The sequence below is a fragment of the Pseudonaja textilis genome, chromosome 10, assembly GCF_049901715.1.
Source record: "Pseudonaja textilis isolate UNSWEBS1 chromosome 10, rPseTex1.2, whole genome shotgun sequence".
Taxonomy (NCBI): domain Eukaryota; kingdom Metazoa; phylum Chordata; class Lepidosauria; order Squamata; family Elapidae; genus Pseudonaja; species Pseudonaja textilis.
This window is the reverse complement of record NC_141999.1, coordinates 19900340-19970771: the sequence shown is the minus strand read 5'-3', so window position 1 is coordinate 19970771 and position 70432 is coordinate 19900340. Positions and strand designations below refer to the sequence as shown.

The 70432-nt window shown below is 43.1% G+C and overlaps 4 protein-coding genes and 1 long non-coding RNA gene across 11 annotated transcripts in view; 3 read left to right on the top strand and 2 right to left on the bottom strand.

The window, feature by feature from the left end:
• LOC148124958 (uncharacterized) overlaps positions 1-3675 on the bottom strand; it is a 9245-nt gene extending 5570 nt beyond the window's left edge. The window contains exons 1-2 of the mRNA XM_087940079.1: positions 3549-3675; positions 198-344 (exon numbers count right to left, since the gene is read on the bottom strand). Of these exons, the coding sequence (XP_087796205.1) occupies positions 198-344; positions 3549-3609 (208 nt within the window). The 5' untranslated portion in view covers positions 3610-3675. The remainder of the gene's footprint in view (positions 1-197; positions 345-3548) is intronic.
• An 11003-nt stretch (positions 3676-14678) lies between these two features.
• LOC113454552 (uncharacterized) lies at positions 14679-19820 on the top strand. The gene is made up of 3 exons (XM_087939439.1): positions 14679-14727; positions 18787-18903; positions 19318-19820. Exons 1-3 carry the CDS (start codon positions 14679-14681, stop codon positions 19818-19820), a joined length of 669 nt encoding a protein of 222 aa, XP_087795565.1.
• A 13153-nt stretch (positions 19821-32973) lies between these two features.
• LOC148124956 (uncharacterized) lies at positions 32974-51549 on the bottom strand. Its single transcript, XR_015744858.1, has 3 exons — positions 51462-51549; positions 34332-34495; positions 32974-33045 (listed from the first exon to the last, which is right to left on the bottom strand). It is a non-coding gene; the product is annotated as an uncharacterized LOC148124956 (long non-coding RNA).
• On the top strand, positions 39821-42555 carry LOC148124957 (uncharacterized). The gene is made up of 3 exons (XM_087939415.1): positions 39821-39869; positions 41417-41533; positions 41948-42555. The coding sequence occupies exons 1-3, from the start codon at positions 39821-39823 to the stop codon at positions 42553-42555; spliced, it is 774 nt and encodes a 257-aa protein (XP_087795541.1).
• On the top strand, positions 47702-59377 carry LOC113453135 (phospholipase A2 inhibitor and Ly6/PLAUR domain-containing protein-like). Of its 7 annotated transcripts, none has more exons than XM_087940063.1 (6): positions 47702-47925; positions 53155-53267; positions 54682-54798; positions 56621-56773; positions 57613-57750; positions 58808-59377. In XM_087940063.1, the coding sequence occupies exons 2-6, from the start codon at positions 53195-53197 to the stop codon at positions 58993-58995; spliced, it is 669 nt and encodes a 222-aa protein (XP_087796189.1). In that variant the 5' UTR covers positions 47702-47925; positions 53155-53194; the 3' UTR covers positions 58996-59377. The 7 variants fall into 7 exon arrangements, with proteins under 7 accessions (XP_087796189.1, XP_087796188.1, XP_087796190.1 ...); XM_087940062.1 differs by lacking the exon at positions 47702-47925 and adding an exon at positions 50906-51324; XM_087940064.1 differs by lacking the exon at positions 47702-47925 and adding an exon at positions 50992-51324 and having other exon boundaries at positions 58814-59377.
• Positions 59378-70432: the final 11055 nt, after the last annotated feature.

The window sequence follows — 70432 nt, the reverse complement described above, 5'->3', positions numbered from 1 at the left end:
CTTAACAGCCGGGTGACTAACTTTAAAACAGCAGCAATTCACTTAACAGCTGTCTAGCAACAAAAATGTTGGGCTCAATGGTGGTCATAAGTCGAGGACTACCTGCACTGTCCGTGATGGGGACTCTTGAAGGAATCACCCATCTCTTGTTTATAACACAGAGCTTTCAGCAGTTCAGTAGAGAACGGCATACATACGAGGGTCCAAAGTTTTCAAGCATGCAACGCCCCGACAACAGGTGAGTTTGGATGAGATAATCCCACTGTCCCCCAGGTCCACACTGGTGATCTTTTCAAAGCAGCTGTTAGCTTGGACACAGGCTTTTCTTGTCATAGCTCTTCCACCTGGGATGTTGAAGGAGAAAGAAATGTTTCAATCCTAAATGGTGGTCGTGGGTTGACCATCTCCAACTAGGGACACCTTACCCCAGGGGTGGGCAATTAATTTCCCCAAGGGACCCCGTGAGAAACTGGGACTGCTGTGTAGGGCCAAACCAAAAGGGCTGTGAAGGGGTCATGCACACAGGCACATATGTACATTGGGGAAAAAATAATCAAACAGAACAACAGAATAGAGCAGAATAACAGAGTGGCACCTCAGAGATATTTTGGACCAACTTACCATCTCTGGCAGGAGACCCTAAGCCAGGGGTCTTCACACCTGACAGCTTTAAGACCTGTGGACTTCAACTCCCAGAATTCCTCCTCCAGTCATGTTAGCTCGGGAATTCTGGGAGTTGAAATCCACAAGCCTTAAATTTGCCAAGGTTGAAGAGCCTTGCCCTAAACCATTTCAGACAAATGAATGTCCAATCTCTTCTTTAAAACCCCAAGTGTTGGAGCACTGATTAATTGTTTTAACTGCCAGGAAATTTCTAGGTTGCTTCTCTCCTTGATTAGTGTCTATCCATTGCTTCTCATCCTGTATTCAGGGGCTTTGGAGAATAGCTTGACTCCCTCTTCTTTGGGGCAGCCCCTGAGATATTGGAACACTGCTATCATGTCACCCTTAGCCCTTTTTTTCATCAGACTAGTTATACCCAATTCTAGTATATAGTTTCCTGCTTGAGGAGGGCTAGACCTAGAAGATTTAAGGTCCCTTCCAACGCTGTTATTCTTTTCTGTATTTTTGTTCCTTTCCTATAAATAAGTATCTTGCTAAACTAAAGCAAAGTATTTGCATTATTAAAGATAAACTCTGAGAACCTCTAGAGAGGAGCTATTGATTCTCTTTCTCCCAACTCAACCCACTGATCTAAACTTCACTGAGGCAGCCCCTCCCACCTGGGAATCCAGACTAAATTCCACCACACTATCCAAAGTATGCGCCAGCAAAATAAAACACCAGATCAGACAGCTTGGTGTCAGTGGAACAAAGAGCCAGTGTAACTGGAGAATTGGATTAACCTAGGATGACAAAACCAACAAACCAACAAACGGGAGATTGGATAGGCAGTCCTTGATTTAGAACAGTTTGTTTAGTGACCGTTCGAAGTTACAACGACACTGAAAAATCTGACTTATGACTGTTTTCCCAGTTATGACCTTTGCAGCATCCCCATGGTCATGTGATCAAAATTAGAGATGCCTGGCAACTGGTTCACACTTATGACCATTGCTGTGTCACAGGGTCACGGGATAGCCTTTTGCGACTCCCAGGGTTCTGACAGATGCCCTAATTAATTCATGAGCCTTGAGCCAAGTTAAAAGAAATCCAATTATTTATTAGGAGCAACATGTCAGCACTTTCCCAAGTGAAGTCGGCTGTGCCCTATGTAATTTACTGTCCACCTATCACCCTGTTTCCCTCCTCCTCCCAGGGTGTGTCATAAATCACATTCTCCAATGGAGCACTTTTGTGGACTGTAGAAAACCCAGCCTCTCCAGCTGGCTCTAGTAACCTGGGTTACAATCTGGAGAAAGGTATGTGTGGAAAGTGCTTCTGGTCATAGCAACCAAGCTTCTCCATCAGTTCTCCCCCCTCCTGCCTATGGCAACTCGGAGAGCAGGCCAGGAATGCTTTACAAGTGGACAGAGACCTCCTGACAAGCAAAGTCAGTGGGGAAGCCAGGTTCACTTCACAACCAGGTTACTAAATTCACAACTGCAGTGGTTCAACTTAACAAATGTGGCGAGAAAGGTTGCAAAATGGAGCCAAGTTCACTTTACAAAGGTCTCATTCAGCCACGGAAATTTTGGGCTCTCTTGTGATCGTAAGCCAAGGACTACCTATATCTAAAAATCAAACCATATGTGTATATTTGTACTAAAAAATAAATCCACTCAATGTTCATATTTTTGTTCTGCAGCGGTGTTGGTAGGAGAGACTCTTGTAGCCATGGGCACAATTGGGAAATGTTGGGATGAGACATCTTGAGTGGTCTTTTCTGCTTACTTTTGTGGTTTTTCGATTGGAAAGTACCACACTGGTCTAAGAAAGAATAGCACACTTGTGTTTCTCCAACACAATCTTCCTTATTTTTTCTACAAATGTCACATGTCAAAGACCAACCTGAAAGCAAAGGAGAGAGCAAGAGTTGCATGATTCATTTGACATATTTCTTGTGTGTGTGTGTGTGTGTGTGTGTGTGTGTGTGTGTGTGTGTGTGTTTTTCTTGGACAGCATTAAAATTAGGGTTGCTGGCTTTTTTTCATCCAAACGCTCATGAATTGCAAGATAGATAATGCAAGGACCTTTGACTGTTTTCCTAGGAAGAACACTTGAAATGGGAGTGTTTGATGCTAGCAATAGCAATAGCACTTAAGACTTATATACCGCTTTACAGGCTTCTTTACAGAGTCAGCCTATTGTCCTCCAAAATCTGTATACCCTCACCTTAGAAGGATGGAAGGCTGAGTTAACCTTGAACTGGTCAGGATTAAACTCTTGGCTGTGGGCAGAATTTGCCTGCAATACTACATTCTAACCACTGTTGCACCACAATAAATATTCCCACAATCAACTTATCCTGATTACAAGATTTGCATGGGCCACTAAGCAATACAGGCAATATAAACACGCAAAACCACATCCACATATCTATGCAAATCACCCCCAGCAAAGGTTAAGATTAAATTACTTTAGCAGGCTGTGCCAATGCCTTGTTGGGTCTTTATGGGAGCTGGTTTGGGCTTTGGAACTAAATTAATTCATTTTCTAGGTTTTCATACTCCACTGAGCAAAAAAGGAGTTGGGTCTAGTGGTTACGGCACCCGGCTAGAAAGTAGAAGACTGTCAATGCTAGTCTCACCTTAGGCATAAAAATTGGCTCAGTGACTGGGCCAATCACTAGGAGACGGTGAGTTCTAGTCCTGCCTTAGACAGAAAAGCTGGCTGGGTGGTTTTGGGAGCATCACCAGGAGATGGAGAGTTCTAGTTCTCTCTTAGGCATGAAAATCAGCTGGGTGACTTTGAACCAATCAATAGATTTCATGAAAGAATGCCAAAATCTTAGGTGATGCTAGCTGAGGAATTCTGGGAGTTGAAGTACACCCATCTTAAAGTTGTCAAAGTTGAGAAACATTAACTTAGAAAGGACTTTTCCTTACTTTTATCTGTGAGGTAGAGCAATGCTCCAACAATGCAGCAGCCAAAGGTAAGAGAAGGCATTGGAGATGGGCAATTTCACTGGATTTGATCTTTGCGCAGAGAAGACTTTTTTGAGATGGTCAATCCCTAGACTGCCAGACACGGTAAAATCCACTATTTCTGTCCTCAGAAGAAAAGAAAAGTAAAGACAATGGGAATGGGAATGAGATTCTGTTTTGGAATTGAGTAAGAAGCACCAGACTTAAGCAATGCAACTCTACAAGGCAAGGTTGAGAGGAAGGAAGAGAAGGGGGCACCCCAACCCTTGCAAGAAGTACAGATGGGTTGTTATTGGAGGCAGGTTGAACTGGAGAGAATTTGGCCATGCGTCATCAAGAGTTAATTAGTTAATTGGAGGACACCATGGTACCTAATCAAGGGCAGTGCCCTTAGTGTGCGTTGCAGTCCAGATGAAGGGACACTGAGCACAACTCCAATAAATCAAGTTCTAGCAAGGTGGAAAAGGAACATGGGTAGTTCTCACCTGAAGATTTTGAGAAGGTTGCTTTAGTTGTGCCCAGCCAATTTTTCAGCACAGAGTACAATCGCTTTGAGGGTACTGGTCCGAGTCTTTACAATCACAATTCGCACCAAATTTTTGCTGCTTTAGCAAGGTGGTTGCTGTGTAAGTATTATGTGGGGGTGGTGCTAATTTTAAGGAACGTGTGTGATATTATGGGATGCAAATATGTAACATGTTTGACTACGTGTAACCTATGCAACCTACGTGTAACCTACGTGTAATGGCCTGTGCAAAGTGGAGGTTACATTTACCCTGCCCAAGCAACTTTCCTCCTGCGTTTTCTTTATTGTGTTAACTTTAGAAAGGAATGTAAGATGGAGCCCAAGGTTTTCTCTCTCTCCTTTTTCATAGAGAGACCCCACTTTATCAGGGTACCCTAATAAACTGCTTTTAAATGATCTTCCGACTCAGGTGCTTATTTGGGAAGGTAAACTGAGGCAGAACCAAGGGCCAGGTTTGGCTTTCAGAATCCCAGACAATTTTATGATCTTCTCTGCCACAGTTAAGGAATTCCCTGCAGTTGCTAAGTGAATCAGGAGGTCATTAAGTGAATCCATGGATGTGTTTGTCGGAAGCGAGCTAGGAAGGTGGCAACCGGTAATCAGCTGACCCCAGGATAAGCCAAGGTGGGTTAATTGATTAAACTATGATCAAATTGATTTTGGATAAGCATATCATTCCACAAAGGGAGAAGCCCATTTTGATTTTTCTGTAGGGATTAAGAGGGAAATGATGTAAGAATCATAAAGTTAGGGAATACTGGTATTATTGGTTGTTATTATTAGTTGTTCACTTATATCTTTTCCCTAAGTAGCAATGCTGTGAGGATAAGAGATTAACACACCCCTGTACAGGTAGTCCTTGACTTACAACAGTTCATTTAGTGATGGTTCAAAGCACCGAAGGCACTGAAAAAAATGACCTGACCACTTTTCACACTTATGACCGTTGTACCCCATGATCACATGATCAAAATTTGGGCTCTTGGCAACTGACTCCTATTTATGATGGGTGCAGCGTCTCCTGGGGTCATGTGTGATCCCCTTTTGCGACCTTCTGACAAGCAAAATCAATGGGACAGCCAGGTTCACTTAACAACGGCGTTACTAATTTAACAACCACAGCGACTGACTTAACAAGAAGGGTCATAAAACGAAGCAAATTTCACTTAACCCCTTTCTCGCTTAGCAACGGAGATTATGGGCTCAGTTTTGGTCCCAATTTGAAGACTGCCTGTATTCATAAAGGCATGGGGGGAAAATAACCAAGCTGGGTGACTTCCTCCTCCTCCTCCTCCTCCTCCTCCTCCTCCTCCTCCTCCTCCTCTCTCCCTTTCTGTCTCTCTCTCTCTTATTTTTTAAAGTATTTTTAATTTTATATTTACAACAATCCATCTTGTTGTAGATATAACACAACAATACAAGAGCACACAACAGATACAAACTCAATGTAAACTGCTCCAAACTTGATTACAGAAAGTACAAACTTCAGCAATAGAGTGGTCAATGCCTGGAATGCACTACCTGACTCTGTTGTTACATCCTCTGATCCCCAGAACTTTCACCTTTAAACTAACCAATATTGACCTCACCCCATTCCTAAGAGGTCTATAAGGGGCCTGCATAGGCACACAATTGTGCCTACCATCCCTCTCCTATTGTCCCCATTTATTTGTACTTATTTCCTGTATTCTTACTCACGTTTATACTTATACCTATTATCTTGTAAGTGATTGACAAATCAAAATAAATAAAATCTTTCATTCAAAGAGTGTGTCGACTTGTTACATATATTTTGTGCTAACAATTATAATTAACATACTTTTCTTGCCAAAATAACAGTCATCACATTTTCTGTATAAGCCGTTATCGCTTCCATAATTTATCTTTATGTCAATCTTAACTTATTTCTCTATATATTCATCTATTCAATTTTAACTTATTACTTTATTTTCCAACCATTGATAAAACAGACCCCATACCATATAGTATTCAGTTTCTTTTTTTCTTTAATTGCTACTGTTAATCTATTCATCTCTGCACATCCTAGTATTTTCTCAATCACCTTTTCCTCTACCGAAATTTTTCCACTTTTCCAATTCTTAGCAAATACGATTCTAACTGTACTCAATACATGAAGAATTAAATATACTTGGCAGGGGAGATACCTTGATCAGTCCTTTTTTTTCTCTCTCTCTCTCTCTCTGCCCAACCCACCTCACAGGGTTGTTGTTATTGTGGGGAAAATAGGAGGAGGAGGAAGGGTCGTTATGTTTGTTTACTACCTTGAGATATTTATAAGCAAATTTCACCGCAAATCGAACCGGAAACTAACCAAATAATATGGCTTCACAATCTCTGAGACAGTAACAAGTTATGAGGATTTAAATAATTACCTGGGGGGTTGAAGGTAACAAAACTAACAGAGTTTAAATGTGGCCTGCAAAGGCAGCCTCCTGATTTTTAACTGTCTACAGGAGAGGCAGTTTAGAACAGAATGGAACAGAACAAAATAAGGTGGCCTGTTCGGCCTGTTGTGTAAAGACAGTTATATAGAGACACCCCTCTCCCCCTAATCTCATAAGGATGACAGGGGTGTGTGTCTACCTTAGTTCAGGCTTTTCCCTTACTCCTTTGGGATTGTAATCGGTCCCTAAGGTGTAACTAAAAGTGGATCCACAAATAAAGATTTAAACGAGGGAGTAGAGAGCCCGTATCTACAAGGGAGGCACTGTAAGCAGGAAGTTGTGTGTTGTTTCTCCGTGTCATAGAATATCTGGTGGTATATGTATAATTTTGTATTTACACTATCTCACAGAAGTGAGTACACCCTCCCTCACATTTTGCAAATATTTAAGTATATCTTTTCATGTGACAACACATTTACACTGTTATACAAGCTGCACATGCACTACTTTACATGGTAGCCAAGTGTCGTTTCTTCAGTGTTGTCACATGAAAAGATATACTTAAATATTTACAAAATGTGAGGGGTGTGTGAGATACTCTATTCATTTTGTCACGGTTTATATGTAGCGTAGATTGGAGGTGTCTCCAGGAGAGACATAATAGCAGTCTTCCAATATTTGAGGGGCTGCCACAGGGAGGAAGAAATCAAGCTATTCTTTAAAGCGCCTATAGGCCAGAGAAGGAATAATGGATGGAAACTGAACAAGGAGAGATTCAACCTGGAAACAAGGAGAAACTTTCTGTCAGTGAGAACAATCAACCAATGGAACAGAAGTTGCTCTTGGAAGTTGTGGGAGCTTCATCACTAGAGGCTTTCAAGAACAGATTGGACTACCATTTGTCGGGAATGGTGTAGGGTCTCCCGCTTGGGTGAAGGGTTGGACTAGATGACCTTCCAACTCTGATTATCTGTTAGCCTGTTAGGGAATGACACTTTGAGAGGTTGTAGGCAACAAAATTTCATTTGAATGTACAGCGATTAGCATACATTCAAAGTGACAGTAAAAGTACTCTAAAGCAAGAAATGGAAGAAATTGAGCCCCAAAATTTCACTTGGTAAGCAGTACAGTTGTTCAGTAAGTTTCGCCTCATTTTACGACCTTTCTTGCCAACATTGTTAAATGAATCATGGCAGCCATTAAACTAGTAACAGGGCTGTGAAGTCAATCCAGCTTCCCCATTGACTTTGTTTGTCAGAAGGCTGCAAAAGGGGATCACGTCATCTCCTCAGGACCGTCATTAATATGAACCAGTTGCCGAGCGTCCAAATTTTAGTCACATCGTGATCATGGGGGATGCTGCCATGGTTGCATGAAAAACAGTCATAAGTCCCTTTCTTTTTCAGTGCCATTATCTAACTTGGAGCTGTCACTATAGGAATGTTGAGGCCTACCTGTTTGAGTTTCATAAAATGTGGGCCATCAAGTGGAAACTCATGTTTGTTTGTTTTTGCTTTTGGGATGCAAATGGAGAATGAACCAAGAAGAAAAGTGAAGTCCTTGGATAAGGTTGATGAATGAAATCAAGAGGTCAACTCCAGTATATGTCCTTGAAAGGTCTATAAATTGTTTATTGGAGGCAGTTGAAGGAAGTTCAAATCTGCCCAGGTGCTATTTATATATTGTATGCACTAGAAGGATTCTGTTTATTATTAGACTCCAATGCTCACCAGCCACACCCAACAGACGTGATACCTTGGGAATAGGAAACCAGGGTTGATGAATCAAGTGCTGAGGTGGGGGGGAATCACATTATTATAAAATTATTTTATTTTTATGTATGATAACAGTGGCCTGACTTTGGGAGGCTCAATCTTGGAAAGACTCTGAGATACCCAAATAGAGGAATGGTTAATGAAGGTGACTGAACTGACAATGATGGCTAAATGAATGGCTCTTTGAGAGAAAAATCACTGAAGAAGTTCATCTAAACTGGAAGACTTTCTAGGACTTTTTTTGCAGGAAATAGAAACAGAAAAGTCAAATTATGACATATGGAACTGATAATTTTTTTGTATGTGTGTGGAGGGGACTCTACGTTATGGTATTAAATTAAAAGTTGAATATGCTTTTATATTATTCGAAGATGAAGTCAGAAGTCATTCTTGGTATATATTTTTGTTTCCCTTTTTTATATCTTTCTGCACTCTCCTTCCTTCCTTCCTTCCTTCCTTCCTTCCTTCCTTCCTTCCTTCCTTCCTTCCTTCCTTCCTTCCTTCCTTCCTTCCTTCCTTCCTTCCTTCCTCAGGTAGGGATCAGGTAAGGCATACACACATTTCTTTTTCCAGTGGCTGGACTTTTAATCATGTGAGAATACACTGTTCAAACATACATTCTTGGAATTACATTTCAATCATCATAAACATAATTTTATTTGGTTACTGTTTCAAACCATGCTTTGCAATGCGTAGTTGAGTCAAGTTCAATCCAGAACGGGTGGCAGAGAACCCTGTGAGATGCCCTGCCTCTTGTAAAAATTGTGCCCTGCCGGAAATGTGTTCCTAAAGACTTCTTTATGCTAAAGGTGAAGAATTTTTCGGATGGATGGGGGTGTTGAAGGAGTTGAAGTCCACAGATCTTAAAGTGGCCAAAGTTGAACACCCCTGTTGTAAAGTAATGGTTCCTTTCTTCAAATTGGGAAGGTAGCTTGGGAGGGAGAAGATATGTAATAGAAAATCATACTCCTCGCAAGACCTGGTAAAAGAAAGAGGAAATACATTCTCAACCATCCATGAGGGTTGTAGGTATTTAACAGAAGGAGAAAAGCTCAAGAAATTGCAACGTGAAGTTTTTATATATCTTCATCTAATGCCATTTCTTCCTGAGCATTGACCTGGTTTCCTATGCCCCCGCCTCCCCCACATACGATATAATTGCTGTGCAATAATGGCGATTTTACTAGTATGTTATCAAATCTAGAATTCCCTGGGAGAAGGTGCATTGCTCGGGGTACCTTAAGGCCATTGTCCTGGAAGCTGCTTTTTATGGGCCCTTCAGAGAAAGGGAGCCTTCTCCCATCCTCAAAGTCAGTCCTAAAGAGGCAAAGAGTTTTTCTCCTGAATTCAAAAAGAATGAGGGATCAAAATGTTTACTCTTGCATTGGGACCGTTTTTGCAAAATGCGTGAGCATGAAAAGGAATGAAGAAGAACCAACCACCTTGCCTTTTCACTTGTTTCTTGTACCATTCACCATCACCTTCGCTACGTCCTGGTGTGGGAATGTCACATGGGTGTTACCCTTCCATCCCAATTCATTTCTGATCAAATCCAGCTTTATTTTAGCCATTAATCAGCCCACCTGTGTATTTCTACCAGCCTTCCCTGCTTCTCTGCTAATCCAAGCAGTAGAACAACAGAAGGTAGAAGACAGAAGACAACTCTGGAAAGTTTGCCGTTTTCCTCAGATTGCGACAGAAAGCAATCATTTACGACAGAAAGCAATTATCTGCCTATAAAGTTGTTTTATAGATAGGAGGCAGCTTACAGTTTAAGCAGGAAAGCGAAATATATTTCTGTGTTCCTGGCACTGACCAAGGAGGAGTCAAACAAGCTATAAACCTTGGCAATTAAGAGAACATTTCCTTCTGTCCTACATCAGAGTGAGGTTTTTTTTGAACAATAAAGACCATAAATCAGCAAAAAATATCATTTTCTGCAGACACAAGAAATAGGATTTTGAAAGTCAATGTAATTTTTTTTTTAAAAAAATGTTCTGTCTGGAAATGTTTAGCTATGACTTAATCTGGATTTTTATAGGTGGTGCGAGGCATACAGAAATCACAGCTCTGGAGATGTTCCAAAAAGTTCTTCAAAATGAGAAGGAAATTCTGACAGAAAGGGCCCATTTCTTCCCTTTTTGGCAAAGCCCTTTCTGTTGTTTATGTCTATCAGTTAAAATGACAGGTGGAGTTTGGATTATATCTTGATCAGCCCCATCTGGACTTTGTTGGCCATATCCTGCATAACACACCTGATGGATGACGAGAAGACAGCAAGAACAGAAAGGCTGTGACTTCTGACTTGTATCGGGAAGTAGAGAAATATGTGTCCTCCAAGCACATCCTGGGCTGGTTTATTGCCCTTTAGAGAAGTTGAAGTATTTTGCCAAGCAGCAGATGAAAATTCAGTCTGTTTCTGCTGGCAAAACAAAGGTTCACAACCATCATTTTCGCGAAGCTCAAACCTCAAAAGTTGAACTCCCGTTGTGTAAAATCAATATGATATGTTATGCATGTGTATATGCTATGAATGTGTAGAGGGATTGAAAATCCCTTCCTTCTCTCCCTCCCACCTTCCTTCCTTCCTTCCTTCCATCCATCTCCTCCCCCCTCTATCCCTCCCTCCCAACTCCATTTTTCTCTTTTCCCCTTCTTTCCTTCCTTCCTTCCTTCCTTCCTTCCTTCCTTCCTTCCTTCCTTCCTTCCTTCCTTCCTTCCTTCCTTCCCTCCTTCCATCCATCCATCCATTCATTCATCCATCCATCCATCCATCCATCCAGAGGTGGTATTCAGCAGGTTCTGTTCAGTTCTGGAGAACTGGTAGCAGAAATTTTGAGTAGTTCGGAGAACCGGGAAATACCTCCTCTGACTGGCCCCACCCCCATCTATTTTCTGCCTCCTGGGTCCCAGCTAATTGGCTGTATCTTCTTTGGTTGCCCTGCACAGGAGAACGGAGCTGGAAAGCAGGTCAGTGGGGTGGGGAGAAAATGGGAATTTTGCAGTATCCTTCCCCTGCCACACCCACCAAGCCATGCCCACAGAACCGGTAGTAAAAAATTTTGAATCCCACCATTGCATCCATCCACCCATCTCCTCCTCCCTTCTTCTATCCCTCCCTCCCACCTCCATTTTTTTTCTCTTCTCCTTCCTTTCCTCCTTCCTCCCCTTCCTTTCTTCCTTCCTTCGAGAAAAAACAGACAAGGCAAGGTTTGGAGATAGAAACACACATTATCGAATTCCACAATTCCTTCTTTCCTCGTAATGTACAGAGGACATTTTGAGATATTTTGCAGCTGAGGGAAAATGAAGCAAATAAAAATCCCACACTAAGGGGTTTTTTTTTTGAAAAAAATTATTTCTTTTCCTGCTTCCCCTTCCAGCAATAGGACATAGCTTAGAGATTAATGATTAATTCTATATGACAAATGCAAAATTGTTAGCTGGTTTTTTTTTCAGGGCAATGTTTATCATCTATTTATAGAAATTGAAGGACATGTTTGTATGCTAGCGGGGGGCAGGCTGGGAGCACAGTTTCTCTCCCTTGGAGGGGTGCACCATAGAAATGAAATTAAATTTTGGTAAATTACATAAATAACTGTTCACTGAGTTTCAGATTCATAAAGGTTATGTCAAACAAGGCTGCAAGGCCGTTTTGCCATACACACAAGTATAGAGTATGGAGTATATATATCCAATATAGAGTATGAAGTATATATATCCAATATTTTTCTTTTTTTTAATTTGATTTTGAAATCCCTTTGAGTTCCATGGGCCCTGGAACAATGTACCAGCTGCACCCTGCTCTCCTCAGGCCTGATAACAACTTTGACATCAACACACAGTGGAAAGCCAAGTGGGCTGCTGAACGCCCAGATTACAGGCAGTTACGTAGATGACCCTACACAAAAAGTGCCAGGTTTTGATGTTCCTCACCAGCATTGGTCAACTCCGAACAGGATCTGTTCCCAAAATGGTATCTGCTGGGACTCCCTGTTCAAGTGAGGTCTTATCTCTACCCCTCAGTGTGGCTGTGGTGCTCCCTGACAAAATATCCATCGCATTGTGTCCAAATGTCCATCGAAACCTTACACCAGTCCAATGTCTGATTTTTTTTTCAACATAGACCACCCTGTTCTTGAATGGTTGGGTGGACTGGACATTAACATTCAAAGCACTATAAGTCCATGCAATTGCCATACGCTAAATAAATAAAACAAATAAATGTATCCGTCAAGGAATATCTACAGTCTGCATCATTTGCAATTTTCTATATTCTTTGCAAGTTACATTACGTGTGCTTAACCTTTCCTATCTCTCTTTTCCATGGTATATTCCAGGTCGTCTGCTGTCTGGAACGTCACCCTAAAAGGTTGGGTAAAATATCTCTTGGCTGAGTTGAAAGACAATCAAGAATTATATGGATGACCTTGCTATATATTTTCAGTTCCTTGTTATGCTTTATGGATCTCCTACCTCATGAAATCCCCGTATTCGAGAGTTTCTTCCTCAGTGGATACACCCAGCTTGTAATACCTACTGTGGCATAGGTGAGGAAGGCAAAAAGACATAAGTGCTTCCGGTTATGATAAAGCTTTTCGCACGTCTATAAAGCTGATTGAGAGACAGCAACTCCCCAGTAACCTGAAGATCAACTTGCTGACTACGGACTCCGAAGCATCTCAAGGTTACCTTGGAAAATTCAAAGTAAGTGGTCCCATTACAATCAGGAATCCTGAACCTCCTTTTTCTGATCTCGTTCATGCTTTCATGCACTGTTTTAGTTGTTCTAAAAAGCATCTATTTGGAGTTCATTCTCTATTTTTGATTGGGACCGGATCGAACACCCCAATTCTGTCTTCCCTTTTCTTCACTAATCTGCCCTCTCTTATTTTTACATTGACCTGTATTTTAAATACAACAATTTGTTTTCAATATGCATCCTGCGACATACAATCCTGGATATTTTGGCATGAAATATTCACACAGATGTGTTTAAATAGAAAAAACAGAACTGCTAATGGAGTTTTGCATTCTGACATTTCAAGCCTGAGCTCCTGCAATGTGGGGGGTGGGGTGCTTTGGGAGTGACATTTCTCTGTGGACCACCAAAATTTTCTCATGGACCACCAGTGGTCATTGGCAACCACTGGTCATTGGCAACCACTGGACTAGAAGACCTCCAAGTTCATGTCCATCACCATTATTCTGCTATTGGCCCTTTTGCAGATATTGAAATCTAAATATTTTCCAGCTAAAAACGTTGAATGTATTTCTTGGTTTGTCTGTTACATACTTTTTCTTCTGGAGTGACATACCTTCCTTATTTTTCTCCACAATTATAACTGTGTGAAATATGTTAGTTTGGGGGAAAGTGACCAGCTCAAAATATATCTAGTGATCTTTTGAGGCTGGACATAAATCTGATCTCTCTAGTCAATCATCTTAATTGCCACACTGCTGTGGCTCAAAATATAAGGAAAAGAGAGGAAAAAATAACTGGAATATCCCCTCGAAAACCCTAGCTTTATCCATCAGCATAGAATTTTATGATATTTTTAATCATTTGTGATAGCTTGGGGAAAGAGAACTTTGTAACTACCTTATCACTTAACAGCATCAGACAAATAACAGAGAGGAAGATTAGCTGAGCATCTGTTTAGCAGAGAGATGATAAGAGCCCCAGGAAAATAAAACAGGTAGCCAGAACTCTACATGATAACTGAATCCATCTCTCCAACTGTGCGAGAGTAGATCCATCTGGTTTAGAGAAAAGACCAGTTTTCTCCTCCAAAAGACCTGAAAGAGGATATTGAATCAAGATAATCAATCAATCAATGACAAATTTTTGAAAGGCTGAGTTAGGATGGAACCAATCCCAGTTTCTTTGTAATGTTCTCTTCTTTTCTCAAATTAAAATCCAATTTTGATAGCTGCTGTACAGGTCGTCCTTGACTTATAGAGTTAATAGAGCTCACCCATCTTGATCATAAATGAAAACTGGTTGCCAAGACCATGTGTCTCCAGAGGGAGAGGGCAGCCACCAGAACTTGAGAACTAATTCATAAGTATTTCTGGGCAGGTTTGTCATAATTTAAAATTGTCTCTGAGTGACCAGTCGTAAGTTGAGGACTACCTGTTGTCCTTCTCCGAAGGTTATCTCTTGATTCTCAACAAAAGAGTAGAGATGGGAAGAAGAATCTAGCCATTGGGACCTACAGCACCTCCCATCTCCTGCCTCCCGTCCTTTAAAAAAATGCAGCCGTGAAAAAATCACCTAGCTGATGCTTATTCAGTAATGGTTTTATTTTTATTTTTATTTGCAGAAGTTTCTGCTAGAACAATCTTCCAGCTGTGCATCTTGGAACTAGGCAGCCTCATCAGCATGCAGGCTCTCGTGGGACTTTTTTGTTTCTCGCTGATTCTTGTTACAGGTGAGAACAGATATGCCCAGTTGCTCGTGTAGGAAGGTTGGTTCCGTTGAAATCAATGGGATGAGACCACATTGTAACTAGCAGCCTTTTGGTGGGGAAAAACTGTAAGTGCCTCAAGGTGAAAACCAGGCAGGTGGATACAGACGGAAAGCTGGAACTAGAGGCGATTCAAGTTTGGGCATTTATGAATGAAATCATAGATCTCTTCTTCCTAGTATCCCTCAACATTGGGCTTCTATCGATGGTTTCACTCCAGGTAAAATAAAATCGCATGAAGTGTTGAGTGGCACCATCCAACCCATTCAGATGAGGAACTGAGTTCTTTATTTTAGAAATTTATAAGGCTGACCAGGGAGGTTTATGAGGATTCTAAGGAACTTAGAATAAAAACAACAATATCATTTTCAAAACACCAATTAAAAAATCATCAAACTTGTAGACCCACCACCAACATTAACCCAATGCCTGGGGAAAGAACCAGCTTTTCAGAGTTAGGGTCGTGATCAGGAATGGAAGCTTTTCTTTCTTTCTTTCTTTCTTTCTTTCTTTCTTTCTTTCTTTCTTTCTTTCTTTCTTTCTTTCTTTCTTTCTTTTTCTTTCCTTCCTTCTTCCCTTCCTCCCTTCCTTCCTTCCTTCCTTCCTTCCTTCCTTCCTTCCTTCCTTCCTTCTCTCTCTCTCTCTTCCTTCCTTCCTTTTTTCTTTCTTTCTTTCTTTCTTTCTTTCTTTCTTTCTTTCTTTCTTTCTTTCTTTCTTTCTTTCTTTCTTTCTTTCTTTCTTTCTCTCTCTTCCTGCCTCCTTCCCTCTTCTTCTTCCTCCTCCTCCTCTTCTCTCTTCCTCCTCCTCCTCCTCCTCCTCCTCCACCACCACCACACCACCTCCTCCTCGTGTTGTTATATTATGAACACTCCCACAAGTCATCCAGTTGTCTAGACTGTATTTGGCACTTTTGTATTATCTGTATATATCAAAAGAAGGGCTGTTCCAGAAAGCAGGGTCTGCAACAGAGAAGCTCCTAGCTGCTTTCTAGCTCCCATCAGGTGACGCTGCTTAATGGATGGGACCAAGAGCATCATGATTCTGCCTGATGACACAGGTCAGATATGATCCTTTTGTAAAGTCTTCTCACTAGGAAAACCTCCTAGTCAGTTGCTTCTTGAAACCCAGAAGTGAGAGGAAGTTCCATGTGTTTACAAAGGACCATTCTGGTGCTTCCTGTTTTCAAGATTCAAAAGCAATGGTGGGGTTCTAAAACATTTTTACTACTGGTTCCGTGGGCATGGCTTGGTGGGCGTGGAAGGGGAAGGATACTGCAAAATCCCCATTCCCTCCCCACCCCATTAACCTGCTTTCCAGCTCCGTTCTCCTGTGCAAGGCAACCAAAGAAGACCCAGCCGATCAGCTGGGACTCAATGGGAGGCAGAGAATTGATGGGGCCAGGGCCAGTCAGAGGTGGGATTCTGAACTACTCAAAATTCCCAATTCTCCAGAACTGGTCAGAACCAGCTGAATACCACCTCTATGCAAAAGGTTTCTTGGCTAATAATGAGCCACTAGCAAAACATCCCCATGCTATTCATTGATATGTTGTAAAAACAAACTCAAGGCCTTTATTTATTTATTATTCCATTTATCCACTCAACCACCCCAAATTTATAATTTTAACTGGCTTATAAGCATGAAACAGAATTGCCTACAACCAATCATCCCCCCAAACCTTTGCAGAGCTTAGCGAAATGTCAGAATCCTCAAGTCAGTGACATGTTCATATCTTTAAGTCTTATGGAAAGCCAGCAGGGTCAGGCTAATCTAAACTCTGGGAGGGGTGCGTGTTGTGTTGTGTGCGTTTGTGATGTATCAAAAGGTGAAATAAGCACTTTCTATATCTCACTAATGGTCCATAGCTGAGATAGAGCTTTAAAAAAAAAATCCAGTCTTTAAACTCTTTGATTAAATAGATATTAATTGTTTATCGGTCTTTGTCATCTGTTTGCTTAATCAGCTATTAAACTAAGTACAAATGACCATTGAAATTTATTATCTTTTGTGTCCTGATGTCTAGGCAGCAATTCATCTAAAACAAGGAAACTATTTCCCGGAAAAATGGTTCACCTTTGTACACCAGCAGTAAAAATTGGTTTTATTTGGGGGCATGCCTTGATATTTTCAAAACTACCTGATAATGATTTCAAGCGAAACAGAGCATATCAGTTTGATGTGTGATCTGCTTTGATGCAATACTCACCTTCTCGCTCTGACGTGTCTATGAACGTGCCTATACATTTAATTAAGAAATACATCATAAACAGGCATAGAAAAAGCCTGGCTCAAACCCTTGCTTGTCTAGAAAGAAATGTTAGAAAATTTGGAAAGGCGTTTGAGACTAAAAGTTTGGAGAATCAGGAATTCTAGAAGAGAAATTTAAGGGAGATGGGGCAATGTTTTCAGGGCAAAATGCATTGTTCTAATAGAATATACATAACTCAAAATTGAATTGTGGAGTTTCTGCAGACTTGGTTTTTTTTTTGTAGACGTTTGATTACCCGTCTAGGTAACATCATCAGTGCTACTGAGTGTGAGGTTTTTTTCCCTGTAGATAGACAGTAGTTTGCCCTGCCAGGGATGGTGGATGTGTGGTGGGATTAACATCAAACAAACAGCAGAATATAGTAGAAGACAATACTTTAATCAAAGAACTACTAAGGTACTAAAATCACATTGCCACCAAGACTGGCATGCAAACTGCTGCATATTAACAGGGAGCAAACCCCACTCTTAGTAGCACTGATCCTGTTACCTAGTTGGGTAATGAAATGTTTGCAAACAAATAACCAAGCTCCAAGGGACCAAGGATTCCAAAGTGCATTGCGTTAACTTTGCCATTGTTGTTGTGTATGTATTATATAAATCTCTAATTGCTATTATGCTATTGTTGTTCTCTTATCTATTACATTATCCATGCTTGTAGGCTGCAAGTTGTTTTGGCCACATTCCTGACATGAGAGTATCACAAGCAATTCATTCAGTTTTTAAAATTCCTTTGGAGTTTCTTTGGAAGATTGGTGTTGTGGTTAAGGCACTAGGGTAGAAACTGGGTGACTGTGAGTTCTAGTGCTGCTTTAGGCACAAAACCAACTGCACGACCTGGGACAATCATTTTTCTCTCAGTCCTAGGAAGGAGTTAATTAAAAACAAAACCAGTGCCAAAAATCTCGCTAAAAAAAAACCAACGGGGACCATCTCAGGCAGTTGTGCTCAGAGGTGGGCTGCTGAGGGTTCGCAGGGGTTCAGGAGAACCCCCCAAATCCCACTCCTGGCTGGCCCCACCCCGTCCACCCTGCCCCTCCCCTCCCAGGAGTCCCCACATGGACTATTTTGGAGGCAGGTAAGTGCAGGGTGCATGCAGAAGCTCAGGGAGGGTGAAAAATGGTCCTCCAGGAAGTTCGGGAAGGTCAGAAATGGGCCCAGTTCTGCTTCCAGAGAACCTCCAGAGCCCAGGAAGGCCGTCTGCACCCACCCGGAGGCTTAAGGAAAACCTCCAGAGCCTGAAAAGAGCAAAACAACTACTCCCAGCTGTGGTGCAGGCTGACTAGGCCATTCCCACCATGGCTCACCCAGCAGCCGGGCAGAGAAACCATGGCTAACATTTTTGAAGCCCACCCCTGGTTGTGAGGTATCGAAAATGAACCCCAAAACTCCCCCTATACACCCACAAAGAGTTTCTTTGGAAGTGCTTTGTTTGGTGGTGGTGCAGTGGTTAGAATGCAGCCTAATTCTGCTGACCGCTGAGTGCCAGGAATACGGCAATTTGGTCCTGACCAGCTGAAAGTTGACTCGACCTTTCATGCTTCCGAGATTGGTCAAATGAGGACCCAGATTGTTGGGGGCAATAGGCTGATTCTGTAAACTGCTTAGAGAGGGCTGTAAAAGTACGGTGAAGTGGTATATAAGTCTAAGCGCTATTGCTATTTTCAGAAAGCCCACAGATTTAATCTGACCCGTACTTTTGGCTCCTTACCGAGTTTGATCTAATTTGCTGAAGGTCCCTGTTTCTTTGTCTAGGAACCTGTCTAGAGTGTGAACATTGTTCTGGCTTTGATAAGGACTGTACTGGCAAATTAAAGCTGTGCGATGAAGGCCAAGATACCTGTGCTACCATACTAACGGAAACCATAATCGGTGAGTTTTTTTGGCCAGCAAGTACCTGCCCTCCCCTTTTATCTGTTTTTAATCCCTAAACCAATTTTCCTCCCTCCAAATTGCAAAAGATTTCCCCCCAGGCCAAGCATTTGCTTTCTTCCTGAGTTATTATGAATCTTTCCTGAGAAAGGATGGATGAATTTAATGAGGTGAAGCCTTCCTTGATGGCTATGGCAGATAGCAGATAGCTTTAAATCAGGGTTGTCCAACCTTGGGCAGATTTGAGACTTGTGGACTTCAACTCCATGGTTGGCTGGGGAATTCTGGGAGTTGAAGTCCACAAGTCTCAAAGTTGCCCAAGGTCAGACAACCTTGCTCCAAATCATTTGTAGGGGTTCTGATTGAATAAAGATGGGGTAACCATTAATGCTTCTCTGGATTGTTCCTATCTAGGAAAAATGAGCAGGTTTACCATTGTAAAATCCTGCTATCAGGCCTCCAAATGTGTCAGGAGCAGCAAAAGAAATTCCTTTGTGAAAGTTAATGTGAACATTGAATGTAGTTCTTCACCAGTCGGAAAGTTGGAAAGCAAAGGAGGCAAAGCACCGGTCCTTTGGAGCAATGAATTGCCCAACAATCAACTCCTAGCAGAAGTCTTCAATCAACCCAAATCCAGGGATGCTGTAGTCTTCAATCCTAATCCCAGTGACATCAAATTCAAGGCGGCAGAAGTCAGAGTTGCCGATCCTTCTGGCAAACCACCCAATACTTCTGGCAAACCACCCAATACTTCCGGCCAACCGACCGAGACTCCCGCTAAAACCACCAAGTCTACCTCTAAAAAACCCAATCCTACCGTATTGGTTACAGCCACAACAGGTGACAATGCCCATCAAACCGTTGCATCCTTTCTCCTGGCTCTCTCTTCCCTTCTGCTAATGAACATCTTCCTCTAAAGCAGCAGCCCCTTTGCGTAATGTGAGCCTGCATGGAAGCAAACTTCTCATTTCAGCCCAAAATTTTCCAAAAGAGAATCATTACCCAGAATGAATCACAGGATTCTTTACTGGCCAAGTGTGATTGGACACACAAGGAGTTGGTCTCCGGTGATGATGATGTACATATAAACAGAAAAGTAAAAAAAAGTCACCGATCCTAAGAAACAACAAATTATTTTCCTCTTCTTCCATTTCTGGATTTGTAAACAGTGGAAAGAAATAATAATAATAATTTCTAACTTTAAATTTCAAGGCAAAGGGGAAAAGCAGGAAACAATTTCCAAGATAATCCAAATAAAAACCCATAGCTAAAATTGGTCCTGTCTTCATGGAAAATTAGGAGAGAACAGGACACATGAGTGGCCATTATGGCTAAGAGCACCTTCACACAGCTTCCTGTGGTGGACAGGACAGGACAGGACAAGACAGAATTCTTTATTGGCCAAGTGTGATTGGACACACAAGGAATTTACAACCTCGTTTGGAGCAGGAGGTTTTGCTCACAGTCACTTGGGGCTTAGTTCTTTCTCTGCTAGATTACTGCAAGGTATCTTACATGCTTTCCACTTAGCCCTATTACACCGTTGCTTCAGGAGTTATCACTTGGCCTTTGGGTGTCATTCAAGGTGACAACATTCACCTTTAAAGGCCATGGGCTGGTGACCAGAATTCTGCAGAACCTTCTCCCCATAAGAACTTTCTGGCTGATAGGATCAAGGACACCCTCTTCTTTTTAAAAATGCCTTCTCTATCTCTCTTCCTGTAGAATAGCATTCCTCTAGATAGGGAGTGTAGAACAATGGCCCTTTTATGACTTATGAACTTCAATTTCTAGAATTCTTGCGCCAGCTGACTGAGGAATTCTGGGAGTGGAAGTCCATAGGTCATAAAGGGGCCATCCTTCTCCACCTCTGTTCTAGATTCTAGACCAGGTGTGTCCAATCCACAGGCCCCATGCAGCCCTGGACAGCTGGTAATGCAGCCTCACAAGATCATAAACTTTTAACATTATTACGTGCATCTGTTATACATGCAAATATAATACATTTTATATGTGACCCAAGACAATTCTCTTCACTTGATGCAGCTTAGGCAAACCAACACCTTGGACACGCCTGCTCTAGAGATTTCCTTTTGTCATTTAGGAAATTGATGATCAGGTTAATTAAACAAGACGTGCGGTATGCATGATTGTGCAACTGAGAAACATCGTTTGGCTCAGCTTGGGTTTCTTTCTTGGGTTTTACTGACTGTCCCACATGGGTAGGTATTGTATTCTGCCCTTATCCTGACTTATGGATAGGGGGAATTGTACAATGCTCAGGGCTGCTTCTGATTGTTGAGGTCTGTAAACCCTATAAGCAAACAAACAAATGTTTATTGTCACTTCAATGAGACTAAAGCAGGAGTGGCGAACAACTCACTGTGTCTTTCTTGGTTTAGAGAGCATATAGCAATGCTTCTCCAGAGCAACTTGAGTTGACACTGATGGAAATGAGTGGACCATTCATTGGTCCTATGAAAGAAACCCTGTGGGCAGATGGCTTCAGTTGTTGCCCTAACTGTGATTTCTCACACTCAAATGCTGGGAAGTTAGTTGTGGTCAAATTTCCATGCCTCACTTTACAGTCTTGCAAGTTACACAAAGGTGTGTCCCTCAAGATCATCTGCACTCTACTATATGAATTCAGTAGCCACGTCATATTATTACAGGGTAATAAAAGTATATATTCTTTTATAACCTCTGCAGTCCAAAGTGTAGAGCTCACTTCATTCCCAGTACAATAAACTTCAAATAACTGTGTGGCCCCATCAATCTCTGGCCAGCTGCACGGAACTACATCCTTTACTGCAACAATCCTGACGTTACCACAATTACAAGGAAGGGGACTTGAAACTTTCCCCAAACTGCTTCTGATATGACAAGAGCACAGAGGACAGTTTTCCCACTAAGATGGTCAGGGAGCCTCATCCTATAACTCAACTGGAATGGAACTGAACAGAACAGAATAGAATAGAAGAATAGAGAGTAGAGTAGAGTAGAAGAGAAGGAGAAGAGAAGAGAAGAGAAGAGAAGAGAAGAGAAGAGAAGAGAAGAGAAGAGAAGAGAAGAGAAGAGAAGAGAGAGAGAGGAGTAGACAATAGAGAGTTGGGTAGAGTAGAGTAGAATACAATAGAATAAAATAAGAATAGAGTAGAGTAGGGTAGGGTAGAGTGAAGAAGAGAAGGAGAAGAGAAGAGAAGAGAAGAGAAGAGAAGAGAAGAGAAGAGAAGAGAAGAGAAGAGAAGAGAAGAGAAGAGAAGAGGGAGTAGACAATAGAGAGTTGGGTAGAGTAGAGTAGAATACAATAGAATAAAATAAGAATAGAGTAGAGTAGAGTAGAGTAGAGTAGGGTAGAGTAGAGTAGAGTAGAACTTTATTGTCACTTTAAATGCACACTAATCAGTATGCATTAAAATGAAATTTCTTGGCATTCTTCTCTCAAAAGATTACCAGTATGCATATACCCACATACATGACACAGAGAAGCATCACAGTCTAGTTTGGCTGTATACTTATATATATGGTGGGGGGAAGAAACCTGCAAGTTTACAAGATGCATGGCATCAGGAATAAAGCTTTTGCAGAATCTAGCAGTCCTGCTATAGATACTTTGAAACCTCCTTCCAGAGTTTAGGGGACAAAACAGGTGCTCACCCTGATACCAAAAGCTTTCATATGTTTTTGCCTCCAGTCCCCTAATCATCTTTGTTGCTCTTCTCTGCACTCTTTCTAGAGGCTCCACGTCTTTTTTATAGTGTGGTGACCAAAACTTTGTTTTGGTCCCTTTTGCTACAGGCCTTAAGAGAGTAGGGCTGGTGACGTGGTGAAGGCATCAGGCTAGAAACTTGGAGACCATGAATTCAAGTCCATCCTTAGTCATAAAAGCAGTTCAGGCCAGTCACTTTCTCTCAAGACACTTTTGGCTTGAGCCATTCCTGAAAAATCTTGCTTGTTGGTCCTTGTCCAGGTAACCTCTGAGAATTAGACAAGATCCAAGAGGAAAACAAAAGTTACAGATATATTTTCCAAGGCTTTCTTGCTAAACTAAGGGAGACTTACAGACTGGAAGAAAAGATAGGGAAAGTCCCGATCAAATCAGAATGCTGACATTCTGCATGTGCGCGATAAGTCTTCATAGGAGGAAGTGCAATGCAGAAATAGGTTGTTAAGCAGCAAGTGCAATCAACTAGATAGGGATACCATGGAAAGTTAAATATTACTGAAATAACGATGGGTTAAAGGCCAGTGTATCCAGAGTTCAAACACCCCAAAGCATCAGTGCCACATTAAATGAACAGGGGAGTTCGAAGATGCTGCACATTGATATCAATTCAATATGGACTGGGCCTTAGATTTCAGTAAAGGTGTGTGCAGGATTTGGCTGAAGCCCAGGTGTTGAGACGCTGGTGGATGATTTAGAACAGGTTTTCATCGATCCGGGGTTTCATCCACAGGTCTGAACCTGCCCAATGCCAAGTTCTTCCTTATTGGATGCTCCATGACACAGTTCAGTTTTTTCAGATCTCTGGCTGAGAAAAGGGACAGGAGAAAAAAGCTTGGAAAACTGTGCACGAATAAAGTCAACCTTTGAAGTTCAAGAAGCAATTTTAAAATGGGACTCACAACTGGCAGGTTCTGACCAGTTTTGGAGAACCGGTAGCGGACATTTTGAGTAAGGAAATGGGACAGTGGAAATCTTTGAGGTCATTCTTGGAGTTTCCAACTCTGGTCAATTCTTGGTTATTGTTACATTTCGATCTTTTCGCAAGCGACTCTTGCTGCCCACCCTTCCTGAGCTGTGGACCAGAAAAAAAATAATAAAATAAGCAAGGCACTTTTGCAAACAACTTTCTCCAAGCCCCTTCTCTTAGCAGGAGAGTGGGGTCCGGCAGAATGGTCTCTACGGAGATGACATTCATATACCCAGAAACCATGCAGGTGCTGCATTGAAAGAAGTCCAGCAAAAAAGAAAGACTAGTGGGCGGACAGGATAGTAGTATTCCAGTATTTGAGGGGCTGGCATAAAGAAGAGGAGATCAACTTATCAACTGTCCATGATGGGGACTCTTGAAGGAATCACCCATCTCTTGTTTATAACATAGAGCTTTCAGCAGTTCAGTAGAGAACGGCATACATACGAGGGTCCAAAGTTTTCAAGCATGCAGCGCCCTGACAACAGGTGAGTTTGGATGAGATAATCCCACTGTCCCCCAGGTCCACACTGGTGATCTTTTCAAAGCAGCTGTCAGGTTCACTTCACTACCAGGTTACTAAATTCACAACTGCAGTGGTTCAACTTAACAAATGTTGCAAGAAAGGTTGCAAAATGGAGCCAAGTTCACTTTACAAAGGTCTCATTCAGCCACGGAAATTTTGGGCTCTCTTGTGATCGTAAGCCAAGGACTACCTATATCGAAAAATCAAACCGTATGTGTACATTTGTACTAAAAAGTAAATCCACTCAACGTTCATATTTTTCTTCTGCAGCAGTGTTGGTAGGAGAGACTAGTTAACCTTGAGCTGGTCAGGATTAAATTCTTGGCTGTGGGCAGAATTTGCCTGCAATACTACATTCTCACCACTACGCCACCACGGCTCTAGATTCCCACAATCAACTTATCCTGATTACAAGATTTACATGGGCCACTAAGCAATACAGGCAATATAAACACGCAAAACCACATCCACATATCTATGCAAATCACCCCCAACAAAGGTTAAGATTAAGTTACTGTGCCAATGCCTTGTTGGGTCTTTATGGGAGCTGGTTTGGGCTTTGGAACTAAATTAATTCATTTACTAGGTTTTCATACTCCATTGAGCAAAAAGGGAGTTGGGTCTAGTGGTTACGGCACCCGGCTAGAAAGTAGAAGACTGTCAATGCTAGTCTCACGTTAGGCATAAAAATTGGCTCAGTGACTGGGCCAATCAACATTCTCACTTGTCAAAGTTGAGAAACATTAACTTAGAAAGGACTTTTCCTTACTTTTATCTGTGAGGTAGAGCAATGCTCCAACAATGCAGCAGCCAAAGGTAAGAGAAGGCATTGGATCTTTGCGCAGAGAAGACTTTTTTGAGATGGTCAATCCCTAGACTGCCAGACACAGTAAAATCCACTATTTCTGTCCTCAGAAGAAAAGAAAAGTAAAGACAATGGGAATGGGAATGAGATTCTGTTTTGGAATTGAGTAAGAAGCACCAGACTTAAGCAATGTAACTCTACAAAGCAAGGTTGAGAGGAAGGAAGAGAAGGGGGCACCCCAACCCTTGCAAGAAGTACAGATGGGTTGTTATTGGAGGCAGGTTGAACTGATGAGAATTTGGCCATGCGGTCATCAAGAGTTAATTAGTTAATTGGAGGACACCATGGTACCTAATCAAGGACAGTGCCCTTAGTGTGCGTTGCAGTCCAGATGAAGGGACACTGAGCACAACTCCAATAAATCAACTTCTAGCAAGGTGGAAAAGGAACATGGGTAGTTCTCACCTGAAGATTTTGAGAAAGTGGCTTTAGTTGTGCCCAGCCAATTTTCCAGCACAGAGTACAATCGCTTTGCAGGTACTGGTCCGAGTCTTTACAATCACAATTCACACCAAATTTTTGTTGCTTTAGCAAGGTGGTTGCTGTGTAAGTATTATGTGGGGGTGGTGGATGACATGGGTTTGTAGCTGGTTAACGAACATAATTACTTTACGTTTTCATTTCAGTTTATTTTCTCTCTTTTAAAAACGATGTTCAGGTTTATTAGCTTTTAACTTTCCTAAACTGGAGACTAGCTCCAGATAAGAAAAGTTCGTTAGTAAAACTGGGCATCTGGCTTATCTCCTAGGTGGACTCTTAAACAACTTTTTCCCTTACAATTACGCCCCTTCGGACCTCATTTTAAGGAACCTGTGCGATATTATGGGATGCAAATATGTAACATGTTTGACTACGTGTAACCTATGCAACCTATGTGTAACCTATGTGTAATGGCCTGTGCAAAGGGGAGGTTACATTTACCCTGCCCAAGCAACTTTCCTCCTGCGTTTTCTTTATTGTGTTAACTATAGAAAGGAATGTAAGATGGAGCCCAAGGTTTTCTCTCTCTCCGTTTTCATAGAGAGACCCCACGTTATCAGGGTACCCTAATAAACTGCTTTTAAATGATCTTCCGACTCAGGTGCTTATTTGGGAAGGTAAACTGAGGCAGAACCTAGGGCCAGGTTTGGCTTTCAGAATCCTAGACAATTTTATGATCTTCTCTGCCACAGTTAAGGAATTCCCTGCAGTTGCTAAGTGAATCAGGAGGCCATTAAGTGAATCCATGGATGTGTTTGTCGGAAGCGAGCTGGGAAGGTGGCAACCGGTAATCAGCTGACCCCAGGATAAGCCAAGGTGGGTTAATTGATTAAACTATGATCAAATTGATTTTGGATAAGCATATCATTCCACAAAGGGAGAAGCCCATTTTGATTTTTCTGTAGGGATTAAGAGGGAAACGGTGTAAGAATCATAAAGTTAGGGAATACTGGTATTATTGGTTGTTATTATTAGTTGTTCACTTATGTCTTTTCCCTAAGTAACAATGCTGTGAGGATAAGAGATTAACACACCCCTGTACAGGTAGTCCTTGACTTACAACAGTTCATTTAGTGATGGTTTAAAGCACTGAAGGCACTGAAAAAAATGACCTAAGACTACTTTTCACACTTACGCCTGTTGTAGCCCTTTTCACACTTATGACCATTGTACCCCATGGTCACATGATCAAAATTTGGGCTCTTGGCAACTGACTCCTATTTATGATGGGTGCAGCGTCTCCTGGGGTCATGTGTGATCCCCTTTTGCGACCTTCTGACAAGCAAAATCAATGTGACAGCCAGGTTCACTTAACAACGGCGTTACTAATTTAACAACCACAGCAATTGACTTAACAAGAAGGGTCATAAAACGAAGCAAATTTCACTTAACCCCTTTCTCGCTTAGCAACGGAAATTATGGGCTCAGTTTTGGTCCCAATTCGAAGACTGCCTGTATTCATAAAGGCATGGGGGAAAAATAACCAAGCTGGGTGACTTCCTCCTCCTCCTCCTCCTCCTCCTCCTCTCTCCCTTCTGTCTCTCTCTCCATTTATTTGTGCTTGTTTCCTGTATTCTTACTCATGTTTATAGTTATACCTATTATCTTGTAAGTGATTGACAATCAAAATAAATAAAATCTTTCATTCAAACAGTGTGTCGACTTGTTACATATATTTTGTGCTAACAATTATAATTAACATACTTTTCTTGCCAAAATAACAGTCATCACATTTTCTGTATAAGCCGTTATCACTTCCATAATCTATCTTTAGGACAATCTTAACTTATTTCTCTATATATTCATCTACTCAATTTTAACTTATTACTTTATTTTTCAGCCATTGATAATACAGACCCCATACCATATAGTATTCAGTTTCTTCTTTTTCTTTAATTGCTATTGTTAATCTATTCATCTCTGCACATCCTAGTATTTTCTCAATCACCTTTTCCTCTACCGAAATTTTTTCACTTTTCCAATTCTTAGCAAATACGATTCTAACTGCACTTAATACATGAAGAATTAAATATACTTGGCAGGGGAGATACCTTGATCAGTCCTTTTTTTCTCTCTCTCTCTGCCCAACCCAACTCACAGGGTTGTTGTTATTGTGGGGAAAATAGGAGAAAATAAATAAACATAATTTTATTTGGTTACTGTTTCATAGCATGCTTTGCAATGCATAGCTGAGTCAAGTTCAATCCAGAACGGGTGGCAGAGAACCCTGTGAGATGCCCTGCCTCTTGTAAAAATTGTGCTCTGCCGGAAATGTGTTCCTAAAGACCTCTTTATGCTAAAGGTGAAGAATTTTTCGGATGGATGGGGGTGTTCAACTCTAGGAGTTGAAGTCCACAGATCTTAAAGTGGCCAAAGTTGAACACCCCTGTTGTAAAGTAATGGTTCCTGTTATGTCCTGAGGACTCATGGAGTTCTCACTCAGGTCCACTCACTTGTGTGGGCGTTATTCCCCCATTCCCATTGGTCAGTTCTCCCCAGCAGCCAGCTATAAAAGCAGGCTGCGGGGTCCAACTGGCTGCTGATTGCTGCGAGCCAGTTCCAGGCTTGGCAAGCACGGTCAGCCCTTTATTTGTAAATAAAGTACTGTTGCACTCATGCTCTGGTTCAGCCTCTCATTGCTCAAACTTAACACTGGCGACGAGGATGGGATGGCTACCAGAAGCACCTTGCAACCGCTGAGTCACTAGCCACCGATCTACAGCCCAGAGAGAGCAATCGGCTGGCAACAAAGGGAAACGCTGATCCGCAGCCAGAGAGAGCGGTCAGCTAAGCGAAACGAGCGATCAAAAGAGCAAACGCAGATCCGCAGCCAGAGAAAGCGGTCTGAGTCAAATGGTTAGAAGCGTCTGTAGCCGCTTGTTAGCCTCGCTACGGGAAAGTGAAGCGCTGCGAGCCGCAGCCGCTCTGCATTTGGCGCGAAATTCAAACGGGTGTCATTTGAATTTCGAGCCAGTGAATCACAGCACAGCGCTGTAGAGAGTCACTAACGCCCACTTTTTTGGCGAATCTAGACACCTCCAACGGCTAGCAGCCAACGTGGTAACCCAGAGAGAGAGAAAGAGAGGTAGCAAAAAAACCTCTCCAGAGCTGATAATCACTAGTAACTCACGAGCGTTCGTAGTCCCAGAGAGATTTCTCCCGCAGGTAGCCCAGCCGTTCCAGCACCATGAGTTCCAATCCAGTATTCCCGGCGTTTAAACCAGACGAAGAGAAGTGGGAATCGTATAAGAACCGTTTCAATCATTACATCGATGCGGTCGGCCTGTCGGATGCGGGAGAGCATCGGAAAAAATCCTATTTCTAATCTACTGCGGAGCCACCGTTTACGATACCGCTGCAGCACTCGTGGCGCCGAGAGAATTAAAAACGTTCCGTGGTCCGAGTTGCTTGAGATCCTCACAAACCACCACGCTCCCAGGCCTTCACAAATCGCCAGGAGGTTCACGTTCCGAATGAGGAAGCAAGCAAGTAAGGAGACCATCAACCAATATATGGCCGCCCTCAGAACAGCAGCCCTGCACTGCGGGTTTGGAACATACCTGGAGGACATGCTCCTCGATCAATTGGTTTGTGGGGTCAAGGATCTCAACCTACAGAGGCGACTGCTTGCTAAAAAGACCTCAACCTCGCAAGCGGTAGAGGAGGCCCTAGCAGCCGAGCTAGCTACGAACTCAGCCACCGAAATTCAGGGCCCAAGCGCCAAGCTAGCAGCGTTCCCAGTCCATTCCGAAGAGGTGGAAGCGGAGGAAGGCCACAACGATGAGAACGATGTCCATCGCCTCACCAATGACAGACGGTCGCAGGTAGGGGCCAAACAAGAATACACCGGTCCACCCAAGCACATCACCCTGTGCCTAGCCTGTGGGGGATCACATCAAAGGGCCACCTGCAAGTTTAAAGGAGCCGTTTGTAACAACTGCCATAAGAGGGGCACATTGCGAGAGTCTGCCAAGCCCCCAAAGCGCTGCACAAAGACCCCGTCCTCGCACTCGGGACCACAGAGGCAAGTATTAAACTGTCGCACGCACCGCCTTGCCAGGCGCACTTGCCACTCTGTTAGTAAAATTTCTCTCCGTTTCCCTAGAAGGTAAACCGTGCCACATGGAGGTTGACACAGGGTCAGCGCTCTCAATAATCTCGTGGAACACCCTCAAGAGACTCCACCCCCAGCCTATCTACTACCCGGCTTCAGAGATGCCAGTTCGGTCTGAAGGACTACCAGGGAAGGCCATTCCGTGATCGGCAGAGGCAAGTTCTTTGTCAGTTTTAGAGCTTTTAAAGGCCACCTACCTCTAGTGGTAGTTAACGGCAATCTACCCACCTTATTGGGGCTCGATTGGTTTCCCCACCTCGGCCTAGGGTTAACAGGAGTCCATGCTGTCTCAACCACAGACACTGACTCCTTATTCGCTGACTACGCAGATGTGTTCAGCGAGGAGCTGGGGTGTTATAATGGAACCCCATCTCGTTCACCGTTGACCCCAGGCAGTCCCAATCAGATTAAAACCATGTAGAGTCCCATTTGCTATTCGACCAAAACTAGACGCTGAATTGGATAAACTACTAAAACAAGGGGTCATTGAGCCAACAGATTTCGCCAAGTGGGAGACGCCCATTGTCACACCCTCAAAAAAGATGGTAGCCTGAGAATTTGCTCGGACTACAAGACAACAATCAATAAATATTTACAAGTTAGCGCCTATCCCGTGCCTGTCATTCAGCACTTATTGCACACATTCGAACCGGGCAGTATTTTTGCTAAATTGGACATGTCTCAAGCATATCAACAGTTCCCTGTTGGTAACCAAACAGCGAACTTCAGACCATCGTCACTCACAGGGTGCCTTCCGATGCAAGCGTCTCCAATTTGGCGTAAGTGTTGCCCCGGTATTTTCAATCCCTCATGGAGCGGATTTTACAGGGCCTCCTGGTGTAGTACCCTACTTGACGACATCTTGGTCTCAGCCTAGGACAGACCCCAACTCTTCCAGAGAGTGCGAGCAGTGTTAGAGAGGTTCAGACAGCATGGCCTCAAGTTAAAAAAAAGAAAAATGCGCCATTGCCACTAGACAGGTGGACTTTCTGGGTTATAAAATTGACGCCTCTGGCATTCACCCCTGGAGTCCAAGGTCAGGGCGATCCACTAAGCTCCACACCGACCTCCAAAGCGGAGCTACAAGCTTTCTTGGGACTCCTAAACTTTTATGCATCCTTTTGCCCCATAAAGCCTCAGTAGCCGAACCCCTACACAGATTACTAGACAAAAAGTCACCGTGGCACTGGGGGCACAAAGAAGACCAGGCGTTTAACGCCGTCAAATCACTACTTACATCAGAGGCAGTGCTCATCCAATTCGACCCCAACCTTCCTTTAGTACTGGCAGCAGACGCATCCCCTTTTGGAATTGGGGCGGTCCTTAGTCACCGACTCGCCAATGGTGCCGAGGCCCCATCGCTTTTTCTCCAGAACGCTCTGGCCACGGAGCGAAATTACAGCCAAATAGACAAGGAAGCCCTAGCAGCTGTTGCAGCCGTGAAAAGTTTCACGAATTCCTTTTGGCCACTTCTTCGAACTGGTCACCGACCATAAGCCCCTCCTGGGCCTACTGGCCAGCGACAAACAGACACCTCAAGTCCTCTCCCTCGGATGACAAGGTGGACGCTTTTCCTAGCGGCCTACTCATACAAACTTATCCACAGCCCGGCAAAACTCTATCCCACGCTGACGCACTCAGTCGCTGCCCCTTACCCGCTCCGGCTGAAGACCCAGCTCCTGTCAATGCCATTTTTGAAATCACCCAGTTGGACCTGCCCATCACCGCCCTTGACATCGCCGCCAAAACCAAGGCAGACCAAACGCCGCCCAGGTGCTCGACTGGGTGAGGAGGGGTGGCCGGGTGGCAATGTTGATAACAAATTCGCACCCTTTAAGACTCGCATGCAGGAGCTGTCCAGTTTGCAGGGTTGTCTACTGTGGGGCACTCGAGTGATCATTCCGACCTCGCCTGCACCCGAGTCCTGGAGGCGTTGCACGAGGGACACCCGGCATTGTGAGAATGAAGCGTTGCACGCAGCTCGTGTGGTGGCCGGGTCTAGACGAGGACATTGTTAATTGGGTAAGTTCCTGCAGCATTTGCCAGGAATCCCGTCCTGCTCCCCCCATCGCCACCCCTACCAGATGGGAGAGCGCCAGCGCCCCTGGTCTAGAATCCATATCGATCTGGCCGGCCCGTGCATGGAAAGATGTTCCTAGTGGTCGTGGACGCTTATTCCAAGTGGATAGACGTGGCGCAGCTATCCACGACAACCACACTAGCAATCACCAACGTGTTAACGCGCCTGTTCGTTACCCATGGACTACCCGACTCCTTGGTCTCCGATAATGGCCCACAGTTCGCATCAGTAGAATTCAGCCGTTTTGCAGCCAACCTAGGCATTCGCCACATTTTCACAGCCCCATTTCACCCTGCGAGTAATGGGTTGGCTGAAAGGGCCGTCAGGACCACCAAAGAGGCCCTCGCTAGGTTTGGCAGAGATGACTGGCACCACAAACTCTCACGGTTCCTGATGAGCCAGCACTCAACCCCTGTGCAGTCACCAATAAGTCCCCAGCGGAACTTCTGATGGGCCGGCGCCTGAGGACTGTATTAGATAGACTGCACCCACAATACTGCCCTGACTCTCCCCTCGCTTCCACTTCGGGGTTAGACATTTTATGTTACAGGAGCCGATATTCGCAAGGAATTTCGCTGGGGACCCACTTTGGATTCCGGGCGAGGTCATCGCCGTCACCGGGCCGAGATCATATAGAGTCAGGCTGGAGGATGGTCGCGTCTGGAGGAGACACATAGACCAACTCAGAAGGCGCCTCAGCAACCTCGCAAACAAGAATCCAGAGTCTCCAGTCGAAGGGGAACCGTCCCATCCGCCACCCAGCCACATCGCACCCAGTGACCAGTCTGCGCCAGCGGTCGTTCCGGTCAGCCCAAACCCGGACAACAGCGCCCAGAGAGTTGATCAACCGGATCCAACCCATGAGAGCTTGACTCCAGAAACCAACCCGGTGGTTTCCGAGGATGCCCAGTCCAGAGAGAGTGTTGGCGACACTATGCCAGCTCAACCGTCACAGACTGATACCGAACAGTCAGACAATGTTCCCGAGTTGCGCCGCTCCGGGCGCCAACACAAACCCCCATCTACCTCAAGGACTATGCGTGTTCGCATCTGGGGGAAGGGGTGTTATGTCCTGAGGACTCATGGAGTTCTCACTCAGGTCCACTCACTTGTGTGGGCGTTATTCCCCCATTCCCATTGGTCAGTTCTCCCCAGCAGCCAGCTATAAAAGCAGTCTGCGGGGTCCAACTGGCTGCTGATTGCTGCGAGCCAGTTCCAGGCTTGGCAAGCACGGTCAGCCCTTTATTTGTAAATAAAGTACTGTTGCACTCATGCTCTGGTTCAGCCTCTCATTGCTCAAACTTAACAGTTCCTTTCTTCAAATTGGGAAGGTAGCTTGGGAGGGAGAAGATATGTAATAGAAAATCATACTCCTCGCAAGACCTGGTAAAAGAAAGAGGAAATACATTCTCAACCACCCATGAGGGTTGTAGGTGTTTAACAGAAGGAGAAAAGTTCAAGAAATTGCAACGTGAAGTTTTTATATATCTTCATCTAATGCCATTTCTTCCTGAGCATTGACCAAGTTTCCTATGCCTGCCCCTCTCTCTCCCCCACACACGACATAATTGCTGTGCAATAATGGCGATTTTACTAGTATGTTATCAAATCTAGAATTCCCTGGGAGAAGGTGCATTGCTCGGGGTACCTTAAGGCCATTGTCCTGGAAGCTGCTTTTTATGGGCCCTTCAGAGAAAGGGAGCCTTCTCCCATCCTCAAAGTCAGTCCTAAAGAGGCAAAGAGTTTTTCTCCTGAATTCAAAAAGAACAAGGGATCAAAATGTTTACTCTTGCATTGGGACCGTTTTTGCAAAATGCATGAGCCTGAAAAGGAATGAAGAAGAACCAACCACCTTGCCTTTTCACTTGTTTCTTGTACCATTCACCATCACCTTCGCTACGTCCTGGTGTGGGAATGTCACAGGTCTACTTTCATGGGTGTTACCCTTCCATCCCAATTCATTTCTGATCAAATCCAGCTTTATTTTAGCCATTAATCAGCCCACCTGTGTATTTCTACCAGCCTTCCCTGCTTCTCTGCTAATCCAAGCAGTAGAAGAACAGAAGGTAGAAGACAGAAGACAACTCTGGAAAGTTTACCGTTTTCCTCAGATTGTGACAGAAAGCAATCATTTACGACAGAAAGCAATTATCTGCCTATAAAGTTGTTTTATAGATAGGAGGCAGCTTACAGTTTAAGCAGGAAAGCGAAATATATTTCTGTGTTCCTGGCATTGACCAAGGAGGAGTCAAACAAGCTATAAACCTTGGCAATTAAGAGAACATTTCCTTCTGTCCTACATCAGAGTGAGGTGTTTTTTTTAACAATAAAGACCATAAATCAGCAAAAAATATCATTTTCTGCAGACACAAGAAATAGGATTTTGAAAGTCAATGTATTTTTTTTTAAAAAAAATGTTCTGTCTGGAAATGTTTAGCTATGACTTAATCTGGATTTTTATAGTTGGTGCGAGGCATACAGAAATCACAGCTCTGGAGATGTTCCAAAAAGTTCTTCAAAATGAGAAGGAAATTCTGACAGAAAGGGCCCATTTCTTCCCTTTTTGGCAAAGCCCTTTCTGTTGTTTATGTTAAAATGACAGGTGGAGTTTGGATTATATCTTGATCAGCCCCATCTGGACTTTGTTGGCCATATCCTGCATAACACACCTGATGGATGACGAGAAGACAGCAAGAACAGAAAGGCTGTGACTTCTGACTTGTATCAGGAAGTAGAGAAATATGTGTCCTCCAAGCACATCCTAGGCTGGTTTATTGCCCTTTAGAGAAGTTGAAGTATTTTGCCAAGCAGCAGATGAAAATTCAGTCTGTTTCTGTTGGCAAAACAAAGGTTCAACCATCATTATCGCGAAGCTCAAACCTCAAAAGTTGAACTCCCATTGTATAAAATCAATATGCTATGCTATGCATGTGTATATGCTATGAATGTGTAGAGGGATTGAAAATCCCTTCCTTCTCTCTCTCCTTCCTTCCTTCCTTCCATCCATCTCCTCCTCCCTCTATCCCTCCCTCCCAACTCCATTTTTCTCTCTTCCCCTTCCTTCCTTCCTTCCTTCCTTCCTTCCTTCCTTCCTTCCTTCCTTCCTTCCTTCCTTCCTTCAAGAAAAAACAGACAAGGCAAGGTTTGGAGATAGAAACCACATTACCAAATTCCACAATTCCTTCTTTCCTCGTAATGTATAGAGGACATTTTGAGATATTTTGCAACTGAGGGAAAATGAAGCAAATAAAAATCCCACACTAAGGGTTTTTTTTGAAAAAAATTATTTCTTTTCCTGCTTCCCCTTCCAGCGCTAGGACATAGCTTAGAGATTAATGATTAATTCTATATGACACATGCAAAATTGTTAGCTGTTTTTTTTTTCAGGGCAATGTCTATCATCTATTTATAGAAATTGAAGGACACGTTTGTATGATATTCTTTGAAAGATTTTCTCTCCAGAAGGAAAGAAAAATTAATAACGAGCAAGTTTGAGGTTTGATTCCCACAACATAGTCAAAGTATTTACTAAGATGGAATTACTATTATTCTTCTCATTCCTATTACCTATCTCCTTCTACTTATGATTACAACCTTGTTGCTTGTATCTTTATGGTTTATATTTTTTTATTTAGTTTACTAGCATGATTTTGATTGTTTATTTAGTACCCTATGACTGTCACATGTATCTTTTGATTCATGATGAAGGTATTTTTTATGTACACTGAGAGCTTATGCACCAAAGACAAATTCCTTGTGTGTCCCATCATACTTGGCCAATAACGAATTCTATTTTATTAGGAATGTTATTAAAAGAAATTCACAACTTGGCCTCAAGGTTATTATTTTCTTTTTCATTCCAAAAGGATGCTATAAAGCAGAGAATGAAATTTTCCCGTCAAGGGTTTATAACTAGTATCTATTCCTATTGGACATCTTCTTTTTGGACCACTTTTCTCAATGCCATTATAACTTCAAACAGTCACTAAATGAACTGTTGTAAGCCAAGGACTACCTGAACATCCAATAACTACACCAAGTACAAATAGTCCATGACTTACAACCACAACTGAGCCCAAAATTTATGTTGGTAAGTGAGGCATTTGCAAAGTGAGTTTTGCCCCATTTGACGACCTTGTTAAGTGAATCGCTGCAGCCGTTCAGTGAGTAACACAGTTGTTAAGTGAATCAAGAATTATATGGATGACCTTGCTATATATTTTCTGTTCCTTGTTATGCTTTATGGACCTCATGAAATCCCTGTATTCGAGAGTTTCTTCCTCAATGGATACACCCAGCTTGTAATACCTACTGTGGCATAGGTGAGGAGGGCAAAAAGACATAAGTGCTTCCGGTTATGATAAAGCTTTTCGCACGTCTATAAAGCTGATTGAGAGACAGCAACTCCCCAGTAACCTGAAGATCAACTTGCTGACTACGGACTCCGAAGCATCTCAAGGTTACCTTGGAAAATTCAAAGTAAGTGGTCCCATTGCAATCGGGAATCCTGAACCTCCTTTTTCTGATCTCGTTCATGCTTTCATGCACTGTTTTAGTCGTTCTAAAAAGCATCTATTTGAAGTTCATTCTCTATTTTTGATTGGGACCGGATGGAACACCCCAATTCTGTCTTCCCTTTTCTTCGCTAATCTGCCTTCTCTTATTTTTACATTGACCTGTATTTTAAATACAACAATTTGTTTTCAATACGCATCCTGCGACATACAATCCTGGATATTTTGGCATGAAATATTCACACGGGTGTGTTTAAATAGAAAAAACAGAACTGCTAATGGAGTTTCGCATTCTGACATTTAGGGTGATTTAACCCACAAGGAAGGTTCACTTCCTTGTGGGTTAAGAGGACCTGATCTGGGGCGCTTACATTGCAGCCCTGGTCAAAAGGGCCCAGCAGAGATTATACTACCTGAGGCTTCTCAGGAAACAACAACTGAATGAAAAACTGCTGGTGACCTTTTCCCGCTGTACCATAGAGAGTATTTTAACTTACTGCACCTGTGCCTGGTTTGCCAATTGCATAGTGGCAGATAGGACAGCGCTCCAGAGGCTTAATTTCATTGCCCAGAGGATCATTGGTTGCCCTCTCCCCTCTTTGGAAGAGCTTTATTGCTCCCAGTACTTTAAGAAAGTTCAAAACATTCTCAAAGATCCATCTCATCCTGGGCGCCCTTTTTTTTTTGCACTATTACCATCTGGCAGACGGTACAGAACAATAAAAACAAGGACAAATAGGCTGAAAAACAGCTTCTATCCCAGAGCAGTAACTATATTGAATTCTACTATATAGGGCAATATTAATGCAGTATCAGGGGTTTTCAGTTCAATTGTATAGAATGCAAAGGAGATGTGTTTGTGTTTTATTTTTATAGTTTTAATGTACACTGAAGATGGCATTTAATTTTGTTGTACCAGGTGCAATGACAATAAAGTAAACTAACTAACTAACTTAACATTGGATCACCTGTAGAAGGCAGGTTTCAAGACTGAGCTCCTGCAAATATTGATCAGGGTGCACGCTGTTTTAAATTGGAAGGGATCGGAGATTGGACTGGTTTCTATTTTAATCTGAAAGAAGATATTATTTATATTAGTTATATGCCATCCATTTCATCCTGAAAAGAAATTTGGGGCAGCTTGCAATCCTGTACATATATCAAAATGGCATTATTCTTTGCCTCGGTAAGATCATGCTTGGAATAGTGATCCAGTTTTGGTCACCACAATATAAAAAAGATGTTGAGATTCTAGAAAGAGAGTAGAGAAGAGCAACCAAGATGATTAAGGGACCGGAGGATAAAACATACAGAGATAGGTTGCAGGAATTGGATATGTGTAGTTTAGTGAAAAGAAGGACTAAAGGTGACATGATAGCACTGTTCCAGTCTCTCAGGGGCTGCCCCAAAGAAGAGGGAGTCAAGCTATTCTCCAAAGCTCCTGAGGGTAAGACAAGAAGCAACAGATGGAAACTAATCAAGGAGAGAAGCAACCTAGAACTACGGAGAAATTTCATGACGGAACAATTAATCAGTGGAATGAGTTACCTCCAGAAGTTGTGGGTTCCCTATCACTGGAGGTTTGAAGAAGAGCTTGGACAACCATTTATCTGAAATGCTGTTATAAGATTTCCTGCTTGGACTAGAACATTTTGGACCTCAGGGACCACCAAACTCATAATTTTAAATCCTGCGGACCAGAGACCCTGGGAAAATCCCCCACCCTGTTTTCCTACTGATCGATCATTCTTTATTTGGGATTATGGGATACCATCTCCAGCTCTGTTCTTAGGGGGAGAGAGAGAGATTTTCAGCTTCATGCAAGGAAAGCAGCAGAAGCAGCAGAAGTCTTTCTTTCTCTCCCCCAAACTCTGCCAAAAAATGACTCTTTGTGAGACTTGTTGCATCGGTGCAGCCTCTCGGAGCAGGAGGCCTTGCAGGGTCCCAAAGACTCATTTCTGGCAGAGTTTGGGGGAGAGAAAGACTTTTGCTACTTTCCTTACATGCAGCCAAAAGCAGAAGAAGAAAGAAGCGGAAAGAAGCAGCCCGATGGCCAGGCGAGGCACGTGGGGTGAATGGCACAGGTTCCCCCCCTCTGCCCTTTCCCCCTCCCCTCACTACTTCATGTTGTTCACAATGCAAGCGATGCAAGCCTTGTGTTCCCGCAGGGCATGTGGGTGGCACAGCCTTGTGTTCCCGCGCAGCCTGGATTAATTGCTTGTGTGTGGGGGGGAGCTTTGGGAGTGACATTTCTCTGTGGACCACCAAAATTTTCTCATGGACCACCAGTGGTCATTGGCAACCACTGGTCATTGGCAACCACTGGACTAGAAGACCTCCAAGTTCATGCCCATCACCATTATTCTGCTATTGGCCCTTTTGCAGATATTGAAATCTAAATATTTTCCAGCTAAAAACGTTGAATGTATTTCTTGGTTTGTCTGTTACATACTTTTTCTTCTGGAGTGACATACCTTCCTTATTTTTCTCCACAATTATAACTGTGTGAAATATGTTAGTTTGGGGGAAAGTGACCAGCTCAAAGTCTATCTAGTGATCTTTTGAGGCTGGACATAAATCTGATCTCTCTAGTCGATCATCTTAATTGCCACACTGCTATGGCTCAAAATTGTTCATATAAGGAAAAGAGAGGAAAAAATAATAACTGGAATGTCCCCTTGAAAACCCTAGCTTTATCCGTCAGCATAGAATTTTATGATATTTTTAATCATTTGTGATAGCTTGGGGAAAGAGAACTTTGTAACTACCTTATCACTTAACAGGATCAGGCAAACAACAGAGAGGAAGATTAGCTGAGCATCTGTTTAGCAGAGAGATGATAAGAGCCCCAGGAAAATAAAACAGGTAGCCAGAACCCTACATGATAACTGAGTCAATCTCTCCAACTGTGCGAGAGTAGATCCATCTGGTTTAGAGAAAAGACCAGTTTTCTCCTGCCAAAGACCTGAAAGAGGATATTGAATCAAGATAATCAATCAATCAATGACAATTTTTTTAAAGCAAATTTTATTGATTTTAACAACAAAGACACAAAACAAAACATCATTAAACATTAAAAACATAAAACCTCAATCAATGACACATTTTTGAAAGGCTGAGTTAGGATGGAACCAATTCGAGTTTCTTTGTAATGTTCTCTTCTTTTCCCAAATTAAAATCCAATTTTGATAGCTGCTGTACAGGTCGTCCTTGACTTATGACTGTAATAGAGCTCACCCATCTTGATCATAAATGAAAGCTGGTTGCCAAGACCATGTGTCTCCAGAGGGAGAGGGCAGCCACCAGAACTTGAGAGCTAATTCATAAGTATTTCTGGGCAGGTTTGTCATAACTTAAAATGGTCTCTGAGTGACCAGTCGTAAGTTGAGGACTACCTGTTGTCCTTCTCCGAAGGTTATCTCTTGATTCTCAACAAAAGAGTAGAGATGGGAAGAAAAATCTAGCCATTGGGACCTACTGCACCTCCCATCTCCTGCCTCCCGTCCTTTAAAAAAATGCAGCCGTGAAAAAGTCACCTAGCTGATGCTTATTCAGTAATGGTTTTATTTTTATTTTTCTTTGCAGAAGTTTCTGCTAGAACAATCTTCCAGCTGTGCATCTTGGAACTAGGCAGCCTCATCAGCATGCAGGCTCTCGTGGGACTTTTTTGTTTCTCGCTGATTCTTGTTACAGGTGAGAACAGATATGCCCAGATGCTCGTGTAGGAAGGTTGGTTCCGTTGAAATCAATGGGATGAGACCACATTGTAACTAGCAGCCTTTTGGTGGGGAAAACTTTTGTAAGTGCCTCAAGGTGAAAACCAGGCAGGTGGATACAGAAAGAAAGCTGGAACTAGAGGCGATTCAAGTTTGGGCATTTATGAATGAAATCATAGATCTGTTCTTCCTAGTATCCCTCAACATTGGGCTTCTATCGATGGTTTCACTCCAAGTAAAATAAAATCGCATGAAGTGCTGAGTGGCACCATCCAACCCATTCAGATGAGGAACTGAGTTCTTTATTTTAGAAATTTATAAGGCTGACCAAGGAGGTTTATGAGGATTCTAAGGAACTTAGAATAAAAACAACAATATCATTTCAAAACACCAATTAAAAAATCATCAAACTTGTAGACCCACCACCAACATTAACCCAATGCCTGGGGAAAGAACCAGCTTTTCAGAGTCAGGGTCGTGATTAGGAATGGAAGCTCTTCTTTCTTTCTTTCTTTCTTTCTTTCTTTCTTTCTTTCTTTCTTTCTTTCTTTCTTTCTTTCTTTCTTTCTTTCTTCCTTCCTTCCTTCCTTCCTTCCTTCCTTCCTTTCTTCCCCCCTCTCTCTCTCTCTCTTTCCGTCTTTCTTTCTTTCTTTCCTTCCTTCCTTCCTTCCTTCCTTCCTTCCTTTCTTCCCCCCTCTCTCTCTCTCTTTCTGTCTTTCTTTCTTTCCTTCCTTCCTTCCTTCCTTCCTTTCTTCCTTCCTTCCTTCCTTCCTTCCTCTTTCTTTCTTTCTTTCTTTCTTTCTTTCTTTCTTTCTTTCTTTCTTTCTTTCTTTCTTTCTTTCTCTCCTTACTTGCTCCGTCCTTCCCTTTCCTCCTCCTCCTCCTCCTCCTCTTCCTCTTCTTTTTTTACTTCTCTTTGGCTCCTCCTCCTCCTCCTCCTCGTCCTCATCGTCCTCCTCCTCCTCCTCCTCCTCCTCCTCGTGTTGTTATATTATGAACACTCACACAAGTCATCCAGTTGTCTAGACTGTATATGTTGTGGTGCAGGCTGACTAGGCCATTCCCACCATGGCTCACCCAGCAGCCGGGCAGAGAAACCATGGCTAACATTTTTGAAGCCCACCCCTGGTTGTGAGGTATCGAAAATGAACCCCAAAACTCCCCCTATACACCCACAAAGAGTGTCTTTGGAAGTGCTTTGTTTGGTGGTGGTGCAGTGGTTAGAATGCAGCCTAATTCTGCTGACCGCTGAGTGCCAGGAATACGGCAGTTTGATCCTGACCAGCTGAAAGTTGACTGACCTTTCATGCTTCCGAGGTTGGTCAAATGAGGACCCAGATTCTTGGGGGCAATAGGCTGATTCTGCTAACTGCTTAGAGAGGGCTGTAAAAGCATGGTGAAGTGGTATATCAGTCTAAGCGCTATTGCTATTTTCAGAAAGCCCACAGATTTAATCCGACCTGTACTTTTGGCTCCTTACCGCGTTTGATCTAATTTGCTGAAGGTCCCTGTTTCTTTGTCTAGGAACCTGTCTAGAGTGTGAACATTGTTCTGGCTTTGATAAGGACTGTACTGGCAAATTAAAGCTGTGCGATGAAGGCCAAGATACCTGTGCTACCATACTAACGGAAACCATAATCGGTGAGTTTTTTTGGCCAGCAAGTACCTGCCCTCCCCTTTTATCTGTTTTTAATCCCTAAACCAATTTTCCTCCCTCCAAATTGCAAAAGATTTCCCCCCAGGCCAAGCATTTGCTTTCTTCCTGAGTTATTATGAATCTTTCCTGAGAAAGGAGGGATGAATTTAATGAGGTGAAGCCTTCCTTGATGGCTATGGCAGATAGCAGATAGCTTTAAATCAGGGTTGTCCAACCTTGGGCAGCTTTGAGACTTGTGGACTTCAACTCCATGGTTGGCTGGGGAATTCTGGGAATTGAAGTCCACAAGTCTCAAAGTTGCCCAAGGTGGGACAACCTTGCTCCAAATCATTTGTAGGGGTTCTGATTGAATAAAGATGGGGTAACCATTAATGTTTCTCTGGATTGTTCCTATCTAGGAAAAATGAGCAGGTTTACCATTGTAAAATCCTGCTATCAGGCCTCCAAATGTCTAAGGAGCAGCAAAAGAAATTCCTTTGTGAAAGTTAATGTGAACATTGAATGTAGTTCTTCACCAGTCGGAAAGATGGAAAGCAAAGAAGACAAAGCACCGGTCCTTTGGAGCAATGAATTGCCCAACAATCAACTCCTAGCAGAAGTCTTCAATCAACCCAAATCCAGGGCTGCTGTAGTCTTCAATCCTAATCCCAGTGACATCAAATTCAAGGCGGCAGAAGTCAGAGCCGCCAATCCTTCCAGCAAACCACCCAATACTTCTGGCATACCACCCAATCCTTCCAGCGAACCACCCAATCCTTCCAGCAAACCACCCAATCCTTCTGGCAAACCACCTAATCCTTCCGGCAAACCACCCAATCCTTCCGGCCAACCACCCAATCCTTCCGGCCAACCGACCGAGACTCCCGCTAAAACCACCAAGTCTACCACTAAAAAACCCAATCCTACCGTATTGGTTACAGCCACAACAGGTGACAATGCCCATCAAACCGTTGCATCCTTTCTCCTGGCTCTCTCTTCCCTTCTGCTAATGAACATCTTCCTCTAAAGCAGCAGCCCCTTTGCGTAATGTGAGCCTGCATGGAAGCAAACTTCTCATTTCAGCCCAAACTTTTCCAAAAGAGAATCATTACCCTGAATGAATCACAGGATTCTTTACTGGCCAAGTGTGATTGGACACACAAGGAGTTGGTCTCCGGTGATGATGATGTACATATAAACAGAAAAGTAAAAAAAGTCACCGATCCTAAGAAACAACAAATTATTTTCCTCTTCTTCCATTTCTGGATTTGTAAACAGTGGAAAGAAATAATAATAATAATTTCTAACTTTAAATTTCAAGGCAAAGGGGAAAAGCAGGAAACAATTTCCAAGATAATCCAAATAAAAACCCATAGCTAAAATTGGTCCTGTCTTCAATGGAAAATTAGGAGAAAACAGTGGCCATTATGGCTAAGAGCACCTTCACACAGCTTCCTGTGGTGGACAGGACAGGACAGGACAGGACAGGACAGAATTCTTTATTGGCCAAGTGTGATTGGACACACAAGGAATTTACAACCTCGTTTGGAGCAGGAGGTTTCGCTCACAGTCACTTGGGGCTTAGTTCTCTCTCTGCTAGATTACTGCAAGGTATCTTACATGCTTTCCACCTAGCTCTATTACACGGTTGCTTCAGGAGTTATCACTTGGCCTTTGGGTGTCATTCAAGGTGACAACATTCACCTTTAAAGGCCATGGGCTGGTGACCAGAATTCTGCAGCACCTTCTCCCCATAAGAACTTTCTGGCTGATAGGATCAAGGACACCCTCTTCTTTTTAAAAATGTCTTCTCTATCTCTCTTCCTGTAGAATAGCATTCCTCTAGATAGGGAGTGTGGAACAATGGCCCTTTTATGACTTATGAACTTCAACTTCCAGAATTCTTGAGCCAGCTGACTCAGGAATTCTGGGAGTGGAAGTCCATAGGTCATAAAGGGGCCATCCTTCTCCACCTCTGTTCTAGATTCTAGACCAGGTGTGTTTTATTACAGGGTAATAAAGGTATATATTCTTTTATAACCTCTGCAGTCCAAAGTGTAGAGCTCACTTCATTCCCAGTACAATAAACTTCAAATAACTGTGTGGCCCCATCAATCTCTGGCCAGCTGCACGGAACCACATCCTTTACTGCAACAATCCTGACGTTACCACAATTACAAGGAAGGGGACTTTCCCCAAACTGCTTCTGATATGACAAGACCACAGAGGACAGTTTTCCCACTAAGATGGTCAGGGAGCCTCATCCTATAACTCAACTGGAATGGAACAGAACAGAACAGAATAGAATAAAAGAATAGAGTAGAGAGTAGAGAGTAGAGAGTAGAGTAGAGTAGAGTAGAGTAGAGTAGAAGAGAAGAGAAGAGAAGAGAAGAGAAGAGAAGAGAAGAGAAGAGAAGAGAAGAGAAGAGAAGAGAAGAGGGAGTAGAGAATAGAGAGTTGGGTAGAGCAGAGTAGAATACAATAGAATAAAATAAGAATAGAGTAGAGTAGAGTAGAGTAGAGTAGAGTAGAGTAGAGTAGAGTAGAGTAGAGTAGAGTAGGGTAGAGTAGAGTAGAGTAGAACTTTATTGTCACTTTAAATGCACACTAATCAGTATACATTAAAATGAAATTTCTTGGCATTCTTCTCTCAAAAGATTACCAGTATGCATATACCCACATACATGACACAGAGAAGCATCACAGTCTAGTGTGGCTGTATACTTATATATATGGTGGGGGGAAGAAACCTGCAAGTTTACAAGATGAATGGCATCAGGAATAAAGCTTTTGCAGAATCTAGCAGTCCTGCTATAGATACTTTGAAACCTCCTTCCAGAGTTTAGGGGACAAAACAGGTGCTCACCCCGATACAAAAAGTTTTCAGATGTTTTTGCCTCCAGTCCCCTAATCATCTTTGTTGCTCTTCTCTGCACTCTTTCTAGAGGCTCCACGTCTTTTTTATAGTGTGGTGACCAAAACTTTGTTTTGGTCCCTTTTGCTACAGGCCTTAAGAGAGCAGGGCTGGGTGACGTGGTGAAGGCATCAGGCTAGAAACTTGGAGACCATGAATTCAAATCCATCCTTAGTCACAAAAGCAGCTCAGGCCAGTCACTTTCTCTCAAGACACTTTTGGCTTGAGCCATTCCTGAAAAATCTTACTTGTTGGTCCTTGTCCAGGTAACCTCTGAGAATTAGACAAGATCCAAGAGGAAAACAAAAGTTACAGATATATTTTCCAAGGCTTTCTTGCTAAACTAAGGGAGACTTACAGACTGGAAGAAAAGATAGGGAAAGTCCCGATCAAATCAGAATGCTGTCATTCTGCATGTGCGCGATAAGTCTTCATAGGAGGAAGTGCAATGCAGAAATAGGTTGTTAAGCAGCAAGTGCAATCAACTAGATAGGGATACCATGGAAAGTTAAATATTACTGAAATTACGATGGGTTAAAGGCCAATGTATCCAGAGTTCAAACACCCCAAAGCATCAGTGCCACATTAAATGAACAGGGGAGTTCGAAGATGCTGCACATTGATATCAATTCAATATGGACTGGGCCTTAGATTTCAGTAAAGGTGTGTGCAGGATTTGGCTGAAGCCCAGGTGTTGAGACACCGGTGGATGATTTAGAACAGGTTTTCATCGATCCGGGGTTTCATCCACAGGTCTGAACCTGCCCAATGCCAAGTTCTTCCTTATTGGATGCTCCATGACACAGTTCAGTTTTTCAGATCTCTGGCTGAGAAAAGGGACAGGAGAAAAAAGCTTGGAAAACTGTGCATGAATAGTCAACCTTTGAAGTTCAAGAAGCAATTTTAAAACGGGACTCACAACTGGCAGGTTCTGACCAGTTCTGGAGAACTGGTAGCGGACATTTTGAGTAGTTTGGAGAACTGGCCAATCCCACCTCTGACTGGCCCCACCAACCCCATCTCTTCTTTGCCTCCCGAGTCCCAGCTGATCGGCTGGGTCTCCTTTTGTTGTCCTGCACAGGAGAATGGAGCTGGAAAGCAGGTTAGTGGGGTGGTGAGGGATCAGTATCAGTATCAGTGGGGAGGGATTCAGTATCCTTCCTCTGCCACGCCCATCAAGCCATGCCACGCCCACCAAGCCACGCCCACAAAACTGGTAGTAAAATTTTTTGAATCCCACCATTGTCTTCATGCTTATAACCATTGCGGCATCCCTAGGATCATGTGATCAAAATTTGAACCCTTCCATCAGAATAGAGCTAGATAAAAATTCAGACTCTTGACTCTTATTTACGGCGGCTGCAATGTCCCAGGGTCATGTGATCCCCTTTTACGACCTTCTGACAAGCAAAGGGAAAGGGAAAGCCAGGTTCTGTTAACAACAGTATTGCTAACTTAACAACTGCAGGGATTTACTTAACAACTATGGCGGGAAAAATCGTAAAATGGGGCAAAACTTCGCAATGGAAACATGGGGCTCCATTGGGGCCATAAATCAAGGACTACCTGTGGCAGCAAGGTAGGTGGACTGAATTCCTGCCTAGCAGGAAGGAGGGCCCCATTGGAAGATTTGAGAAGCAATTTGGAGAGAAATCGACCTGGGGGTGAGGGGAAATCTATACATTTGCGAAGGGTTGACGCTGACTTGATGGCACAGGATACATCAATCACAGGCGTTCATCAAAGAGATGGTACACGCCAAGATAGATTGGGTAACTTCCTGGGGGAATGGAAAATAAAAATTTAAAAAAAAACATGCCAGACATTTGTATTAGGAATGGAGTCTTGCAAAAATTCTCACACCTAACGAAGTGTGCAAAGAGCATGTGCAGAAATTGAACCTCGGTGGTGCAGTGGTTAGAATGCGGTGCTGCCGGCTACTTCTGCAGACTGCCGGCTACCTGCAATTTGGCAGTTCGAATCTCACCAGGGCTCAAGGTTGACTCAGCCTTCCGTCCTTCTTAAATAGGTAAAATGAGGACCCAGATCATTGGGCGTAATAGACTGACTCTGTAAATCACTTAGCGAGGACTGTAAAGCACTGTAAAGCCTAAATATAAGTCTAACCGCTATTGCTATTGCTAAATTATGTGGTGTTTTTTTTGTTTTGTTTTTTGAAAGGATATGAAGATTTAACTTGTTAGCACCACCCTGAACCTTCAGGTAGATTTCAGTTTCTACCACATCTTCAAAAGACATCACCAGTTCTCATTTTCCTTTCTTACTCATCCACGTGCACTCGATCTAGATTCTAGATTGAGTTGTAGTGTTTGGGCTCAGAGATTGTAATCCGTCACTTCTATCTCCTCCCCTGATCTGCAAAGAGCCACTCAGTGCACCGGGTTTCTTCTACACCAGTAGCAGGACACCCAAATTTATATAGAGCTTGTTCCCAGGGCACCTTAGCTCCATTCATAGTCTCTCTTGAGCTCCCCATATGTCCTTTCCAGCAAGAAAAAAAAGCAAATACGACGGCATGTTACAGATTAAAAAATGGTCCTTAATCTGAACACAGACGGGAAATTTTAGGCGAGTTAGAACACAGATATTGAGTAACAGCGACTCCTGGTGGGCCATAATCATCTTTGTAATTTTTCTTTATTGCTGTTTAGTTTGGTTTACTTTATTGTCATTGCACCTTGTACAATGAAATTAAATGCCATCTTCAGTGTATATTAGGACTATGAAAATAAACACACATCCTTCACATGATATTGCATTAATATTGCACTATACAGTAGAATTCAGTAGAGTTACTGCCCTGGGATAGAAGCTGTTTTTCAGCCTTTTTCTCCTTGTTTTTATTATTCTGCCAGATGGTTATAGTTCAAAAAGTGTTTCTGCTATTGTTAATCTAGTTGTTGGTTCCTTTGTGGTATTTGCTGTCAGAAGGGGACATAAATTGTCCAGAGATTCCCTAGATTAAAGCAGTTTATAAATTCCAGTGTAAAACTGTAAAATAAAAAACAGAAATAAGTTTGAGATGATTGGAGTGCAAGGCAACTCAATCTAAGCCCCAGCAAGCAATGAAATTATATCTCATCTCATCTCATCTCATCTCATAGAGCTGTCCAGTCTGGTATAAATCAACACATACTAGGAAAGTAGATGTTGCTCTAAATGAAGCTAGCAGAATTATTACCAGAAGTGTTAAACCTACCCCTCTAGATAAAATCTATCACCTAGCTTTTGTCCTGCCATAAGCAGCAGCATACAGAGAGAGGCTCAACATCATCTATATCTAGACAACACCCACTCTGTGGCTTACAACAGCTCAGCAGAGACTACAATCTAGGAAAAGCTTTGAAGAGTTTGAAAGCGAAGAGGATCTATGGAAAGCTACACAAAACCAACACCGGATGGAATCAATTTCTGACAAAAGCTGGGATGTATGGAAGTAATCGTTGAATAGACTGCACACAGGTACAATAAGCTCCAGAGACACTCTGAACAAATAGGGCTATCTGGTGGCTTTTGCAATTGTGGGGACATGCAGACCACAACACATATGCATATTTGACATTTGTGTTCCGGTGAGTGTACGTTTGAGGACCTCATAGCAGTATGACAGAACGCAATTAATGTTGCAAGTTTCTGGGCAAGATTTGTTTAATTTGTGTATATTTTAATCTTGTATTTTAAATTTTATATGTCGTATAGTATGCCTTAAGGGGTCCTTGTTGCTCTCTGAGCTAGCTTGTTTTCTTGCAGACATTTCATTACCCAAACCAGGTAACATCATCAGTGTTTGATGCTGATAGTGATGTTACCTAGTTTGGGTAATGAAACGTCTGCGAGAAAACAAGCTAGCTCAGAGAGCAACTAGAATCCCTCTTGTCAGCCCTGAGCTACAAATATTCTCCTTTATTAATGGTATGCCTTATTTTAATTGTGATGCTTCTGACATGAATAAGCAAACAATAGCATAGCATAGCACAACATAGCATAGCATCATAATTCATATCAGTCATAGTGTTTTAAGTTGAATGCATTTTTTTTAAAAAAAAACTTGGGCTGTTTAATTCTGTCTTTTAGTTCTGAGCTGTTTCTTTTAATCTGTTTTTCTTCCCTTCTTGGAAAAAATCACTAGCCTTTATCCTTCTCAGTTAGGCATCTTTTATGAGATTCCATAAAGCCAATTCCAGAAAAGGACATTGTCTTTCAAATACAAGAAAGACTTTTTGTGCCACCTTACACTGAATGCATTATGCGTTCTCTTCAAGGTGCCCTTAGAGATTCTCCGTTGTTTACACTGTTAAACTTTACATGACTTTTCACAGCTCCTTTAAAGATTGGAAGTGAATACCTTTGCAAAAAAAAAAAAAGAAAAGAAAACATCGGTCTTTAAGGTGATAGAAAAACAACTTCCTTTTCTGGAACAGGTTTTATGAAACTTCGTAAGAGAGGCCCAATTAAAAGACAGCTTGGTCTAGCGATTAAGGCACCAGGCTAGAAACTGAGAGATTGTGAGTTCTAGTCCTGGCCTAAGCATGAAAGCCATCTGGGTGATTGATTTGGGTTCAGGGATGAGGCAATGACAATCCACTTCTGAAAAACCTTGCCAAGAAGCTGCAAGAGCCAGACACAGTTGAACAGAGGAAACGAAACTTAATTATGCTTTAGAGCAGCCGTTTCTCAACTTCTTGAAAGTTCACGTGGATTGAGAAATGCTGCTTAAAAAAATACTACCACAGTTTCAGCAAAACCATGAGTGAAGTCAGAGGATGGCCACACATCTGCAAAGAGAGGTACCTCCCAAGTGGTTTCGGCCACAAAAAAACCTTACCCTACCAGTTCTGAAATCCAGATCCATTGTCTGCCCATTTTTTCCCCTTTCAGCCCAGGCGCTCCTAGGTCCTAGAGCAGGAGTCTCCAACCTTGGCAATGCTAAGATTTGTGGACTTCAACTCCCAGAATTCCTCAGCCAACCTTGACCACTCTGAGACTTGTGGACTTCAACTCCCAGAATTCCTCAGTCAGCTTTGCTGGCTGAGGAATTCTGGGGGTTGAAGTCCACTAATCTTAAAGTGGCCAAGGTTGGAGACCCCTGTCCTAGAGCAATGCCAGCCCAGTCCAGACTTCTAGATGAGGAATGGTTTTGCACAGCTGGCTGGGAAGCCAATCTATCTTGCTCTTATAACAGTGGTCCCCAAACTTTCTGACTTGTCGGATGGGAGGGGGATTGTGGGGGAAAGGGGATGGTTCTATGTTCCATTCCAGCTTCCATGGCCTAGTTCTAAATGTACCACAACCCAGTAGTGGGCTGTGCCCCTGGGATCAGGGACCTCTTCTTTATAGAATAGCAATATCACTTAGACTTATATACCACTCTGTATATACCACTCTGTAGTTCTTTACAGGGATGCAGTGACTCAGTGGATAAGACTCTGAGTTTGTTCATCAGAAAGATCAGCAGTTGGGTGGTTCGAATCCCTAGCGCTGTGTAACAGAGTGAGCTCCCATTACTTGTCCCAGCTTCTGCCAACCTAGCAGTTTGAAAGCATGTAAAAAATGCAAATAGAAAAATAGTGACCACTTTGGTGGGAAGGTAACAGCGTTCCATGCGCCTTCAGCGTTTAATCATGCCAGCCACATGACCACCAAGACGTCTTCAGACAGCGCTGGCTCTTCGGCTTTGTAACAGAGATGAGCATCGCCCCTAGAGCTGGAAACAACTCGCACATATGTGTGAGGGGAACCTTACGTTTTTAGTTCTTTACAGCATTCTCTGAAAGGTTTACAATATGTCAGCCTATCGTCCCCAACAATCCGGGTCCTCATTTTACCAACTTTGGAAGGATGGAAGGAAGGCTGAGCCAGTCAGGATCGAACTCCTGGCTGTGGAATGCAGAGTTTGCCTGCAATGCTGACAAACCAGTATTGGTTCTAACCAACTGCACCACGCCTGTGAGGTAATCCAGAGAGGAAGCACAAACCCCAATACTAATACTAACTTTCTTGTAAAGTTACGGCAACAGAAAATTGCAAGTCGGAAAGCACTTCCACCCCCCCTCCCCTGCCTTTACCTTCCAAAGAGCTAGGGAGGGTCCTGTTTGAGAGGCTTCCCATGGCTTGAGATAACTTTTGCATGATGCTTTTTGTCATCTAAACTATGACTCTTTCCGTACTCTCCCAAGGCCATTCTCACAGGCCACTTAAAGAACCGGAAGACTAATTTGACTCCAGATCTTTTGAGTCCAAACCCTTTCTCTGGCTTTTCCCAATGCCTCAAACCATAGCCTAACTGTCCACCCTGCATTTATGCAACAAACCAAATTGTCCCCCCCACCACACACACACAAAAACAAACCCCTGTTTAAAACACCCAACTCGGTTAGCTGTGCAAGCCACGATGCCGAGCTTCTCCTCAATCTAGTTTAAAAGTGCTGAAAAGTTAGCCATTTGGAATTTCCCCCATGCGACTTGACTTCACCAAGAGTTATTTTTAAAGCTGTGGATCGGCCTCCCTTTGGGTGTGTGTGTGTGTGTGTTTTAAATAATCTGCAGCCGTCATTCAGTGAAGTAACAGATGAAACTTCGCTAGCTCTGATAAAAGTCATAGGGAGAAGAAAAAAACAAAACAAACAAAACACCAAAACCATCTTCAGCGACTGCCAAGAATTTCAGCTGCTGTTAAAGGCACAGGGAAAGGAAAAGCAAAACGAGAATCGCGCTAGCCGTTGGAAGCCAGCTCTGGATTGAAATGCAGAGCGCTTTGTGAAATCCTGGAGTTTTTAAAGGGGCTTTTTCTGCATTTCTGCATCTGCCGGTAAAAATGGCCCGCAGGGGTAGGTGGATCGGCAGAAAGAGAGCAGACACTGGGTATGTATTTGAAGGCTGGGAAACGGTAAGAACTTGCAGGGCTCGCTGATTGGGCTATAGTGTTATATTTCTCCCTCCTCCCCGCCACCCTGCAGATCATTCTGTGATATTAATAGAAGTGAATAGCACAGCATTACCAGTTATGGGGATTCTCATCATCGTCCGGATTCATTAACCGTCGACAATTAGGATCAGCAGCCGCAGTGGCTCATGTTGACCTTTCGATCATCTCTAACAGTGAAATGTTTTGTCTTTGGAAAGTTCTCAGGACAGGTTAATCTGGGGGTAGGTGACGTATTTCTGGAATCAGCAGCTGGGTGGGGTGTCAGGTTTAGGAGACACAGTTTGTCCTCGAGCTACGACCACCACGGAGACCAAAAGTTAGGTCCTGAATCAAGACATTGGCTGAGCGAACTTTGCTCCGTTTTACGACTTCTCTTGCCGCGGTGCTTAAGCGAATCAGTGCAGTTGTTTAAGTCAGTAACATGGTTGTTCGAAGAGTCTGGATTCCTCCCCTCCCCCACTTGCACAGATTTGGCTTGTCGGAAGGTCTCAAAAGCAGATTGCGTGACCCTGGCACATAAATATGCACCGCTTGCCAGGTTCGATCAAGGGAGCGTGGGGAAGCAGTGACGGCCGTGTGAAAAACGATTGTAAGTCGCTTTTTGGCCCCCCAGTGCTGTTGTAACCTGGAATGATCACAAAACGAACTGTTGTAAGTCAAGAACTGCCTGCGATTGAATTTTGGATTGCCCTGTGCCACTTCCTGAACTTGCAGGGCGGGTTTTTCTCCTCCTCCCAATGAACCTCCTGCCCCCAGAGCTCTCAAACTGGCCCAGTTGCAAGGAAATAGAGAGTTGTTTTTCAATCCTAGCTGTCTTAGTTGTCAAAACTGGTGTCATGATTTCTCAAACCTTTTTCTTCCCCTTTTGAGTTCCTTCTTCTCATGGTGAGGATCATAGTTTCTTGCTGGTGTGTGGTGCCTTTTATTTTATTTTTTAGCTGAGGTCATTCTTGGAGTTTCCAACTCTGGTCAATTCTTGGTTATTGTTACATTTCGATCTTTTCGCAAGCGACTCTTGCTGCCCACCCTTCCTGAGCAGTGGACCAGAAAAAAATAAAATAAAATAAGCAAGGAACGACTTTTTCCTAGCCCCTTCTCTTAGCAGGAGAGTGGGGTCCGGCAGAATGGACTCTCAGGAGAGGACATTCATATACCCAGAAACCATGCCGGTGCTGCATTGAAAGAAGTCCAGCAAAAAAGAAAGACTAGGGGGCAGACAGGATAGTAGTATTCCAGTATTTGAGGGGCTGGCATAAAGAAGAGTTGGAGTATCCCAGGGTCGTGTGATCCTCTTTTGCGACCTGCTGACAAGCAAAATCAACAGGGAAGTTAGATTCACTTAACAACCGGATTACTTATTTTACCGCTGTAGTGATTCGCTTAAAACAACTGCGGCAAGAAAGATCATAAAAACAGGACAAAACCCAACACATATCTCACTTAGCCATACAAATTGTGGTCGTTAAGTCGAAGACTAACCTGTAAATGTCTGTTTTTCCTGTGACTGTGTTAAATTTATACTTACTGACAAAGGAAGAAAGGTGTGTTTATTTAAAGGTGATTTAAAGATGTGTTGTTGTGTTAAATAAAAATTCAACACCACAATAGTTCGTCACAGAAGTGGCTCTGTCTGCAAAGGCTCCTGGATGAGGACTGAAAGGCAAAAGCAGATGCTGTACGTTCCATCCCATATTTGGGTAGAGCAGGTTGCCCTGGTTGAAAAAAAACAAACAAACCACTTTTTCCTGTGAATGTTTATCCTTTAGGACATAGAAGTGGCCCCACTGCAGAAGAAGTTCCAGGGAGATGCTGCCCTCTTCATCACTCAAGATGAAAGTTCTTCTGAGCTTATTTTGCATTTCTGCCCTTCTTTCTTCCGGTAAGAAACCTCTGGTAATTCCTCAGCAGCTGGGAAAACGTCTCTGACAGATTATGAAAGCAGGCCTAAGCAGATAGCAATAGCACTTAGACTTATATACCACTCCATAGTGCTTTAAAGCCCTCTCTAAGCGGTTTACAGAGTCAGCGTATGGCCTCCAATAAATCCTCATTTTACCCACCACAGAAGGACGGAAGGCTGAGTCAACCATGAACCGGTCACGGTTGAACTGCTGGCAGTCGGCAGAATTAGCCAGCAATCCTGCATTCTAACCACTGCGCCACCACGGTTCTTATAATAGCAATAGCACTTAGGCTTATATACCACTTTATAATTCTTTACAGCGGTTTACAGAGCCAGCCTCTTGCCCCACAACAATCTGGGTCCTCATTTTACCCACTTCGGAAGGGTGGAAGGCTGAGTCAACCTTGAGCCTGGTGGGATTTGAACTGTCAAACTGCAGGCAGCCCGGCAGTCAGAAGAAGTAGCCTGCAGTACTGCACTCTAACCACTGTGCCACCGAGGCTCATCTTCTAGTTCAAATCTTTTTTTTACATCATGAAAAACCTTTCCAAGATATGCCTGCTCTAACTCGACATTTTCCAGAATTTTCCAGGTAGCGTAGCTCATACCTGTACTTGCGTAGACAACACAGAGGAAACATGAGTTGTGCCCTAGGGAATGGGAGAAGGTTAGAAGAGTGGCTCACCCCATGAGTCACTGGGGAAATAAGAGGGAGGAAATGGAAAACCCAGGTGGATTTGCAAGATTCCAGGACAGGAAATCCTTGATTTAATGCCCACAATCAAGCTCAAAATTTCTGTTGCTAAACAATAGGTGTTTAGGTTCATTAGACACTCTGGTCACTAATACAAATTGGTAGGAGTGACTGTAGTGGCTAGTGGACCTAACAAAAGATATTTTGGGGAAGGGAAGGTGGGATTGTTTATTTATTTAACTAATTTATTTTGTTTGTCAAGCATGTATGAGAAAACAAGTATGAACATATACACATATAAGTATAAACAGTGTAAGTATATACATAATAACTGAGTATGAATAAATGGGAACAGTGGGACAGGGACGGTAGGCACACTGGTGCGCTTATGCATGCATGCTTACAGACCTCTTAGGAATGGAGTGAGGTCCATGGTGGACAGTTTACAGTTAAAGTTCTGGGGGTTTGAGGATGTAACAACAGAGTCAGGTAGTGAGTTCCAGGCGTTGACCACTCTGTTGCTGAAGTCCTATTTCCTGCAATCGAGTTTGGAGCGGTTTACTTAGAGTTTGTACCTATGGTATTGTTTGCCCGTGTATTATTGCGGTTCAAGCTGAAGTAGTCATTGACAGGTAGCCATGGATACATGGCTGAAATATCTGTCCTGCTAGTTGATGGGTCATTTCACTTTTTCAGGTGCCCCCCAGGAGTGTGAAATATGTTTGGCCACGGGATATAGTTGTAAAAGTGAAAAAGAGGAGTGTGAAATGGAAGAGGACATCTGTTTAATTGAACTGACAGAGACCTCCAAAGGTGAGTGAAAGGTCGATCAGTAGACAAGCAGACCTCTTGATCTTCTCTCCCTACAATAGTTTATTTTTGTCCCTGGAAATACAGGAAGTCCTTGACTTACGACCAGCATGTCTGTAGCTAAGCAAGGTGATTTGTTAAGTGAATCGCTCCTGATTTGCCAACCTTTTGACCAACCACAATTGGCAATGTCTGCAGTTATTAAATGAATCACACAGTCATTAAGTGAATCCAGCTTCCCCCATTGATTTTGCCTGTTGGAAAGCCAGCTGGGAAGATCACTAATGATGACCACATGACACACACACACACCCCCGGGATTCTGTAAATATCATAAATACATGCCAGTTGCTAAGCAACAAATTTTGATCATATGACTCGTGGGGAATGCTGTGAGGGTTATAAGGTCAAAGACTGGTTGTAAGTCACTTTTTACAGTGCCACTGTAACTTTGAATGGTTGTAAGTCAAGGAATACCTCTACCCTCCAGGCCAGTTGGTGAGTGGGATTAGATTAAAGAGTTGAACTGAAACTAGCAGATTAAGCTCTGTTCCTTTCCTGACCATGGTGTTCACTGGCTGACTTTGGGCCAGTCCTTATTGCAGTCCAACCTGCCACCCATGTTTGCTATGGATTAAGATGATGCCTCCTTGGGTTATAAGAACAAAAATGGAATATTAAGATTAAGATAAACTTTATTGTCAATTTTTTTTACGGCGAGCACACTGGCAGACATATATATAACCCACATATACACATGCTATATGCATACATACCACGTTTTTCCAAAAATAATATCTAATCCTAGCATAATTTTTCCAGATACTCGTAATATAAGCCCTACCCCAGCCCACCCAAAAATAAGCCCCAGTTAAGCTTGTCAGCCACACAGATGCATTTAGTTTTGTATTTCCCTGAAAATAAGACCTAACTGGAAAATAAGCCCTAATGCCTCTTTTGGAACAAAAATTAATATAAGACCCAGTCTTATTTTCAGGGACACATGGTATATATCCCTACCTACACACACATACACACACACACACCCACGCATACACACCTATCTCTATCATCTATCATCAATACATTGGAAACTTTTTTGCTGGAACCCTCTTTTTTCTCTGCATTGAGATAGCTACATCTTTTCTATAATGCGTTTTATTGATTTGAGCATTGCCCATCAGAATTGTAGCCATTGGGTAAAGGTAAAGATTTCCCCTGTCCATAATCATGTCCATCTTTAAGGGGCAGTGTTCATCTCCACTTCCTAGCCGAGTGAACCACTGTTGTCTGAAGACACTTCTACGGTTATGTGGCTAGCATGACTATATGCCAAAAGCACATGGAAGGCTATTGCCTACTGAAGTGGTACCTATTTATCTGCTCACATTTGCATACTTTTGAACTACTAGGTGGGCAGGAGCTGGGACAAGAATGGGAGCTCACCCCATCATATGGCACTCGGGTCTCAAACCCAGGGCGTCTGTTGTCCAGCTGAAAAGCGCAGCAATTTTAACCACTGAGGGATTTAGAAATCAAATATTAACAGTAATAACAAACATGCTTCTTTATGACTGCAAAAAAAATAAAGGATGATCCAAACATGGAAAGTTGCCTTCAACTTGCTGGCTTACCTAGAGGTAACCCTCCAAGGTATTAGGCTTGGAGATGTCAACCATTGATCTGGATGCTTCTTGAGGCTAAGCATCCTATTACAGTTCTGAGATCCTTAGTCACAAAAGGAGTCCCATATAAAAGCTCTGTGCACTACTAGGCTAGGTGAAGGCCTAAACATCACCAACTATGAAATTTTCTCTCTTGGCAGGAGGAAAAAATATGTCGATTATAGGAAAGGGCTGCTATTTCTCAGAAAACTGCACCTCTGCATCTGTTTTGGTGACCTTTGGACAAGGAGAATTCCTCAGGAAAAGTATCCTGTGTTGCTCAGGAGAAGACTGCAGAGAAGATTCTCTTCCATGTAGGTCTCTTCTTCTTTGCCTCTGCCAGTGACCATCATCCAACCATGTCAGAAATAATTGGCACTCCAAACCTTGATTGATGAACCTGCAGAATCACCTCAAAAGAATTCGGAGTTGCCATACCCTCCAAGAACTTCAAGTAACAGGAATTCTCTACTAGAGGCCCTGTTGAGTATTGTAATTCAGAATGATGGAGAGCAGAGGTGTCCAACTTTGTCAACTTTAAGACCTGTGGACTTCAACTCCCAGAATTCCCCAGCATTTCTCTATCTGCGAAATTGAAGTCCACTGGTCTTAAACTTGCTAAGGTTGGTCATTCCTGATCTGGAGTTCTAATCCTTGATTTGCAAGTTAGATGTTTCTGGGGAGGGGGGGCAGGTTCCCCTTTGCAAGATGAGTAAACAACTTTATCTGGAGGGCTTGTAGGATTCTTTAAAGACTGCATCAATAGTGTTGGGAATGTTTATTTATTAATTTATGTATTAGATTTTTAAAAAATACTTAAAGTAAGTCAAGACAATGAACATATCTAGTATTCTATTTCTCCCACCACAATAACCCTGTGAGGTGGGCTGGATTGTGGCAGGCATGCTGCAAAGGTCGTAAGAATGAGGACCGGTTGTAAGTCACTTATTTTCAGTGCCATTGTAGGTTGGAACAGTCACTAAACGAATAATTGTAACTTAAGGACTGTTCGTAAAAAAATGCAGGAGTAGATGTGAGAGCAACTATGGATGACAAATGCCTGAAACTAATGGAACCAATGATCACAAGAGGGTTGTTCGTTTTTGAACTCAAATGTTCTGATTTAATTAATTGGGCTCTCTTTTTTTTCCAGGGCCACCGATAAATATGACAGCCAATGGGAAATACTGCCCAGCCTGCTATTCTGAATCTGAGCCATGTCCTGTGAAGACAGTCGAGTGTACTGGATTTGAAAATTACTGCCTGGATTTGGCTGAGCATAAATATCCAGGTAATTCTGAGGTTATATTATGAATATGTTCACACGTCACCTTAAAACATGTTGACTGCATTTATACAACCTACCTTGCCCAATAAATTACAAATATGTGAACCTGAGTTCATTTAACCATGGATATGTTTCTCTGTGGGTGTATATGGCTTAGGTGGGATCCTCACCCATACAGTGGCAGGAACTGGATATATATAGTCTAATGAAGAGAAAGATTAGGGGTGACATCAGTGGTGGGATTCAATTTTTTTTTTACTACCGGTTCTGTGTGCATAGCTTGGAGGGTGTGGCCTGGTAGGCGTGGCAGGGGAAGGTTACTGCAAAATCCCCATTCCCTCCCCACCCCACTAACCTGCTTTCCAGCTCCGTTCTCCTGTGCAGGGCAACCAAAGAAGACCCAGCCGATCAGCTGGGACATGGGAAGCAGAGAATAGATGGGCCAGTCAGAGGTGGTATTTACCAGTTCTCTCTGGTTCTCAAAATTTCAGCTACCAGTTCTCCAGAACTGGTCAGAACCTGATGAATACCACCTCTGGGTGACATGATAGCAGTCTTCCAATACTTGCATGGCGGTCACAGAAAGGAGGTGGGGGTCAACCTATTTTCCAAAGCACCTGAAAGCAGGACAAAGAAAGTAATGGATGGAAGTTTATTGAAGAGAGATCTATCCTAAAATTAAACAGAATTTTCCTGTCAGTCAAAACTATCAGGAGAACAGAACGTGTGTTCCAGAAGTGGTGGGTGCCCCATCATTGGAGGTTTTCAAGAAGAGACTGGACAGCCATTTGTCCAGAATCATAGAGCGTCTCCTCCTTAAGTAGCGAGTTGGATTACAAGACCTCTAGGCTTCCCACTCTATTCTTCTGTTAGCTGTATCAAACCATCACGTTATTCGATGATATGGTTTATATCCACATATTTTGTGAATATAATACTGGAATTTTGTTAAACAAGTTGAAAGAATAGCATGTTGTGGTTAGGCAACCACTAAGTAGATGAGTGGACTTCTTAGGTCATCCTCACCAGGCTTTGTGTGACTTTCCTTCTTGTTTGTCAGGTATAGAAAAGCACATCACGCTGAAAGGTTGCACCACGGAGTCCATCTGCAATACTTTACACTCTGGAAAAACGAACTTCTTTGATACAGATACTGTCAATTGCCGGCCAGCCAACCAGGTCTCTCAGCTGACAGGATGTCTCCTCTTCACTCTCGTTGCACATCTGCTGATGAAAGTCCTCTTGTGAAGAAGCAGCCATTAAAAGGTTCCTTGTTTCTCCTTCTCAGAAAGAAGAATATAGAACATGGAAGTGACAGATGTTTGAGTCTGCTCGCTCAGTTTGCTCATTACTGACCAGCACAAAGTCTCCGAGGAAATGCTGGGACTTGAATTTGAACCCTCTTTTTAACCAATGACGAACGGCTTGCTAAGTCATGAATATGAAGAAACAAAATTTCCCCTGGAAAATACCTGTACTTAATAGACATGAGTGTGAGAGGTAGAGTGGCTATCCAGGGTGATCTTCCTCAATTGAGGATTTTTCCTCAGAAGATAGGGCTTCTGGAGACCTGCCACCCTTGCGAAGAAGAAGCTGCTGTTTTTCACAAATAAAATTTGGCCGTATCATTTTGATACTAACAAGTTGGAGAGGTGCATATCTCTACTGCAAAGCAATCTTTGAAGATTTGCACAACTTAATGTTTAAAACCTGGGATCTGATACCAGGTTAGTGTATAGATCAGGGAGTCTGCAACCTTAAACACTCAAAGAGCCATTTGGGCCCCTTTCCCACAGAAAAGAAAACACAATAATTTAACAACTGGTGTGACTGGGTGGGCATGGCCAATTCGACATCATTCACTCCCACCCAGTCACCTCCTGCTCTGGAATATGGAGCGAGTCTCCATCCTGCGCCATCACCCTTACCTTCTCAGGCCAGTGGTGGGATCAGCCAACAGGGAGCCGCAGCAGAGGGCCAAAAGAGCCGCATGTGGCTCCAGAGCCACAGGTTGCAGACCCCTGGTATAGAGTAATGGGGGTGTGCCCATGATAGATCTAATCAGGTTCAGCTGACAATATGTTAGGCTTGGTTAGTTTTTAACTCTGGTTTCTGGAGGCATATGAAGTTTGATGTGATGTATGAAGCCGGGCTGGTTTCATTAATATTGCTCTATATTTTGTGCAATCATGCGGTTGCAAATATTGTGCAAATTGTATGGGTTCACAGTAATCACGTTAGGCTGTTCTGCTAAATGAGGGAGTGGTGTTAAATTTCTGTTTCAAATGGACCAAATGCTTGACTCGGTTCAAGGTGAAATCCTTCGTTTTCCTCCTTTCCTGCGGATAAGTATAAACAGGAGTAAGAATACAGGAAATAGGTACAAATAAATGGGGACAAAAGGACAGGGATGGTAGGCACGATGGTGCACTTATGCACGCCCCTTACAGACCTCTTAGGGATGGGATGAGGTCAATAGTGGATAGTTTTGAGGTTAAAGTTTTGGGGTTTGAGGATGTAACAACAGAATCGGGTAGTGCATTCCAGGCATTGACCACTCTGTTGCTGAAGTCTTATGTCAAAGCAATTAGCATAAGTATATGCAGGCATAAAAATATACATCAGGTTCTTCCCCAGTCTTCCCATAATTGCCATGAACTTCCTCCTATGATTACCTATGCCTACTCTGATCTTCCAAGATCTTCCCACTCCAGTCCGTTATTTCAATGTCTTGTTGAACTTTATTTTCGGACAGTGAACGATTAATAAATGGAACGGTTTGCCTGCAGAAGTTGTGGGTGCTCCAACACAGGACATTTTAAAGAAGAAACTGGATAGCTATTTGTGCGGAATAGTATAGGGCAGTGGTGGCTAACCTTTCTGGGTTCCTGTGCCAAAAATTGTGCCAAAAACTGGTGCTTGAATGCTCACCCTCACCATGCCAGCACCCAGAAAGCAATGTGCACCCCCTCCACCCCCTACGCATACACGCGCAATCTCCACCCACCCACGCCACCACCCCCTTACCTGTGCTGCACCTCACCGCTGATTTTTGGCTGGTTTGAGGCCTTTTTCGGCCTCCCAAAGGCTTGAGAAAGGCTTCTACAGGCTTCTGGAGGCTTTGCGGGCCAAAAACTAGCCCCGTTTCGGCACTTCCCGTATTTTCAGAAAAAACAGGAAGTGATGAAATGGGGCTAGTTTTCGGCTCCAAAGCCTGCAGAAGCCTGCAGAAGCCTTCATCAAGCCTTTGGGAGGCCGAAAAAGGCCTCAAACCCACCGAAAATCAGCTGTGAGTCGCACACATGCAGAGTGAGGTAAGTTTGCCTGCAGCTGGCATGCTGGCACAAATGGTTCTGCGTGTCACCTATGGCACGCATACCATAGGTTTGCCATCATAGGTATAGGGTGTCCTGCTTGAGCAGAGGGTTGGACTAGAAGACCTCCAAGATTCCTTCCAGCTCTTGTTGTTCTATATCATTGGGATTGTGGTCTGCAGCATCTCATGCTAGGGTGAGTTGGAGGAAGTAAAAAAATAAAACTGAGGTCCAGTTTGGGTGTATAGATAGCCCTTGACTTATGACTACAATTGGGATGGGAATTTTGATGGTAAGTCATTGTGGGTGTAATTCAAGACAAGCACAGGCAGTGCAGTGGCTCAGTTGTTAAGATGTTGCACTTGTTGCAGAGGTGGTATTCAATAGGTTCTGACCAATTCTGGAGAACCAGTAGCGGAAATCTTGAGTAGTTCAGAGAACCGGCAAATCCCACCTCTGACTGGCTCCGCCCCCATCTATTCTCTTCCTCCCATGGAATCCCAGCTGATTGGCTGGGTCTCATTTTGTTGCCCTGCACAGGAGAACGGAGCTGAAAAGCAGGTTAGTGGGGTGGGGAGGGAATGGGGATTTTGCAGTATCCTTCCCCTGCCACACCCACCAAGCCACACCCGTCAAGCCACACCATGCCCACCAAGCTATGCCCACAGAACTGGTAGTAAAAAACTTTGAATCCCACCACTGGCTTGCTGGCTGGAAAGCAGCCAGCCAGGGTTTGAGATCCGAACTCCACATAACAGGTTGAGTTCCCATCCTCACCCTAGCTCCTGCCAACCCAGAAGTTTGAAAGCATGCAAATGCGAAAAGACAAATAGGTACCACTTTGGTAGGAAGTAACGACCTTCTGCGACATCATGCTGGCCATGTGACCACGGAAATGTCTTCGGACAGCTCTGACTCAATGGCCTGGAAAAGGAGGTGAACACCGCCCCCTATAGTCTAGCAGAGTAAAATCCACAGAGTCTCCTTTACCTTGTCCTTTTGGGGACAGGACATAGATTTTTCTCCTATTTTTGCAGAGGTTGTTAAGCCATTCTCCCAAGCGAGCAGGTTCACCGGCAAACAATCCAGGAAACAGTGCTAAAAAACCTGTAGGAATTCAGTAAAACCTGTCGAAAATAGTGGTCACGGGGCCGGCATGCTGCAACCGGTTGTAAATTCAAGCTGGTTGCCAAGCACTGGAAATGCAGTCATGTGACTGCAGAGGGCGGGGCATATCATTTTACAATGGGCTGGAAGTGGACCATAAAGCACTCTTTCTGAGGCCCTTGTCGCTTCAAATGCTTGTTAAACAAGCAGTCATAATTCGAGGATGGCCTGCGTCTGTATGATTTCCCCTCTTCTCTCAGCATTTTCTACCTATCCTACAAGACCTGGGAGGCAGGATATCATCAGGGTTTTACACACCCAACGGAATCGAAACTCCAAGGCTGGCATGTTCCTCAAAGTAAAGATTTATTAGGCATGTTATATTGGCACATCTGGGGAAAGCCGACTCTAAACACCCCTTGGGTTTCCCCCTAGTTAAAAGTAGAGTTTTCTTTCCCCAGCCCATGTAGTCCGTCACATGGTCCAATCAGGCCACAGTCCAAGGGTCACTAGGTGTCAGACCCCACCTCCTTGCACCTGGTGGGAAAGTCCTTGGTTCTTAGAAGAAAGAATTTTCATTATGGCTACAATCCCTTGAATCCCTTGAATCCCTTAGGGATTCAAAAATTTTTACTCCTGGTTCTGTAGGTGTGGCTTGGTGGGTGTGGCAGGGGAAGGATACTGCAAAATCCCCATTCCCTCCCCACCCCACTAACCTGCTTTCCAGCTCCGTTCTCCTGTGCAGGGCAACCAAAGAAGACCCAGCCGATCAGCTGGGACTCGGGAGGCAAAAAATAGAGAGGGCAGGGCCAGTCAGAGTTGGTATTTGCTGGGTCTCCAAACCACTCGAAATTTCCACTACCGGTTCTCCAGAACTGGTCAGAACCTGCTGAATGCCACCTCTGCCCCTAGCTATCTCTTCCACCCCTCTCCTGTTCCCACAGCTCAACTCGCTTCACTCTGGCAGCCCTGAAAGTGCCAGGGAGGTATCAGGAAATGGCTCCAGGGCTGACAGACATTTTACAAGTCCCATCTCGGAAGAAGCACTACCACCAAGGACCATGAGGCTGTGCCATTCACATTGCTGTCAACTCAGAGATGCATCTTCTTCAGAGAATCACTTTCTGATACAATAGACACACAGGGAGGATGCAAAAGGAAAGAGAAGAAAGCAGTCTGTCCCAATTTACACAACAGGAAAGGGTTACCTCAGAAAACATACATACATACATACATACATACATACATACATACATGTGTGTGTGTGTTTTCTGAGGTTCTCGCGGGTATTTGTATGTGGATCTTTGGTTATTCGGGTTTTCTCCCGCTCTTCTTTCTTTCTTACTTCCAATCTTACGCGGGAGAAAACCCAAATAACCAAAGATCCATATATATATCCATATATATATTTTTTTTTTTTCTTAAGTTTTCGCGGGTACTTACATGTATGGTATTCAGCAGCAGTATGGTATTCTGATGGTGGCAGATGAGATTCTGCCGAAACGTTGCTACAACTTTAAAAGCACAACTACAATGACGTGGGAAAATACCCAAACAAAGCTGAATACCATACACACACACACACACACACACACACACACACACACACACACACACATATGGGCTAGGTATAATATTTTGCTTTGGGCGTTATTATGAGAAAGATTATTCTAAAATTCACTTAGAGTAGAATCACTCATGGGGTGGGTACATTTAATAAATAAATAAATACAATTTCATATGTCTGCTTTTGCAGATATTGAATATTGAACTGGTTTCTGGTTGCATATGGAGCTTGACACGATGCTTGAAGCCAGGCTGGTTGCATGAATATTGCTCTTATTTTTGTGCAATCAGGCTATTGCAAATATTGTGCAAATATTATGTGTTTACAGCCTGTTCTGCCAATGAGCGAGCGATATTAAACTTCTGCTTCAAATGGGCCAAATGCTTGACTCGGTTCAAAGTAAAATCCCTCCTTTTCCTCCTTTTCCTACTGGATATTTTGGGGAAATGTTAGATACCCATCGAATGTCCCGCAGTCTCTATAGCAAGAATGGGCAACTATGACCTCTTTACAACTTTCTGCGGTCTTTCAACTCCCAGAATTCCTGAGCCAGCCATGCTCACATCTGGGGTTTAAAATCCATGGTAGTAAGGGGGCCATAGTTGACCAACCCTGCTGTGCTTCTATCTCTGCGTTATCAGTATGATGGAGGAACCAACCATTTTCACAGAATTTTTCCAGACATAATTTTTCTAAAACTCCGACTGTAGTCAATTTTTGCCCAGGGGCAATGAAACAAGGGCACTAATTGATGCAACAACTCCTAAAGTTACAACTCTGTGTACTTGCTAACCAGTGGTGGGATTCAAAACATTTTGCTACCGGTTCTGTGGATATGGCTTGGTGGATGTGACTTGGTGGGCGTGGCAGGGGAAGGATACTGCAAAATCGCCATTCCCTCCCCACTCCTGGGGGAAGGTTGCTGCAAAATCCCATTCCCACCCCACCCCACTAACCTGCTTTCCAGCTCCGTTCTCCTGTGCAGGGCAACAAAAGAAGACCCAGCCAATCAGCTGGGACTCAGGAGGCAGAGAATAGGTGGTGGGTGGGGCCAGTCAGAGGTGGTATTTCCTGGTTCTCTGGACTACTCAAAATTTCTGTTTCCGGTTCTCCAGAACTGGTCAGAGCCTGCTGAATACCATCATTGTTGCTAACCATGTTGATGTTATTTCAGGTTGTTTTGTTTTTTTTAAAAAAAATCATTGTATGGAATAGTATGCTCTGTTTCTGGATCTGGCTGTACTGAAGTATGTCTGTTTGTTTGTATGTTGTGTATTACATCTGCAAGAAAACCAGCAAGCTCAGAGAGCACCAAGGACCCTTCAAATTCCCAGTAGCTAAACACAGGGGTCTCCAACCTTGGCAACTTTAAGCCTGGAGGACTTCAAAAAAGCTGGCTGGGGCATTCTGGGAGTTGAAGTCCTCCAGGCTTAAAGTTGCCAAGGTTGGAGACCCCTGACTAAACAGATACTCAGTGCACTAAATCAGTGCATCAGCAGTACATACCGTACATCCAGAACCCATAATATGTTTAAGGCACGAGGACTCAGTTTACACAAGTTGCTTGAACCCTCACAATTTGGTGAACCAATCAAAATTTTCCCTACTGAATACCACCCCTGCTCACAAAACTACATTATGGTTCTTGGGTTGACAGCCTGGCATGGGGAGGAGGGGAGGAGGGATGGTTTTATGCGAGGGGAAGGCTTGTAAGCATGCACACGGCTTCCTGTGGGGCTGCAAGTGCCAGCAGCCACCCTAAGCACAAGTGCTGCTGTGAACGTTGGCAGCTGCTATGAGCACAGCCCTCTTGCAAATAGGCTGCGGTCTGATAGTGGACCCTGACCCATAGGCTGGGTGGGGGGGGAATCCCCTGGTTTAGCATACTGCGTGAAGCCAGCCACTGCAAGTGAGAGAAGTCCATAGTGGTCTCTTCCCTTGGAGAAGAAACCCAAAGAGACATCCTAAAATGAGATCAGCCATAGTTCAACTAAAGCGTTCTCTATATTACTCAAAAGAATCTCATTCACTTGGAAAATCAATTGCCTTCAGCCTGGGTGTTACCAAAGGAGGTGGGGTGGCAGGAATCCAGCTACAGCACAGAGTAATCACTTGCTAACCACAAATGTTCAGATCTCCCTTTCACCAAAAGTGAAAACGGGAGGTTTTATTTTTGGGCAATATTTCAGCTTGATTGAAAAACTCAGATGCCAGCTGAGGAATTCTGCAAGTTGGCATCCTCACATCTTTAAAGTGGTTGAGAAACACTGACCTCAAGTAGCATATTGTGCCTCTCGTTTGGAAAAATACCAACAGCAATTGTTAACAAAGATCCTTGTTCCTCCTCAGGTTAACAATGAAAAAAGATACAGAAACAGGATAATGTAGATTTCTTTGGCAGCCAGCAAAACAAAACAAAAAAATCTGCTTCCTTCAGGAACTAACATAACAAGGAGGGTTTCCATTATTTTGCATCCTTCCTTCCTAAATAAATGTTATTTATTTATTGCACTTAATGGCTTTTAGTGTTTTATTGTTGTTGTTGTTTTCTGGAAGGTTTCTGAAATGGTTTTTTAATGCATACTGTTAGAAGGAAAGCTGTGGAATTCTTACTGGCATCTGAACTTGGTATCTTTCTGGCAAACTATTTATTCCAAGACTAAATGATATTAGGGCTGTGATGTAGGAGAGAGAAGTTTTGTTCAGGAATTTTATAACCCCCACAAAACACTTGGATGGTTAGAAGGACAAGAAATAAATCTAAGCCAGTGCTTTCCTATCATAGTTTTATTATATTAAAGCCATTTTCTCTACCTGCAAAACAGGAAAAGAGGGTTAAGAGAGTTGAAGAACAATGTCAGAATAAGGAAAGTTTCTTGTCAACAAGATTTCTTTTTCTGGGATGTTTTCCAACTCAACAATGCTCAACTCTCCAGCTCTAGAGGTTTCCCACCTTCCCTCCAGTGTTTAGGTCAATGCGGGGAGGGGTTTTTTCCAAACTTGGCAACTTTAAGCTATGTGGATTTCAGCTCCCACAAATCCCCAGCTGGCAATTTAGATCTAGCGATTTGAAAGTGTGATCACTAATCTCTGGTTTTCCAAGCTTGTGCAAGAATGCAATTGTATCTCAATTGCTAATCTGGCTAAACTAAATCAGTCAGCCACGCTTGTAAGTGGATCATAAGCTTTCTAACAAACAGAAGCAGCAAGTAAAGCTAAGAAAAATCACATCAGATCTCTGTACAATTAGCACAGGGCCTCCCCAGGGCTGTGTGCTCTCTCCACTTCTCTCTATATACCAATGACTGCATCTCAAAGGATCCCTCTGTTAAACTACTGAAGTTTGCAGATGATGCAACAGTGATCGGTCTCATTCGAGACAATGATAAATCTACATACAGATGGGAGGTTGAACAACTAGCTTGTGGTGCGGCCAGAAAAGTCTTGAACTGAACACACTTAAAACTGTAGAAATGATAGTAGATTTTAGGAAAAGCCCTCCTTTACCATCAGCACTCACAATACTAGAAAAACACAGTAACAACAGTACAGACCTTCAAGTTTCTAGGTTCTATTATATCTCAAGACTTAAAAATGGACACCTGACATCAAATACGTCATCAAAAAAGCTGTTAGATAACTTTCTCTTCCCCTCGAGGTTATGCTTTCGTAACTTTCCTTTCCCAAGTGTTAAAAAGATGCACGTGAAAAATTCTGCTCTTGTCATTTTGGAAAAATAGAAGCCCACATAATATATCCTTTTCTTGTTTTTGAGGCATTTGCACTTGGTTTATCATCTCTCTCATGAGCAGATTGCTGGTCTGATTGTGCAAGATTGGACGAAGCCCAAATGCTGTTTGAAAATGAATTGACGTTATCACACCCTTTTTTTTAATATTCAGCACAGCCAGATGAACAATCCATCAGACCCTGAAGGCCAGGTTCCTGCATAGAACAAATGCGATTTTACAGATTTACAGATTAACAGAGTTGGAAGGGACCTTGTAAGTCATCTAGTCCAACACTTGTTCCCACCCACCCAAGCGGAGACCCTACACCATTTCTGACAAATGGCAGTCCAGTCTCTTCTTGAAAGTCTCAAGTGATGAAGCTCCCTCAACTCTCTGTGGCAGCCCCTCAAATATTGGAAGACCGCTATCATGTCTCCCCTGGTCCTTCTCTTCACTAGACTAGCCAGGCCCAGTTCCTGCAACTGTTTTAGCCTCCAGTCCCCTAATCATCCTGGTTGCTCTTCTCCAAGGAATGGATTCTAGACCAGTTCTATAGAACTGGTTGTTATGATTCTGCACAGTTTGGAGAACAGGTAAATCGTGCCCTGGGCCCAGAAGCCCCCAAAATGGAGGCTCCGTTTTCTGCCTTCCTGGGCCCCAGGGAAGCCTTCTGGGAGTAAAAACAGCGCCCAGGAGGCTTCCCTGAGGCCCAAAAGGCCCAAAAAATGGAGGGTTGCTGCAAAAAAAAGCCATGCCCACCCAGTCACATGGCCATGCCCACCTAGCCACGTCCACAGAACTGGTTGTTAAAAAATTTGAATCCCACCCCTGCTTTTCTCTGCACTTTTTCTAGAGTCTCAACATCTTTTTTTATAGTGTGATGAACAAAACTGGATGCAGGACTCTAGGTGTGATCTTACTAAGGCTTTATAGAATGGTATTAGTACATCATTTGACGTTGATTGTATCCCTCTGTTAATGCAACTTAGGATGGTGTTTAGAAATTGATGTAACTTCAGATATTAACAAACCTTTAGCTACCCCCATTTTTTTAGCAATTGATTGTTTGAGTCTGGACTGGCAAAGGAAAAAGGAAAAAGACTAATTCAAAAAGCCATGATGACTATCAGTAACAGGCCATACAAATCCCATCTTTCCCTACTTATTTTTATTTATTTATTTATTTATTTGATTTGTCAATCGTTTACAAGATAATAGGTGTAAGTATAAACAGGAGTAAGAATAAGGAAATAGGTACAAATAAATGGGGACAAAAGGACAGGGATGGTAGGCACGATGGTGCACTTATGCACGCCCCTTACAGACCTCTTAGAAATGGGGTGAGGTCAATAGTGGATAGTTTGAGGTTAAAGTTTTGGGGGTTTGAGGATGTAACAACAGAGTCGGGTAGTGCATTCCAGGCATTGACCACTCTGTTGCTGAAGTCTTATGTCAAAGCAATTAGCATAAGTATATGCAGGCATAAAAATATACATCAGGTTCTTCCCCAGTCTTCCCATAATTGCCATGAACTTCCTCCTATGATTACCTATGCCTACTCTGATCTTCCAAGATCTTCCCACTCCAGTCCGTTATTTCAATGTCTTGTTGAACTTTATTTTCGGACAGTGAACGATTAATAAATGGAACGGTTTGCCTGCAGAAGTTGTGGGTGCTCCAACACTGGACATTTTAAAGAAGAAACTGGATAGCTATTTGTGCGGAATAGTATAAGGCAGTGGTGGCTAACCTTTCTGGGTTCCTGTGCCAAAAATTGTGCCAAAAACTGGTGCTTGCATGCTCACCCTCACCGTGCCAGCACCCAGAAAGCAATGTGCACCCCCTCCACCCCCTACGCATACACGCGCAATCTCCACCCACCCACGCCACCACCCCCTTACCTGTGCTGCACCTCACCGCTGATTTTCGGCTGGTTTGAGGCCTTTTTCGGCCTCCCAGAGGCTTGAGAAAGGCTTATACAGGCTTCTGGAGGCTTTGCGGGCCAAAAACTAGCCCCATTTCATCACTTCCGGTATTTTCAGAAAAACAGGAAGTGATGAAATGGGGCTAGTTTTCGGCTCCAAAGCCTGCAGAAGCCTGCAGAAGCCTTCATCAAGCCTTTGGGAGGCCGAAAAAGGCCTCAAACCCACCGAAAATCAGCTGTGAGGCGCACACATGCAGAGTGAGGTAAGTTTGCCTGCAGCTGGCATGCTGGCACAAATGGTTCTGCGTGTCACCTATGGCACGCATACCATAGATTTGCCATCATAGGTATAGGGTGTCCTGCTTGAGCAGAGGGTTGGACTAGAAGACCTCCAAGATTCCTTCCAGCTCTTGTTTGCAGATGATGCAACAGTGATCGGTCTCATTCGAGACAATGATAAATCTACATACAGATGGGAGGTTGAACAACTAGCTTGTGGTGCGGCCAGAAAAGTCTTGAACTGAACACACTTAAAACTGTAGAAATGATAGTAGATTTTAGGAAAAGCCCTCCTTTACCATCACCACTCACAATACTAGAAAAACACAGTAACAACAGTACAGACCTTCAAGTTTCTAGGTTCTATTATATCTCAAGACTTAAAAATGGACACCTGACATCAAATACGTCATCAAAAAAGCTGTTAGATAACTTTCTCTTCCCCTCGAGGTTATGCTTTCGTAACTTTCCTTTCCCAAGTGTTAAAAAGATGCACGTGAAAAATTCTGCTCTTGTCATTTTGGAAAAATAGAAGCCCACATAATATATCCTTTTACGTTTGTTCTTGTTTTTGAGGCATTTGCACTTGGTTTATCATCTCTCTCATGAGCAGATTGCTGGTCTGATTGTGCAAGATTGGACGAAGCCCAAATGCTGTTTGAAAATGAATTGACGTTATCACACCCTTCATTTAAATATTCAGCACAGCCAGATGAACAATCCATCAGACCCTGAAGGCCAGGTTCCTGCATAGAACAAATGC

What these genes read in the sequence shown, in the direction of transcription:
- LOC113454552 (XM_087939439.1), top strand. Translation starts at nt 14,679, where the DNA reads ATGCAGGCTCTCGTGGGACTTTTTTGTTTCTCGCTGATTCTTGTTACA. An exon ending in CTCGCTGATTCTTGTTACAG is followed by an intron (nt 14,728 to 18,786) that starts GTGAGAACAGAT and finishes TTCTTTGTCTAG; the next exon opens with GAACCTGTCTAGAGTGTGAA. An exon ending in ACTAACGGAAACCATAATCG is followed by an intron (nt 18,904 to 19,317) that starts GTGAGTTTTTTT and finishes GTTCCTATCTAG; the next exon opens with GAAAAATGAGCAGGTTTACC.
- LOC148124957 (XM_087939415.1), top strand. Translation starts at nt 39,821, where the DNA reads ATGCAGGCTCTCGTGGGACTTTTTTGTTTCTCGCTGATTCTTGTTACA. An exon ending in CTCGCTGATTCTTGTTACAG is followed by an intron (nt 39,870 to 41,416) that starts GTGAGAACAGAT and finishes TTCTTTGTCTAG; the next exon opens with GAACCTGTCTAGAGTGTGAA. An exon ending in ACTAACGGAAACCATAATCG is followed by an intron (nt 41,534 to 41,947) that starts GTGAGTTTTTTT and finishes GTTCCTATCTAG; the next exon opens with GAAAAATGAGCAGGTTTACC.
- LOC113453135 (XM_087940063.1), top strand. Translation starts at nt 53,195, where the DNA reads ATGCTGCCCTCTTCATCACTCAAGATGAAAGTTCTTCTGAGCTTATTT. An exon ending in ACTGACAGAGACCTCCAAAG is followed by an intron (nt 54,799 to 56,620) that starts GTGAGTGAAAGG and finishes CTCTCTTGGCAG; the next exon opens with GAGGAAAAAATATGTCGATT. An exon ending in GGCTGAGCATAAATATCCAG is followed by an intron (nt 57,751 to 58,807) that starts GTAATTCTGAGG and finishes CTTGTTTGTCAG; the next exon opens with GTATAGAAAAGCACATCACG.